Raw genomic sequence first — 72089 nt, 5'->3', positions numbered from 1 at the left:
AACATGGAGTATTCCCTCCCTGACAATTTCTAAAAAACCAATTAGGATTGTTGTTGATATCCACATCACCAGCAATTAATATAACAAGCAGTTATAATGAATTGCCCACACACAAATAGCCACATCCTGATATGATTCATACGGCCAGCAAACTTGCTTTTGACTCCTCTTCTCTTGGGAATGCAGCTCTTTATTTTGCATGTGTGTGAGAGTGTGCCACATTTGTAAATTGCCCTTCGTCAAAGAAATGCAAATCAGAGTGAATGGGAGCATCTTGGCTTGACTAAGAGGTGAATGGGGAACCATTGCCATGTGTGTCTCAATATTTTCCGTCTTCTAGGAATTTGATCCAGGAAGTTATCATCATTTCCCCTGAGGCAACCAGAGAACCCAGACAATGTTTTGAGAAAAAGAAGGAGCCATTAGGCAAAGTCAAGACAAACAGTCTCTTGATTGGACAAGGCTCTTCTCTTTTTGCTTTTCATGAAAGATGGACAATTCCCCGACTGACAATTTCTAAAAGACCAATTGGTTTGGTGTGCAATGTTTGTAAATTGCCATTCCTTGAAGGAAGGCACAGGCCATATACTCCTGAACTGTAACTTCTAGGCCCGCATGTTCACCCTGTGAGTAGGAAAGGGGACCAGTAATTTAGTACTGTTATTATTTTATTTATGGATTGCTTCCTACAAAACAGCTTGAAGCAATTTTACAACATAATAAAAACCAACTGCAAAACAATTGTGTACATAAAGCCACTTCCGACCCTAGGGAGGAGGTGGGGTTGCGGGCTTCCCGCCCAAAACTCCCGCGTGGAGGCTGGCTCACAGCCCCGTGCGCACAGGGGGAATCCTCTGCCGCGTCATCCCCTGGCCAGCCTATCAGCTGGCTCAGGGGGCGTGGCTTGCCACATTTAAGGCAAGCGCGGCAGAGGAGCTTCCTCTTTGCCTCCGATCAGCTGGGGAATCTCCCACCCACCCTCCCTTTAAGGTTTAGCTTTGACCTTGCTATGGACTTTGGTTGGTCGCCGTTAAGGGGCCTGGTAGGAATTTTTCCACTTGGCAAATTGGCACCGGCCATTTGGTTTCTTCGCCTACCTCATAGCAAATCGTCACAGCTTCCACGGTTTGGCGATGAGGCATTGGTCAGGGTATTGTTATGTAGTTGGGGGGGGGAGGCGCGCCATCACCTCCCCCGGATACTGAAGGGTAGTCCGGTAAAGGACTCCAGGGGGTGTGGCCCCGTCCGAAGCCTATGGAGGCCAGGGCCCAAGGCACGCCCCTGAGCGGTGACCCCGGGGGAGTGCCTAGTTGATGTACATCAGCAGTGCTCCCCATGCTAGTGTTAACCCTTCCCGGCCTCTCAGGCAGACAGCCTGACGCCGGATAGTTGATTAGGACCAATGCCTAGGCCAATACTGCTCAGCACCTGTAACCAATAAAGTTGTGGCCACTTTTTCGCCCATTAACCTTAATTATGGTGTCTTGTGTCTTTATTTCTTCCGGTGGGAGGTGGGAACTCGACACGGAAACAATTAAAACAATTGCATATATGAAAAAGAATACTGCTCTTGTGGCACAAAACAGGTTGAATCCATCAGACACGTTTTATTTGATTGTCCATTTTATGCAGAAATATATGAAAAGTATTTTGCCTCCTTATTGAAGGAGGGGATTTATCGCACTGACTCTTCCAGGGTGTCTTATCTGCTGAACAATTATAGGAATGACGTTGTGGAGAATGTGGCAAGATTTTTGAGTGACGCCATGAAATTACATCACCATAGGTCCTAAGAGCCATTTTCGTACCTCACGATGTCTGGACAGTTTTATCCTAAAGTATGTCCTACTATGTTTCATTCTCTGTGTTGTGTTCTGATCCATATATACGATGTACTTTTTCTATGCCAATAAAGGAGATTGATTGATTGACTGAAAAACGATTAAAACAATTACATATATAAGCAATCAAAAAATGACATATAGGAAAACAACTGCCTATATAAAACAATTTTGAATAAATTCAGATTATGATTGGGATAAAAGTCTTCAGCAGTGACTGAAAATACCAGAAAAACAGCATCAGTCTGATTTGTAAAGGGGACCAGTTGCAAAGAATAAAGGTAAAGGACCCCTGACAGTTATGTCCAGTCGCGAACGACTCTGGGGTTGTGGCGCTCATCTCGCTTTACTGGCCGAGGGAGCTGACATTTGTCCGCAGACAGTTTTTCCAGGTCATGTGGCCAGCATGACTAAGCCACATCTGGCAAAATCAGAGCAGTGGACGGAAACACTGTTTACCTTCCTGCCGGAGTGGTGCCTATTTATCTACTTGCACTTTGACGTGGTTTTGAACTGCTAGGTGGGCAGGAGCTGGGACAGAACAATGGGAGCTCACCCCGTCGTGGGGATTTGAACCACCGACCTTCCCATCGGCAAGTCCAAGGCTCAGTGGTTTACACCACAGCGCCACCCGCATGTTGCTTAAAGGCCCTGTTCATGACATGATGGTATCTGCAAGTTGCCCTCTCCTGCAGAGCACAGTGATCAGCTGGATATAGAAGGAATGACACCCACCCACCCACACCCTGCACTTTGGACATTGACCCCATTCCATTCCACTTGCCACAGCATGTCAGGATATTACAGGTGACCAGCTTACCATGCACATGTAATGGTAAGTAACAAGCTCGGCAAATGGTTACTAGGGAACATTCTCTGCCTCTTTCATTTCCGCCTCTATCTCTCCCCACATGAGTTATGCTTATTCTGTTCATAAATTATTAACAAATGATTTTTGTGAACTAATTTTTTTGGGAAAATCACATGCTGAATTAAGCAATTGACAGTATTCACATAGCACTCAGTGCAGTGGAGCAAAACACCTGAGATGAACCTATTAGTGAAATACAAAGCCCCACAGTGAAATACACATAAAATGGAATTTATGTCATCTGGAGCAGAAACATACCTGGACCAAGAAAAGGACCAATTTGGCCAACACTCAAACCATGTTAGCGGACTAAGGACTTAACTGTAATATCCACCTCCACATTTTTATCCCACCCTCTCCAATTTGCATAAGTCTTTAGTACTGTGGTTGGTTGAAAGTTTACTGAAACTAACTCACGGATGTCATGCTAGCCGTGCAACAGCAGGGCTCATTCAGCTTGAAACTTAAGGGTTAATTCTGTTAAGGTTAAAGTCAATGAGCCATTCACCTATCAAAATCTTGTGCCTAGTCTGTGGAAGTCTGGTGGGCTCATAAACAGGATAGTCTCACAATACTTAAGTTTCAATATTCTTTTTTAAAAAAGATAATTTTATTGGGTTTTACATTTTTATCACAATCACATCATAACAAATAATACAAATTTGAATTTCCTGTGTGTGTGTCCCCCATGACTTCCCTCAACTTCCCCTTCTGGATTTTTTTTTTTTACATATAAGCTTGACCTGCTTGCAATATTATACCTGTACTTCAAAATCCTTTCAATCAGATGTTGTTGTATTTTTGTCACTTTAACCTCATCTTTATAGCTTTTATGTTGGTTTTGTTAATTGTAATTATCTTTATAAATATTATTGTTTTTAGTCAGGAGCCAGATTCCTAAATATTTTACTTTTTTATGAATCTCTATTCCTATAGAGGGATGCGGGTGGCGCTGTGGGTAAAACCTCAGCGCCTAGGACTTGCTGATCGCAAGGTCGGCGGTTCAAATCCCCGCGGGGGGGGGGGTGAGCTTCCATCGTTCGGTCCCAGCTCCTGCCCACCTAGCAGTTCGAAAGCACCCCTAAGTGCAAGTAGATAAATAGGTACCGCTTTATAGCGGGAAGGTAAACGGCGTTTCCGTGTGCGGCGCTGGTGCTGGCTCGCCAGATGCCGCTTCGTCACGCTGGCCACGTGACCCGGAAGTGTCTCCGGACAGCGCTGGCTCCCGGCCTCTTGAGCGAGATGAGCGCGCAACCCTAGAGTCGGACATGACTGGCCCGTACGGGCAGGGGTACCCTATTCCTATAGCATGAGATAATTCCTTTTTATCTACTGCTGTAAGGTTTTTGACTAATAATTTTGTATTATTTTTATTTAATTTAAAACCCGCGACTTGCCCAAACTCCAAGTTTCAATATTCTCACTCGCTTAAGTTTCAGCCCCACCAGGAATGAGTGGCAGTAGTCATCTCTTGAGGTTATGAAAGCACAAATGATGATGTCTGGGATCTTATTCTCCAATGTAGGTCAGGTGAAGAGTTATATTTTAGGCTTTGACCATTTGATCAGTGGTAATCCATACCCATGAGCTCCTGGAGCGGAACACTCTTTATCAGCATTTCACAGTGATCAAACATTAATGGTTGTTAGCGAAGCTTCTGTTGCTCCCTTATGTTTGAGAAGAGAGACCGGAGGGCTTTGGCTTCCTCTGACTACAGAAAATAAAGGAAGTGAGCCAATAATGTGTGTTTGATAGCTGTTTTGCAATGCTCACTGTGGCTTAGATCTTGGAGATATCCATGCTTCTCAGGCTCCAAAGAAGACATAAACAATATCACAAGCCGTGTTCCACCTGAAGAAGGTATGCTGAGCTTCATTAGTATTGCAAAGAGAGGCCGGGTTGCTTTCCACTTTCCTCCTGCTTGCATTTGGTGACCCAGTTAAGGGGTGGCATGCATGCTCCTTGCCCAGCAAACACCCAAGTGCTGCCACCACGTGTCTCACTTGATTTTGATCCACAGCTTCATCTCAAAGGTGTGTGGGTTGGGGGGAAAGGAGGCTCGCTCTCAACAGGGTGAGGATGGCACTTCCTGTATCAATATTTATTCTACACCAGCCTTCCTCAACATGGTGCCCTCCAGATGTGCTCAACCACAACTCCCATCAGCTCCACCAGCATGGTCAATGGTCAGGGATGACATGGTAGTTGGAAGCTCAGCAACGTCTGAAAGGAGCCTCATTTGGAAAGGTCCTGGAAACTATCTTCTGAAGTGCCATCCTTCCTTTCAGCCTGAGCTTTGCTGGTGCTATGAGGGGGAAATAGTCCGAACATCACCAGAGAATGAAGGTGGACTTCAGGTGAATGGAATTCTTCCCTACTGACCTAAGGCCAAAATGCTTTTTACTACCTTGGAGTCCTGAAGAAACCTGGCCTACCATTGGGATTGCTAATTATTAAGGGGTGGGAGAAGTGGCCTAGCCAGGAATTCTGTTTGGGGTCACAGTTTTTGTTTGTTTGTTTCTTATAATTTTCTGTATCCTGCCTTGAAGCACCATGGGGAACACAGTAGTGCAGATGAGGCAACAGTGAGCCCTGCAGGCCACTGCACAAGCAGGAGTGTACCCATGTCTCTACTTGTCCCCTATCTGAGATCACATGTGATGTTTGGTGTGAGATAGGCAGCTGTGGTTTGAGGGAAATGGCCTTGTGGGCCAGATTGGGACCTATGTTGGGCCTAATTGCACCCATAGGCTAGAGGTGCCCCCCCTGCTTTAAAGATATGAACACCTCCAAGTAAAATAACATTCATCAGTAAAGCCACAATGAAACCAAACCAACCAATGTAAAACCAGAAAATATAAACTTCTGCCTTCTAATCTATCCTTTCTGTTTTATGTTGGTTTGGCTTTATTGATATATTTTATGTGATATACACTGAGTACAACAAAGCACCTTTTTAATATTCTAGGTCTCATGGCTGTTTATGTATTAAGAACCATCCAGAAGTGGGACATGGGGCAGAATGCTGCACTTTGCTCCTGTAGTGTTCTGTGTTCCAGCCAGCCAACAACCTTTTCAGTTTACTCCATTCCATCCCCACTGGTTTTCAACGCACACACAAAATACTTAGTCAATATTCCATGGCCACTAAGCATTCTCAAACTGGGGTGTTTGGGGGTTTCTGCTGCCTCAACCCTAGAGTCGCCCGCAACTGGACCTAATGGTCAGGGGTACCTTTACCTTACCGCCTCTTAGGTCCCCCCCCACTAAATATTTTGTTCTGAAACTTTGGGATGCCTCCAAGCCTGCTGATACCCCTGTCTCCCCCCCCCCAAGTGCTCCTGTGTGGCTGAGCAAGACTTGTGCCTTTGGTCATAAATGATTCCCTACATGTGTCTTCAAGATGGCTAACCCTTTTCTTTTATCCAAGTCTTCCTTCCTCTCCTTCCTGTGTCTTCGCCGTGTCCACAGAATAGTTGAGGGCAATGTTCTCTTTCTAGTACATTCTGCTCCTGAGAGATTTGCTGCAGGCTCAGCCAAGGCAATTGGCTAGGTCTTTGGAAAATTAATAATGTATATGTGTGTACATTGTGTGCATATCAACATATTCATGACTTCCACTTCCTGCCTAACTGCATCACGCTGCCTAGCTCCTGTTCCAATATCTTTTGTATGACAGCCTTCCCAGTTGTGGGTTTCAGGAACTCAGCCTGAGAACGCCAGTGTTCTTGGAAAGGACAATTTGCATGTCTTGGAACCACACCTGTCACGATAATGTAAACTTGGGGATGTATTTATAATTGATTGCCACAAGTACAACAAGCAAAGTTATTGTCTGTTCCTCATGATTTCCTCCTAAGCAGGCAGAACACTGGCTCTCAGTCTTCTTGTGAGAAACTATTGACATACAGGATCAAAACATAAAGTTCAGCCAGACTGCTAATTATCAGTTCCCAGCAATGCCTGCCTGTTTTTTTTTTTTTTAAAAAAAAACCATGCCAGTTTCAAAATGTAGTTTGCTTTATTAATCAACTTTATTCATAAGGACGCGAAGGAATTAAATACTTTAAATACAGAGCCCCTCACCTGTCAATCAAATGTCAGAATCCCTTGTGCTTTGCAACTCTTCCTGCACTCCCCTTTTACATTCCTGATCTAGGAGGCTGAATGGGGAGTGTGGGGAGCATCACAAAGCCTTTTGCAAGAGGGTTGCAAATGGCTGTACAGCAGCCCCCATGTTTCTGTCTTAAACCCTTTGCAAAAGCACTCTTTGTTGTAGCTCTCGTGTGATCTGTTTCAAAGAACACTTTTGTAGATAATTCCTTCTCACATGATGAGCAGGGATTAAATTATGCTGCTATGACCATGTGATCTTATTGGATCACACAGCCAGTGCAGGATTAAACCTGTGCTATTGCCCATCAGGGACGCGGGTGGCGCTGTGGGTTAAGCCACAGAGCCTAGGACTTGCTGATCAGAAGGTTGGCAGTTTGAATCCCCACGACGGGGTGAGCTCCTGTTGTTCGGTCCCAGCTCCTGCCAACCTAGCAGTTTGAAAGCATGTCAAAGTGCAAGTAGATAAATAGGTACCGCTCCAGAGGGAAGGTAAACGGCGTTTCCATGTGCTGCTCTGGTTCGCCAGAAGTGGCTTAGTCATGCTGGCCACATGACCCGGAAGCTGTCTGCAGACAAACGCTGGCTCCCTCGGCCAATAAAGCGAGATGAGCGCCGCAACCCCAGAGTTGGTCACGACTGGACTTAATGGTCAGGGGTCCCTTTACCTTTACTATTGCCCATCAGCTGACATTACTGGCATGGTTTGGGAAAAATGTCCTTGTGGGCCAAATTGGACCCCCTTCCAGGTGATGACTGACCCATGGGCTGGAGGTTTCTATTACCTGGCCTACAATAACAGCCACTTAGACTGCAGTCCTATGCACACTTACCTGGAGAAAGTCTCATTGAAGTCAGTGGGAATTACTCACATACACATGCATCAAAGGGCACTGTCAATACTACTGATTGAAGAAGGTTTCCTTACATAGCTGTGAAATCCTCCTTCATTTTTTAAAAAAGCTGCCAGCACAATTTCCAGTTTCACACTAGCCAGTCCAGGATGCTGCCCATAATTTGCAGAGAAAGAGGTGCATTAACCTTCCCTCCTCATCCTTTGCTAAGCCTACACAGAAAGTTCACTGGAGAGCTAGGGCCAGATCAAACAACAACAACGTGGCACGAGGTAATAAAGCCCTCCATTGAGTAGCAACACCCTGTTCGTCATGTCAGAAGGGATGTCAAGATGGAATGCATTTCCTTGGCAAAACAAAGGAACCCGGAAGTGGCATAAGTCAATACAACTGCCTCTGCACTGTGGCTAATTACTAACATGGGTTGATCTGCTCAACCTACAGGTGATGAGGGCACAAGATTTTGCACAACTGGCACATGTTCAGCAGTAAGAACATAAGAGCAGTCTGCTGGGTCAGGCCCAAGGCTCATCTAGCTCTGTGTCCTGTTTTCACAGTGGCCAAACAATTGCCTGTGGGAAGTCCACAAGCAGAGGGATGCGGGTGGCGCTGTGGTCTAAACCACTGAGCCTCTTGGGCTTGCCGATCAGAAGGTTGGTGGTTCGAATCCCTGTGATGGGGTGAGCTCCCATTGCTCTGTCCCAGCTTCTGCCAACTTAGCAGTTCAAAAGCACGCCGGTGCGAGTAGATAGATACCGCTGCAGTGGGAAGGTAAACGCCGTTTCCGTGCACTCTGGTTTCCGTCACGGTGTTCCATTGCACCAGAAGCAGTGTAGTCTTGCTGTCCACATGACCTGGAAAGCTGTCTGTGGACAAACGCCGGCTCCCTTGGCCTGAAAGTGAGATGAGCAACCCCATAGTTGCCTTTGACTGGGCTTAACCATCCAGGGGTCCTTTACCTTTACCTTTCACCTTTACCACAAGCAGAACCTGAGGGCTATAGCATTCTCCTCACGCCTGACTCCTGGCAATTGGTATTCAGAGCCATACTGTCTCCAATTGTGGCTCGCAGCCATTGACAGCTTTAGCCTCCATGCGCAAGGCACCACACACAGCTGACATTAGCATGTCAACTCACTCATTAACTTATCATGCAGCAAAAGGTAGGAGCAAATGTTCTCCATGTGTGTCTGTGTCATTTCTGTTTTTGTTCTAGCTGTTTCTTCCCAGGCAGGTGAAGAACAACTGCGTCTGGTACAGCACCTATTTCCCTTTGCATGTTGCCGGGTCATCATCTGAAGAGGTGCAGAGAGGCCGTTGTTGCTACAGGGCACAGATGCAATAAGTCACACCTATCCATCTTCTGCGTGTGACTTCTTCTGTGAACCTTACGGTTGTTATAGGGATTTCTAAAGTTGCAAGGCAGCATGCCTGTTATCTGTCGGATCTGTGTGGGAGGGGAACGAGTTGGCGTGCTCACACTGTTCATCAATCAGAGGCTTTTTCCCCCCTTTCGCTTGTCTGAAAGGTTAAGTGCCCTTGGGGCTGCTTTACAGTGTAAACATAAAGGACCCAGAGGCAAGATAGCATGGAGGGTGTTGAAACTGTCTGTCTACAATTAGCACCAATTTGGGGAAGGGGTGAAGCATTCACTTTTCATGCTGAAATGTCCCAAGAGGTTGTGTCTCAGTGAGCCTCAGACTTGAGCTCCCCACTCTCCTCCTCCATGCGACGGTCATCTCCAGGCTTGACTACTGTAATTCGCTCTACGCGGGGCTGCCCTTGAAGCTGTCCCAGAAACTCCAGCGAGTGCAGAATGCTGCAGCGAGGCTCCTCACGGGGTCTCTGCCATGGGAGCATATTCACCCAGTGCTTTTCAAGCTGCACTGGCTCCCGGTGGAGTACAGGGTCAGATTTAAGGTGCTGCTTTTGACCTTTAAAGCCCTTCACGGCCTAGGACCCTCGTACCTACGGGACCGCCTCTCCCGGTATGCCCCATGGAGAGCCTCAAGGTCCATAAATAGCAACACCCTAGAGGTCCTGGGCCCTAAGGAAGTTAGATTAGCTTCAACCTGAGCCAGGGCCTTTTCAACACTGGCTCCGGCCTGGTGGAACGCTCTGCCTCATGAGACCAGGGCCCTGCAGGATCTGATTTCTTTCCGCAGGGCCTGCAAGACAGAGTTGTTCTGCCTGGCCAATTTGATTCCCTCCCCTCCCCCTCTTTCTTTTTTCTTTTTCCTTTCTCCTCCTGTGATGAGGCTGCATTTTAATATTTTAATGGTTCAATATTTTAATGTTGTATTTAATGGTTCAATATTTTATGTATTTAATGGTTCAATATTTTATGGTTCAATATTTTTATATGTATCTTGTTTTTAAGTTGTATTCATTCAACTTGTTTTTATTATTGCTTGTTAGCCGCCCTGAGCCCGGCCTTGGCTGGGGAGGGCGGGGTATAAATAAAAAGTTGTTGTTGTTGTTGTTGTTGTTGTTGTTGTTGTTGTTGTTGTTGTTATTATTATTATTAAACCATGTTATATTAACCCCAGCATAACTTTATACCAGGGGTCAGCAACTTTTTTCAGCCGTGGGCCAGTCCACTGTCCCTCAGACCATGTGGTGGGCCGGGGGGAAATGAACAAATTCCTTTGCCCCACAAATAACCCAGAGATGCATTTTAAATAAAAGCACATATTCTACTCATGTAAAAACATGCTGATTCCCAGACCATCTGTGGGCCGGATTGAGAAGGCGATTGGGCCGGATCCAGCCCCCGGGCCTTAGGTTCCCTACCCCTGCTTTATACCAAACCCTAAACTGGTTAATATAACAATGGTTTGCTGGAAGCCACCTTCTTTAATTAGATGTTGGCTTGTCTCAGCAAATCATCATTTAAAATACAATGATACCTCAGGTTAAGTACTTAATTCGTTCCGGAGATCCGTACTTAACCTGAAACTGTACTTAACCTGAAGCACCACTTTAGCTAATGGGTTCCCCTTGCTGCTGCCGTGCCGCCGGAGCGCGATTTCTGTTCTCATCCTGAAGCAAAGTTCTTAACCTGAAGCACTATTTCTGGGTTAGCGGAGGCTGTAACCTGAAGCGTATGTAACCTGAAGCGTATGTAACCCAAGGTACCACTGCATAGCAGCTAAACCATGATGTGAACCAGGCAGATTTGGAGAGGTCTGCCTGAAGATGGAGAGTTTCAGAGCCACTTCTCTACACCATTACCATTCTTGGTTGAAAAGTACCAAATTCAGTACCTAAATGAGCAGCGATTTTTACCATTTTGAACAAAGGGTCCTCTGAAGTGATAAAAGCAGAGGTTTTTTCTCTCTCTTTGCTGGCATCTGATGAAAGATGCCCTGTTGGGCAGCCAGAAATAACGAAGCTATAAGATGCCCCTCCCCCAAACTTGACCCAACAACATATGTAAATTGCTGTGCTGTTAGATGTCTGAACCACGGTCAGTTTTAGCTCCGCATTGGAAAAAGTGACGACTTATAAACAGAATGTCAAGTTGCAACCAGGGGCTGTCGACTTTTGAAGAATGAATAGATAGGGAATTCATTCTCAGATGTATGTGGGAGTCTGATATGTTTAACGCCAGTCACGAAACCTATGCTATCTATAGGTTAAACCCATCATTAACATTAGCAGCTTAAATATTAAAAACGAAAAGGAAAAAAAGCCTGCGTTGCATGTCTGATGGGAATCGTGGTCAAATGCAAGCTGAGCGCAGTAATTCAGTAATTCATGCTCATAAAAAATTCTGACTCTGCAGGCAGCGCTCTGGTGAACTATTTCTAAATTCAGAGCAGATATCCAGTTAGATACCTGTTGACCTACTAAGGATGAGGGAGAAATTGGATTATCTTCTCATATGAAGTTGAACCTGCCTTTCCAAAACGATACATGAACTTGCCTTTTAAACGCAGCCATCCCTTGGCAAAACGTCCTCTTGTGCTTAGCTGGTGGTATCAATGGGTGGCCATTTAAATTTCCCACAATGCTACCACCACCACGCTCTCTGCCAAGCCCTTTCTGAGGTGTGTGTGTGTGTGTGTGTGTGTGTGTGTGTGCTTTCATTTGATGGAACAGCAGAGAACCTGCTAACTGGAAAGCGTGAGGGGTTAGAATTCCAATTTTGGGATAACACATTTATTTATTTATTTATTTATTTATTTAGTTAGTTAGTTAGTTAGTTTTCCATTTTTTCAATATTACATCATAACAAATAACATAATTCACAATTCCAAAATTTCCCCATCCCCCCTCAGACTTCCCTCAACCTCTTTCTCTGGTTTATTTCAAGATAATATCATTTCCTGCATGTTTCCCTTTTCTCTCCTTTTTTATATTTTAGCTTATAAATCTTGCTAATTGTAAATGATTATTCAGAACCTACCAATGAGTCCAATTCTTTGCATTGATTCTGTAAATAGGGCGAAAATGGTTCCCAGTCTTTCTTAAAGGATCTTTTGTCCTTATTTCGAAGTCTTTCAAAACAAAATTTTTTTTCCTTCCAGTAGCACCTTAAAGACCAACTAAGTTAGTTCTTGGTATGAGCTTTCGTGTGCATGCACACTTCTTCAGATACACTGAAACAGAAGTTGCCAGATCCTTCTATATAGTGAGAAGGTGGGGAGGGGTATTACTCAGAAGGGTGGTGGGAATGGGTGATTGGCAGATAGCTGTGATGAGCCTGTTGACGACTCTTAACGACTGCAGTAGGTCTTACAGGAAAAAGCAAGGGGTGAGAAGGTGAAAAATGGCTTTGTCATGTATAATGAGATAAGAATCCAATGTCTTTGTTCAGACCAGGTCTCTCCATGGTTTTAAGTTTGGTAATGAGTTGCAATTCAGCAGCTTCTCTTTCCAGTCTATTTCTGAAATTCCTTTGTAGTAAAACAGCTACTTTGAGATCTTGTATAGAATGTCCTGGGAGATTGAAGTGTTCTCCTACTGGTTTCTCTGTCTTGTGATTCTTGATGTCCGATTTATGTCCATTTATTCTTTGGCGTAAGGTTTGTCCTGTTTGTCCAATATAGAGAGCTGAAGGACACTGTTGGCATTTGATGGCATATACAATGTTAGACGATGAGCAATTAAATAGTCCCGAGATGGTATGTGTGATGTTGTTGGGGCCAGTAATGGTGTTGTCCGGGTGTATGTGGCAGCAAAGTTGGCATCTGGGTTTATTGCAGGCTCTGGTGCCAGTGTCCGTGTTACGTCTGGTTGTAGTATTATTGTGGGTTAGGAGTTGTTTAAGATTGGGTGGCTGTCTGTAGGCAATGAAAGGTCTTCCTCCCAGAGCTTGAGAAAGAGAACTATCATTGTCCAGGAGAGGTTGTAGATCTCTGATGATGCGTTGTACTGTTTTAACTTGGGAGCTGTATGTGATGACTAGAGGTGTTCTGTTATTTTCTTTTTTGGGTCTGTCTTGCAGCAAGTTCTCTCTGGGTATCTGTCTGGCTCTGTTGATCTGTTGTCTAACTTCATCTGCTGGGTATTTTAGTTCTAAAAAGGTTTGCTGTAGATCTCTTAGGTGAGAGTCTCTGTCTGTAGAATTGGAACAGATACGGCTGTAACGTAGTGCCTGGCTATATACAATGGACTGTTTGGTATGTTTGGGATGGTAGCTAGAGGCATGTAGATATGTTTGTCGATCAGTTTGTTTACGGTATAAGGTGGTGTCTATGCGCCCATCCTGTATTTTTATAGTAGTGTCCAAAAAATGTATTTCTTGCATAGATTGATTCATTGTTAGGTTGATTGTGGGGTGAAAATCATAGAAATTCAGGCTCATCACAGCTATATGCCAATCACCCATTCCCACCACCCTTCTGAGTAATACCCCTCCCCACCTTCTCACTATATAGAAGGATCTGGCAACTTCTGTTTCAGTGTATCTGAAGAAGTGTGCATGCACACGAAAGCTCATACCAAGAACTAACTTAGTTGGTCTTTAAGGTGCTACTGGAAGGAAAATTTTTTTTTGTTTTGACTACGGCAGACCAACACGGCTACCTATCTGTAACTTGAAGTCTTTCAGTTAGTTTTGCCATTTCGGGATATTCTATAAGTTTCTCTTGCCATTCTTCTTTGGTCGGTATTTTATTGCTTTTCCGTCTTTGTGGCAGTAGCATCCTTGCTGCGGTTGTAGCATACATGAAAAGTTTTTGTTTGCTTTTTGGTAAATCTTGACCTAAAATTCCTAACAGGAAAGCTTCTGGGCTTTTAACAAGGGTTATCTTGAACATTTTTTTCATTTCATTATATATCATTTCCCAACATTTTACAATTCCACCATAAATGATAAAAAGTGCCTTCCTTCTCTTTATACTTCCAACACTTATTGGAGCCTGTTCTATACATTTTAGCCATTTTCATAGGTGTAATATACCAACAGTACATCATTTTCATATAATTTTGACAAAATACAGTCAGTAAATGTCAAATTCACTTTCCATAATTTCTCTCAGTCCTCCATTTGTCCTATATCTTGTGCCTGCTTAATCATTGCGTATTTCACCTCCTCGTCTTTTGGTCTTTGGTCTCCCATTCTAATAAAATATTATACATATTTTTTAATGGTTTGAAATTGTCATCTACAATTTCTTTTTGGAATCTGGATACAGTAAAACTAAAACCTTTCTTATTATCTACTTTAAACACCTCATTTAATTGTTGATATTGCAGCCAGTCTTGAACACATTCTCTAATTTCATCAAAAACCTTAAGTTTCAATTTTCCTTCTTTCTCCTCTAACAGCTCTCTATATGCTGGCCATTCCTTTTCTCTATTTAGGGATAACACATTTATTGAATACTAGCTGTAAAAGAAAATCAAGGCAGCTGTAACAACTAGACAGTTGTTGTAAACCACATTGTTGTTGTTTAGTCGTTTAGTCGTGTCCGACTCTTTGTGACTTCATGGACCAGAGCACTCCAGGCACTTCTGTCTTCCACTGCCTCCCACAGTTTAGTCAAACTCATGCTGGTAGCTTCGAGAACACTGTCCAACCATCTCGTCCTCTGTCGTCCCCTTCCCCTTGTGCCCTCCATCTTTCCCAACATCAGGGTCTTTTCCAGGGAGTCTTCTCTTCTCATGAGGTGGCCAAAGTATTGGAGCCTCAGCTTCACGATCTGTCCTTCCAGTGAGCACTCAGGGCTGATTTCCTTCAGAATGGATAGGTTTGATCTTCATGCAGCCCATGGGACTCTCAAGAGTCTCCTCCAGCACCATAATTCAAAAGCATCAATTCTTTGGCGATCAGCCTTCTTTATGGTCCAGCTCTCACTTCCATACATCACTACTGTAAACCACATTAGGTAAAGGTAAAGGGACCCCTGACCGTTAGGTCCAGTCGTGGATGACTCTGGGGTTGCGGCGCTCATCTCACTTTATTGGCCAAGGGAGCCGGCGTACAGCTTCCGGGTCATGTGGCCAGCATGACTAAGCCAGTTCTGGCGAACCAGAGGAGCACACGGAAACACCGTTTACCTTCCCGCCGGAGCGGTCCCTATTTATCTACTTGCACTTTGACGGGCTTTCGAACTGCTAGGTTGGCAGGAGCAGGGACCGAGCAACGGGAGTTCACCCCGTTGCAGGGATTTGAACTGCCGACCTTCTGATCAGCAAGCCCTAGGCTCTGTGGTTTAGACCACAGTGCCACCTGCGTCCCACATTATCATTATCATTATTACATTTCCATTCCACCTTTCTCCCAAGAGCTAAATGTGATGTACACAGCTCTTTCTGCCTCCTCATTTTATCAGGACGACAACCCTGTGAGTTAGGTTAGGTGGAGAGACAGTGACTGGTCCAAAGTCACTCCAGTGAGCTTCTCAGTAGAGTGGGATCTTTCCACCAGTTTCAATCCCCACCTGAAATATAGAAATCATAATACACGGTAGCCGTTGTAACAGAAACTGGAAAATCATTAAGCCACTAATCGTTAATTGCTTAATTAGTTACTGTTCTGTTAATGGATGGTCAGTACTGCACTTACTTTCCTATTGTTACTTTAAATAGAACTTAACAATGAGAAAGGAAGAACAGTATTGACAAGCCATTAACAGGACGGTAAATAATTATTCAATACGTGAATAGTGGTTTAATGATTCTCTAGCTTCTGTTACAACCACCACTCAGTATTACGATTCGGTATAAAAATAAAATTAAAAGGCTGAAGAATCACGATCAGTGAAGGTCTGACCTGCCCAGGGGGGAAGTGTGCGGCAAGCAGGGATATTGCTACAAAGCAGGGATGAGGAGCTTGTAGTGGACTTCAGGTTGTTCCTTAGCAATTGGGGCTCACTGACAGTGCTGATCAACTGGAAGTCTGGTTAATTTTCATTATATAAAAATTAGATATTCCTGGCTAACATAATCTTTTTTAGCAAAAGTTATACAGTGGTTTGTTGTTGTTGTTGTTTAGTCGTCTCCGACTCTTCGTGACCCCATGGACCAGAGCACGCCAGGCACTCCTGTCTTCCACTGCCTCCCGCAGTTTGGTCAAACTCATGCTGGTACCTTTGAGAACACTGTCCAACCATCTCGTCCTCTGTCGTCCCCTTCTTGTGCCCTCCATCTTTCCCAACATTAGGGTCTTTTCCAGGGAGTCTTCTCTTCTCATGAGGTGCATACAGTGGTACCTCGGGTTAAGAACTTAATTCGTTCTGGAGGTCCGTTCTTAACCTGAAACTTCTTAACCTGAGGTACCACTTTAGCTAATGGGGCCTCCTGCTGCCGCCGCGCCACCAGAGCACGATTTCTGTTCTCATCCTGAAGCAAAGTTCTTAACCTGAGCTACTATTCCTGGGTTAGCGGAGTCTGTAACCTGAAGCGTCTGTAACCTGAAGCGTCTGTAACCCGAGGTACCACTGTATATAGATCTGCTCATGAGCAGGACTTGGGTAACCCATAACCATGTACTAATCACAGCTTATTTCAGTCTGGAGGGCAGGCACACCTTACTGCTGGGGAACGTGATACATGATGGGAGAAGATGATGGGCTAACCAAAGGGCATCTCTCGCTCACGCAGAGTTCTGTAATGCGAATCCACAAGAGGGAAACAGGTAAGAAATTACTCATCTTCCCTCAAAGCAAGCAATTAACCCCAAATGTTGTCACTATCTCCATCCTGATCAATGTCACCTGAGAAATGACAAGGAAAATGATTTTCCTTTTGTGTAAAATGCTCAGTTTCAACATGACCCCAAACAGGGAGGTGTCCGAACCACATCACATATTTTGCTTAAGGGGAAGTTTCCTAAGGCAATTTACCAAATAAAGCTTTTAGTACATAGCCCAAAAGGCTAGCACGGAATGTACAGTACTTTTTTTTTTTTTTGGCTGGGGGAGGCCGAACTGTACAGGCACGTACGCTGTGATGCCAATAAAGTTATTTGATTTGATTTGACACCTACCCAACCTGGTGTTGCTAGACTCTGAGTGCTGTTCAGCTCTCAAGCTGATCTGTGATTAGGGATGCTGGAACCTGGAGTCCAGGAGCATTTGTGGGCACCAGGTTGGGGGGAAAGGCTATTGTAGATTTACAACAGAATCTCCCTCCTGTCAGATATGTTTTAAGAGATGATAAGCCGCCAGCTGCTATATTGCACAGTGCACCTTGTAGCAAAGGCACAGAGAACATAACACCGATGTGGGGAGAAACCAGAATTTCGATAACAACTGAAAGCTGAAAGTTTTATCTTTCTACCTACCAGAACTGCGCTCTTACACACACACACACCCAATAAAGGTAAAGTGACCCCTGACCATTAGGTCCAGTTGTGGCCAACTCTGGGGTTGCGACGCTCATCTCGCTTTACTGGCCGAGGGAGCCGGCGTACAGCTTCTGGGTCATGTTGCCAGCATGACTAAGCCTCTTCTGGCGAACCAGAGCAGCGCACGGAAATGCCGTTTACCTTCCCGCTGGAGCGGTACCTATTTATCTACTTCCACTTTGTCATGCTTTCGAACTGCTAGGTTGGCAGGAGCAGGGACCGAGCAACGGGAGCTCACCCCATCACGGGGATTCGAACTGCTGACCTTCTGATCATCAAGTCCTAGGCTCTGTGGTTTAACCCATAGCGCCACCCGCGTCCCATACCCCCAATACTGACCACAATTATCTGCCTTAAAGCATAGGATTTCAAATGTGGGTGGGTAATCTCAGGTCTGGGGGGCAAATGTGGCCCTCCATGCCGCTCTGGATCTCCCCAAGTCACACTGCTAACTGGTCCTGCTTTTCACCCTGAATGTTTTGGCCTGGCTAGACTGTGTACTTGAACTCTGATCATGCCTTCTGCTGGCTTTCATGGAGGATGGAGGGAGACGGGTATGTGAGTTTGTGTAGAAACTAGCCCACTGTTCTTGGCACCTGTCTGTCTTGAAAGAAAATGGAGTGTGCCTCCAGGGGCAAAGTCAAATTGCTGTGTTAGTGACTTCCCCGAGGCACAAGCCTGGGCAGTGTGTATGGAGGTCATGAACTGCCCTGTATAAAGTAAAAAAAATTATTCGTTGCTCCACCAACTTCAAGCAAGCATGGGGGAACATTTTCCGTCTGATGGCCATGGTCATCAAACTGAAAAAATTTCCCACACTAGATTTAAAGAGAAAGTAAGAAGATTATTCTGTCCCAGACCTATGATTAGCCTCCAGCCAGTGGACAGCAAGGTGCCGTGGAGAACTTCACAAGAACATGGCAGTGAGATTGATCCTCTGTGGCCCTATGAAATAAATAATAATAATAATAATAATAATAATAATAATAACAATAATAATAATAATTTATTTATACCCCGCCCATCTCGCTGCGTTTCCCCAGCTACTCTGGACAGCTCCCAACAGAGTATTTAAAACATGGTAAAACATCAAACATTAAAAACTTCCCTAAACAGGGCTGTCTTCAGATGTCTTCTAAAAGTCAGATAGTTGTTTATTTCCTTGACATCTGATGGGAGGGTGTTCCACAGGGTGGGCACCACTACCAAGACAGCCCTCTGCCTGGTTCCCTGTAATCTCACTTCTCACAGTGAGGGAACTGCCAGAAGGCCCTCGGAGCTGGACCTCAGTGTGCGGGCAGAACGATGAGGGTGGAGACGCTCCTTCAGGTATACTGGGCCGAGGCTGTTTAGGGCTTTAAAGGTCAACACCAACACTTTGAATTGTGCCCGGAAATGTATTGAGAGCCAATGTAGGTATTTCAGGACTGGTGTTATATGGCCTCGGCCACTCCCACTCACCAGTCTAGCTGGCACATTCTGGATTAGTTGTAGTTTCCGGGTCACTGTAAAATTTAATCATTTTGTTTTCCTTAAGTATGGCTAAGTTTTACAGTCTGCAGGGGCAACAAGTGATCATTTCCATGTGAGATTGAAACTCCATTGGTCAAGCTCCACAGACAGAACTGTGCTGTCACCTTACTTCACCCCACAATATGATTCCATGGAGTCATTGAGCTGTGAGTCACCAAGTGTTGGGTAACCAAGGGACAAAAATGCCTGCAAATACCACCTGATCAGGATGTCCGTTTGCGGCACCTACCCTTAGGAATCCCCTCCCCTTGAATATGAGTCAGGCTCTGTCTCTGTTGGCCCTTCAGCACCTACTGAAGACTTTCCTCTTTCAACAAGTCTTCCAAAGTAGAAATCTTTCCCAGTCTGCACCTGTTCTGGGATTGATGTTTTGAGATGCTTTGGTTGTTTTAACGCTTGTAATATTTGCCATCCTGGGCTCCTTTGGGAGGAAGGGATATAATTCAATAAATAAACAAATGAGTGAACCTTCACATTGTGCCTGGATCTTTGCTCCCTTCCTTTCCCATTGTGCTTTGTTTCAATTTGCCCCTCATTGCTCCCGCTCTTCTCTTTCTGTGTTTACAGTGCCAGGGTTTAAACACCACTGGGACAAATAAACCAGGACTGGCAGAAGTACAGTGAGAAACGCAGGACAGGCTTGAATGCTGCTTAGCTAGGAGACCCACAGCTGGAATAAGACTCCTAAATCACTGTCCTGGCACTCTTTTTGAGGCAGGTCCACTCATGGACAGTGATGGGGGGGAATCCCAAAGAGTGGACTTACCGTAAGTGTACAACCCCTGTCAGTTCAAAAAGCACCACTCCTTTTCAAGATGGACTTATTCTCCTTTCAATTCAAGCCTGACTAAGAATGGGATTCACCCTTCTCATCTTTCCTCCTAGGGTCCTAAGCATAAAACATTTGAGAAGCTCTGGAGTAATATGTTTGCAGTGCCCAGCTCCAGATAGCAACCTAGACTAGTGACCATGCAAACAAAAGCCAGCAATCCTAGCGCTGCTCTTTAACAAGAGGGGGAAGTGGGAGTAAACAATCCAAATCTATTGTCTCAAAAACACCTCTGAACTCTTCATGGGGCCATGGGCAAAAACCTCTGGCTCCCACGGTAAAGGCATTAAAACACATGCTTATCCTATGAAGCGGCCTTGTCATTGTAAAAAATAATAATAACAGAGACGGCTTAGCTTCAGTTTTGCCTTTCTGACTGCTGTCTCCTTAAAGCCTCCGGTCAGCTCTTGGTTGAAATAGCAAGAATAAAGCATAATCTGCTCAGATCTCCTTATGCAAGAGGGAGTGTCTCATAGCATGGGAATATCACCTTCCTTTGAAATGCATCTTGACTCTGTTGAGCTCTCCACCACCACCTCCCCCCCTCCAGCCCCCTCTAGCTTCAATGGCACACCTTTGCATACCTGTGCACCAGCCTTTCACTAAATGCACCTAAATCCGTGCCATAATGGCAGGAACATGTTCTTCAAGGGGTGGTGACCCAATCATTCTCCTAGATGGCAGAATAATTTAATCCCAGGGAGTGGTTCAGTTTTTGCAATGAGCTGATACGCTCTGATCCTCCTACCCCATTCATCGCCACACCACAGAGTTTGGGTGTTGTTGTTTTTTACCCGCTGGAGCAAATAATAGCTTTGTGTTTAGCTCCAGGTCTGCTGGGACCGTTGATTTGGAATTAATATTACAGGTGCACTTTAAACCTGCAGTAGATTTGACACTGAATTGCACCTGTAAAGTGAAATTTCAGGGCATAGCAAGCTGCTCCTGCTGGGGGAAAAGAGATGTGGAATGTTGGTGGAAGAAGAGATTAGATAAAGGACAGTAAAATTTAGGGAATGGAGAAGTTCTGCCTGTCTGAGACATGTTGAAAATGCTAGGGCCTATTTAGACCTTGTCTTAATGTAGATTGTGAATTTTTTGTGCCTACTTTAATTCCTTCTCATCTATGCAGCCTTCTCCTCCGCAGGAGATTCCCTATGGTTTGAAAATCCGAACAGCAAATCTACATCAATTGCACAGGGAACCTCTGGATTTAGGGGGCAGAAAATGTGGGGCAGCAGCAGTTTGGAGGAGAACTCCACATGAATGAAGGGGAATCAAAACAGGAACAAGGGGTTCCCAATCCACATTAAGCCGAAGTATGGATGGGCCTTTAGTTTAGCTGTGATGTTTGTAGCAGCTGCTTTTCCATTTACTGGGCAAAGCTGAGGTTACAAATGGCACTAAATTTTACCTGAAGCAAATGTTCAAGACTTCTGCACGAGAGGCACACCCAAAGATTCTGGAACCTAACTCCCAACCCTGTGATTTTAAAATGAGGAAAGTAATCATCTTTAAATATCTGTAAAGATATAGCAAAGTTGTCACCCCCCCAATCCTGTCAATTTTTTGACAGGAAGAAATTTAGCAGATGCAGGGTTTTCCAACCTGGAGATATAGCCATATACTGTTATACAGTGGTACCTTGGGTTAAGTACTTAATTTGTTCCGGAGGTCTGTACTTAACCTGAAACTGTTCTTAACCTGAAGCACCACTTTAGCTAATGGGGCCTCCCGCTGCCGCCACGCCGCCGGAGCATGATTTCTGTTCTCATCCTGAAGCAAAGTTCTTAACCTGAAGCACTATTTCTGGGTTAGCGGAGTCTGTAACCTGAAGCGCATGTAACCCGAGGTACCACTGTATTTCTTTCCATGATCTTAACAACTCACCCACCTGGAAATGTACTTTGCCCCTTCAGTGTTCAGTTTATTCCATGCCACAACTGCTCCTCCAAGATCCCACAGATCATTTTGCAGCTGTGACAAAAGCAACATTTTTAAAAAAGTAGAGTCCAGCATCAGTGGCGGAGCTTCATGCTCTGGCACCAGGAGGCAGAGAGCAGGTGGGGGCAGGGCTGGCACGCATCCTGGGGCCGAGACGTGGTGCCCAGCGCGGGTGGGGGGCAGCCGCGATGGCACCCCACCGGGATTGCGCTGTCGGGGGCAGTGAGCTCCCCCTGCACTCCTCTTTCTCCGCCAGTGCCCAGCATTCTGATGGGGGTGCAAGTTTCCTTCTCCTTGGACATCAGACGGACGAATCATCAACAGAGGGGGCTGCCTGCTTCCCTGTGTCCCCCGTATCTGTGCATGTGACAGTGTGAGGTGGCCATGCCCATTGCTGTCATGGATGAATGTGGCCATCAAGCCAAAGCAAGGCTGGCCACACCTGGCACAGAGCCATAACAGGAAAAGCTGCCAACTCTACAGTTAGGCTTCATTTAATTCTTGATTAACCTTTGATGTTTGCTTTCATAGACTGGTTTCTCTCATAAAGCCTAGCTCCTCCCTCAGCTTAATATTGTTGTGAGTTGCTCACAGGTGTGTGTGGGTAGGGGAGTTGGCTACATGCCTAATCCTGGATCCAACAAGCGTCAAAATCAAATGGATGATTCAATTACTTGAATAGCCAGACAATCTCCTTGGTAAGGACCCCCTAAGTGTGGGTTGTTAAGGTAACAAAGGAAGTGGCTCTGGGCCAGAGAGCAAATGTGTGGACCCCCCCTCCCTCAACTGTCTAGAAGTTAGAAGAGCAAAAGTCAAACGCTGAGTTGAGGTGTGTGAGCTGGAAGCCAGAAGCAGGTAGAAGCCAGAGAGTCAGAGCCGTGCTTAATTTCTACTTGATTCCAAAGCTATGGCTATGGGAGAAGTAAGACCTTCCTGGTGGCACTGTGGGTTAAACCACAGAGCCTAGGACTTGCCGATCAGAAGGTTGGTGGTTCAAATCCCCTTGACGGGGTGAGCTCCCGTTGCTGGGTCCCTGCTCCTGCCAACCTAGCAGTTCGAAAGCACGTCAAAGTGCAAGTAGATAAATAGGTACCGCTCCGGCGGGAAGGTAAACGGCGTTTCCGTGTGCTGCTCTGGTTCGCCAGAAGCGGCTTAGTCATGCTGGCCACATGACCCGGAAGCTGTATGCTGGCTCCCTCGGCAAATAAAGCGAGATGAGCGCCGAAACCCCAGAGTCGGTCACGACTGGACCAAATGGTCAGGGGTCCCTTTACCTTTACCTATGCACATATAAATGTATATATTAATGAAAATAACATGCAAATGGTCCCTTTACCTTTACCTAAGACCTTCCTGGGGTGTTAATGCTATGAACCCGTACATCATAGTCTCAGGTTGTGTATGTATGCAAATAAACTATATATTACAATTAGACCACAGTCTTTGCTGTCCCTCATTCCAAGGAAACTGAACCCTGGGCAAATGCCTGGAACCCCTGGAATCTCACACCGCTCAGAGATTGGGGTGGTGTGCAACACTGGTGTTAGAAGTGGGATACATGTTTCCTCTAGGAGGACCTGTTAGCAAGATATGCCCGAGCGAAAATGGAAAGAGGAACAGCAACACGCGTAGAGCAGTGCAAGTTAATGCTTTAGCAGCAAAGCAAGCAAGAGATGGAGCAACTGCAAGCAGAGAGGGTGAAAACCTTCTTGGTGAGGAACGTGTGGCTCCATGCAAGGTGAGAGCCCTGCCTGATGAGATACTGCAGGGGGCCATTGGCAAGAACTGCTGGCTCCCACTGTAAAACCATTAAAACATGTGTTTATGCGGCATTTCTATTAAGTATTTTAGATAAAGAGATCCCAAAAAATCTAAGAGAGGTATTCTTGTATGCAACCACAGCGGCTCATATACTTGTGGCCAAGGGATGGAAAGATCACGAGGCTCCAAAAATAACAGATTGGCAAATCAAATTACAAGAATTGGTGGAGACGGCTCAACTGACTAGTAAACTCAGAGGAAACTCAAAGCAAAAATTTGCGGGAAAATGGGATGGTTATAGAAGATATGTTCAAAAATACAATAATAGTTTTGACTCCATGCTAGTATTCGAGTGATAAAGGAACTAAAAGGAGGTGGACAACAATCAAGGATTTTTTATTATGTTTTCAGAATATATTAGAAAAATTATATAGAAATGTTTATTGTTTTGTGTACATTCAAATGTAAGATAAAATATATGCAAAGGGACTTGACAGGAAGTCAAAGTTGAAGAAAAGATTTTGGAAAATAAAAGGGGAAAATATTTACTTTCATTATTATCATTTTGTGTGCGGGTGTGGGTGTGTGGGTGTCTGCACATATGTGTGTTGTTGTATGCAATGTCTGGGAGGAAATAAGATGGTAAATAACACATAACAAACTAAATATCGATGTATGTAATTTTTATTTCTTAATTATATTTAGTGGTAGTATGGCTGTATTGTTTTTTGTAACATAAAATCATTCAATAAAAATTATTTTTTTAAAAACAAAACGTGTGTTTATGCAGTAAAACAGCACTGTCATTGTAATAAAAATAATAACGACAACACAAGTGACTTAGCTTCATTTTGCCTTTCTGATTGCTGTCTCTTTAAAGCCTCTGGTCATCTCTTGGTTGAAACAGCAAGAATAAATCATACTCTGCTCAGATCTCCTTATATAAGAGGGAGTTCCCCATATCATGGGAATATCACCATCCTCTGAAATACATCTTCACTCTGTTGAGCTCTCCAACACTGTCTTCCCCTGCTAGGCCCCTCTAGCCTCAGTGGCACCGCTCCACATACCTGGCACACACCTAAATCCATGCCATAATGGCAGGAACATGTACTTCAAGGGGTGGTGACCCAATCATTCTCCTAGATGGCAGAATAATTTAATCCCAGGGAGTGGCTCAGTTTTTGCTTTCATTGCCACACCCCAGAGTTTTGGTGTTTGTGTTTCACCTGCTGGAAGAAAGAATGGTTTCATGTTTAGCTCCATATCTTCTGGGACCGTTGTTTTTAAATTAATATTACAGGTGCGATTTTAACCCACAGTAGATTTGACACTGAAACGCACCTGTCAAGTGAAATTTCAAGGCAGAGCAAACGTCTCCTGCTTGGGGAAAAGAGCTGAGGAATGTTGGTCAAAAAAGAGATTGGATAAGACCAGTAAAATTTCAGCTGGTTCTGCTTATCCAAGATTTGCAGAAAATGTTAATATAGGTTGTTAGGGCCCATTCATAACACAGCTTAATTTAAGTGGTGATATAATTCCTTTTGGGAATTATAGGGACAGAACTACCCAAACTGAATAGAAATTTATTTGTGTATGCGACGACAGCAGCAAGAATGTTACTTGCCCCAAAATGGGAAGAAGTCGAAGTCCCAGCAAAAGAAGAATGGATACAAAAACTTATGGAATTTGCAGAAATGGCGAAACTTACCAGAAAAAGGGACCTGGGTGGCACTGTGAGTTAAACCACAGAGCCTAGGACTTGCAGATCAGAAGGTCGGCAGTTCGAATCCCCGCGACGGGGTGAGCTCCCGTTGCTCGGTCCCTGCTCCTGCCAACCTAGCAGTTCGAAAGCACGTCAAAGTGCAAGTAGATAAATATGTACCGCTCCGGCGGGAAGGTAAACGGCATTTCCGTGCGCTGCCCTGGTTCGCCATAAGCGCCTTAGTCACGCTGGCCACATGACCCGGAAGCTGTATGCTGGCTCCCTCAGCCAATAAAGCGAGATGAGTGCCGCAACCCCAGAGTCAGTCACGACTGGACCCAATGGTCAGGGGTCCCTTTACCTTTTACCTTTACTTACCAGAAAAATAAGAAATCAAGATAACAAACTTTTTATAAAAGAATGGAAGTGGTTTATCGAATAATAAACTTGTAAACAGATAAGAACACTGGCAGGATTATTGTAATTAAGCTGCAGTTTTATAAAAGTGTATATTTAAAGTAGATGAATAAATGAGCAAATTAAGTTAATTTGGATATGCAGAAAATATTAAAAACAAATTTAAGGAACCGCAGAAAGAAGGGGAAGAAAGTCAAGTTTTGAAATGTTAAAATGAGTATAAAATTATTGAAATGCATAAAATTGAAATAATATAGATGATGATGATGATAATAATAATAATTATAATAAAATTTCGGTCACAAATATCTTGTGCCTCCTTTAATTCCCCCTCACCTGTGCAGCCGTCTCCTCCAACTGCAGTTGTCCCACACTTTCTCCCATGTAAAGCAAAAGATTGCCTATGGTTTGAAAATCTGAACAGCAAGGCTACATCGATTGCATAGGGAACCTCTGGATTTAGCGGGCGGAAAATGTGGGGCAGCAGCAGTTTGGAGGAGAACACCATATGAATGAGGGGGAATCAGAAGAGGAACAAGGGGTTCCCAATCCACATTAAGCCGAGGTGTGGATGGGCCCTTAGTTTAGCTGGGCTGTTTGTAGCAGCTGCTTTCTCAGGTACTATTAAAATAATAGAGCAGGGACATCCTAAAGAGCAGGCTTGAACCTCTAGAATCTTCTGCCGCTCAGATATTGGGTTGGTGTGCAATAATATTTTGTTAGAGACTCTAAGACATGTGACTCTAAGACACGTGACTCTCAATGCCGTAAAGAAGGAGATTGACATGGTATGAATCAATTCCTGGGATAAAGCTAATACTAATAACTGAAATAATCCAGTTACAGGTAGCTAGCTGTGTTGGTCTGCCATAGTAAAATAATAATAATAATAATAATAATAATAATAATAATAATAATAATAATATTCCTTCCAGTGGTCTCTAAGGTGCTACTGGAAGGATTTTTTTTTAAATGTTGCAATAATCCAAACACTTTTAAAGACACAAAGCTGGGGGACAGGCAGAGAAACTCTGTTCAGTTCACATTTTCATTTGAAACCAATTCACACTTAAAAAATAATAACACACAAACCAAAAGACAGCTAACCTTCAAAATTTTCAAAAACCTTCAAAAATTCAGAAAGTTTTCTGAATTTTCTGAAGCAGATCTCGAAAAAAAATAATCCTATATTAGGGGAAAGGGTGACTATAAAGGTGCATACACCCTCCTCCTCCTCTAGTTTTTGAAACTGTGAATTATTCTAAGTCCTCTGAGAAAAGCAGATACTTTACCATCAGTAACAGACAGTGGGGTGGAGGGTTACCTGACCTCCCAATTGGTGAGTCTCTGCTGCTTACCATAAACCATAAGCATAAAAAGGAACTATCCAGAATTCTGCTTGGCTTGAGCAAATCCAAAGAGTTCTTTGCCTAACAATCTTCAAACACGGTCTACAATTTAGCCTTAATGTGCTCTTCAAGAAAGCGAGTTTGCAGCCCAGGCTTGGCTGCTCTGGGTTTCCCGAACCCAAGTTAAGTTTTCTCTCCTTTTATTGCTAGGTCCTCACAACGGTAGATATCTTTTTTACCTTTCGTGTTTATAGAATGGCATTTGTCTGTTTTGCTTTGTTTGCATACATCCATAATTTGATTGACAATCATGATTCTAGACAAATAAAAACCTTTTTGCAAGGCATTAGTTATATATGTAAACAGAGTAATGCTGATCTTCCTACAGAACATACCGCGTTGGTTACATAATTAAATAAATTGTCTTTCCAGCTGCTGATTACTGTAAGTGATTATAGATGTTGTCTTGTAAGTGAAGTATGTATCTTGGGTTTTGCGGTTAATTAACTGCTGGCTTTCTTCCCCTTACATAGTGCTTTGTAATTTAGCGTTAGATTACTGTGGCTTGTGGTTTTTACCTAGAGGCATCTCCACATGGCAAACTTCCTTGAAGAAATTAGTTGTGCTGACTGCGGCCTGCGGGAAGGAGGGACCAAACCACTGCTACCTAACCATAAAATAGTTCTTAGGAATGGTATTTGCAAAAAGCATGGAGCAGAGATGGGGAACTTGTGGCAGCTGCCAACTCAGGCCACAGAATTGCTGAATCATGGCCTTATTACCTTGTTAACCATCTTTAAAAATGTGGGTGTGGGCGTCTTAGAACATAGGGTGGGAGTTTTCTTGCCATTGACTGAGAACATGGGAGTGTGAAGACTTCAAGCAGATTGGAACAGTGGCGGAGCTTCATGCTCCTGCACTGGGGGCGGAGAGCAGGCGTAGCGTGGCTGGTGCGCGTTCTGGGGGCATGGTGTGGCGCCTGCAGGGGCATGGCGCCCAGCACGGGAGGGGGCATCTGTGATGGCACCCCACTGGGATCATGGTGCTGGGGGCGGTGTGCTCCCCCTGCCCCCTCTTCCTCCGCCAGTGGACTGGAAGAATTTATGAAGACAGGCAGGCTATGGACTAATGATTTATGCATTACTACGAAAGGTTACAGACCCTCCAAGTGTCCCTATTTTCCAGGGATGTCCCGGATTTAGAGAAGCCACCCCAGTTTCTGATTTGATCCCAGAATGTCCCACTTTTCCTGAAGATGTCCCTATTTTCTTTAGAGAAATCTTGGAGGGTATGGAGTTATTCGATCCCTGATTGGTCTGAAGGCATCCTGTACAGTGGTACCTCGGGTTAAGAACTTAATTTGTTCTGGAAGTCCGTTCTTAACCTGAAACTGTTCTTAACCTGAGGTACCACTTTCGCTAATGGGGCCTCCCACTGCCGCTGCACGATTTCTGTTCTCATCCTGAAGCAAAGTTCTTAACACAAGGTACTATTTCTGGGTTAGCAGAGTCTGTAACCTGAAGCGTCTGTAACCTGAAGCATCTATAACCCGAGGTACCACTGTATAGGGAGGGTTTTTTATTTTTAAAAAAGGAATGTTTAATGTTTTCTTATGTTTTTATATATGTTGGAAGCTGCCCAGAGTGGCTGGAGCAATCCAGTAAGATGGGTGGGGTATAAATAGTAAAATTATCAGTATGGAATGGGATGTCCCTATTTTCATCTGAGAAATGTTGGAGAGGATGAGAGTGCGCTTCTGGAGCAAGAAGACCAAACCCCGTCTTGGGCTCAAGGGGGAGAAACAAACTGTATTGAACTGAACGTATAAATAATAGAACTTGTTAAACCATTGCCATCCTGACAGGTAAATATTCATCTTGTATAAGGAGTTTACTTTATCGCTAAAGTCTGAGGGTGAAACTGCTGCATCACTCTGAATGACTCAGAAATAGACAACAATTTACAGGGATGAAATAGAATGCAATAGTAGTATCTTTTTCGACACAACAGTAGCTAAGTTATAATGCACTGTGCCTATAGCTTTAATAAAACAAACTCCTAAATTTCCAACTTTGTTCTGGCAGCATTCAAGAGCAAAATGTTTTCTGGACTGTATAACTAATTAGCAGGTTAAAACTATAAACTGCAGGTTAATTGTTGAAATAAGTAAGTAAATAAGTAAAGCAAATCTTGTCGCAACATCAGTAGTACTTTTTACAGTATCCTAACAAATGGCCAGGACCAGCCCTAAAGGTAAAGGTAAAGGGACCCCTGACCATTAGGTCTAGTCGTGGCCGACTCTGGGGTTGCGGTGCTCATCTCGCTTTATTGGCCGAGGGAGCCGGCGTACAGCTTCCGGGTCATGTGGCCGGCATGACTAAGCCGCTTCTGGCGAACCAGAGCAGCGCACGGAAACGCCGTTTACCTTCCCGCTAGAGCGGTACCTATTTATCTACTTGCACTTTGACGTGCTTTCGAACTGCTAGGTTGGCAGGAGCTGGGACTGAGCAATGGGAGCTCACCCCGTGGCGGGGATTCGAACCGCAGACCTTCTGATTGGCAAATCCTAGGCTCTGTGGTTTAACCCACAGCGCCACCCGTGTCCCTATAGGACCGGCCCTACTGTTAGGCAAATACTGTGGCAACTGCCTCAGGCAGAAGATGTTAGGGGGAAATGGTGGCCATCTGTCCCGACTATTCCCCTCTGTTGGAGGACAGAGCTGTGTGGCTCGAAGGTTGTTCTTGTCTCTTCTAAGCTAGTCTGCTGCCCTCAGATGCAAGGGAGAAATGGGCTATGCTATCACCAGTGTCAAAGTAAGATTACACTGCCAATGGAACAACCCCCAGATTCCCAGCTTTCATTCCCAGAATCTCCCCCAGCATTTGTAGAACCTGGGATATGAGGCAAAATGTACAGGAGCTATTCATCTTTTCTCTTTCTCTCTGTCTCTTATCTTTCATCTGCTCCATCCTTTCAGTACTTAGGTCCTCTCTGCAACCTGGAAAAATTCTGCAGGCTGGCCCTGCAAGTGGGCACCATAGCCACAATGCTTCAATTTAATTTTATGTTGTTATTATATTATATTATGTTATAATTATATTTATTACATTTTTATCCCATGTTTTAGGTGAAAATGGACTCCCAGTAATTAAAATTCAGTATGCAATGCCACATAGGGATGTGGGTGTCGTTGTGGTCTAAACCACAGAGCCTAGGGCTTGCTGATCAGAAGGTCGGCAGTTCAAATCCCCGCGATGGGGTGAGCTCCCATTGCTTTGTCCCAGCTCTCGCTGTTCAAAAGCAGTTCGAAAGCACGCCAGTGCAAGTAGATAAATAGGTACCTCTCTGGCGGGAAGGTAAATGGTGTTTCCGTGCACTGCTCTGGTTCGCCAGAAGTGGCTTAGTCATGCTGGCCACATGACCCGGAAGCTGTACGCCGGCTCCCTCGGCCTATAGAGCGAGATGAGCGCCGCAACCCCAGAGTCATCCACGACTGGACCTAACGGTCAGGGGTACCATTACCTCTGCAATGCCACTGTCAAGCACCATCTAGGAATGCCAGTGGGGCACACTCAGGGCTCTGGTTTGCATGCAGAATATAAGGCACGCCAAGGGGAAGGCCAAGAGTGCGAGTCTTGCAGCACTTTGAAGGCCAACTTATCATGGGCACAAGTTTTGTAGACTACATCACATGAATTCTACCACAATGAAAATTTGTGGGTGTTCCACAAAAGCTTGTGCTCTTACAAATTTGCTAATATTTAAGGTGTTGCTACAGGAACGCGGGTGGCGCTGTGGGTAAAACCTCAGTGCCTAGGACTTGCTGATCACATGGTCGGCGGTTCGAATCCCCGCAGCGGGGTGAGCTCCCGTCGTTCGGTCCCAGCTCCTGCCCACCTAGCAGTTCGAAAGCACCCCTAAGTGCAAGTAGATAAATAGGTACCGCTTTATAGCAGGAAGTTAAACGGCGTTTCCGTGTGCTGCGCTGGTGCAGGCTCGCCAGAGCAGCTTCGTCACACTGGCCACGTGACCCGGAAGTGTCTTCGGACAGCGCTGGCCCCCGGCCTCTTAAGCGAGATGGGCGCGCAACCCCAGAGTCGGTCACGACTGGCCCGTACGGGCAGGGGTACCTTTACCTTTACTTTAAGGTGCTGCAAGACTTGTTGTTGCTACATAAAAGTGACATGCGGCTTCCCTGTGGGGGAGGAACAGAGGAGAAAGATCTGTCATGGATGCTTTAGTTGAGAGTTCTACATGGCAGGGGGTTGGACTAGATGATCCTTGGGATACCTTCCAACTGTACAATTATGTGAATCTTTGACAATACCCCAAACCTAAGAGTTAAGTTGTTAAACCTTGCACCTCGATGAAACTGGGTAGATCTCCTGCTAGTGTTCTTGCTGATGTGCATGTGGCTTGTGATTGTTTTTTTAAGAGCACGACAATGAAACAGTACTGTCTTCAGGGCTCAGTAATTAAGGCAAATAAAATGCATGACCCATTAAAGTTTTAAGAGGGATGAAAATAGTCCTGCAAGGCATCTAGGCCATAATGCACACAACATATAAATGTGTGCGTATTTTAAAGGAGAATCTGACAAGAAAGTGCAAAGAATAATGAAGGTTCTGCGTGAAACCTACATTTAAAGCACACACCCCAAATCCTGGGAAGTCTAGTTTTCCCCAGGAGAGCTACATTTCCCAGCAGCTTCACCAAACTACAGTTCTCAGGATTCTTTGGAGGGGAATTGATTTAAATATGTGGTGTGTCCACAGCCAGCTGTTCAGAGAGGATTAAATATGCGCAAAGGCACTGTGTTGTTTTAAATGATTTTCATCAGACGAGCACTTTTAGTGTTTTGAATTGTCCTATCGATTTATTTTTAAAAGGTATTCTGCATTTTATCATTGCAAATCTCTTTGGGATGTCTTTGGATGCATGGAGTGATATATGCATACCTGATAAACTATCTAGCTGACTATGTGAAAGTCAGAGTGGAAGCAAGGGCGTCTTTCCCTTCTGATGTGCAACACTGTGGTTCCCCAAGCTGCTCTGCTGCTAATCGCTCCCTGGGCTGCTGTTACTAACGCAGCAAAGTGGTGCATTTAAGTCTTAGAAGAGCATCCTTCCCAGGTCTCCTCTGCATCACTTTTCTCTTTCACCTTCCCTTTTGTTTGTACACTCTGCGATTCTGGTCCTCCGCCGTTAAGCTGCATTCTGGCGTTTGCTGGGTTTCTCCTTCTGCATGTGACACTGCATCACACTCTGAAAGAGGCTACGTCAAAAGCTTGCACAGTCCTTCCTCAGCACCCCCACCTTTCTTTCGTGCATCTGCTTTTCTCAGCATCCCCCCCTGTTCAGCAGCTCGGGAATGGTAGATTCCCACCTCCACCACCAGAAGGGAGATGAGATCTAGATGTTGCTGGAATGTAAGAGCATCACCAGACCAGGCTGCAGAGGTTGAAGCGACACACCGGGGAAAGAGCCAGCAAATAATACGTAGCCAGTCAGCTGCTGAACAGAGGGGAGAAAAATAGCTTTCCTCGCTCTCGCTTCCTGCGAAGTGCCATTCTCTCAAGCAGAGGAGCATCAGTCCATAGGAAAACATGACGCAGGGAAAGGTAGGTGGGGATCAGGACCAAATAAACCTTGCTTAATTCTAATAATCAAGCTGGCTTGTAGATGCTTGGCATAATTAAGGACAAATGCAATTGTGGTGCTGAATTAATGCAACCTCACCATCTTTGTGTGTTTGTGTATGAGAGCAAATCATCCATCTGCTTGTTCTTTGCACCAAATCCCTGTTGCGAAAGAGAAAAAAGGGGGGGATGTGGGAAGAGGTTTATTGCATGTCACCGCAGGGCTAGTGACAGGATTACTGTCAATCACCTCCACTTATCCCCTATCATCTCCCCTGGGATTTGTGTTCCTGCCAGCCCTTAAAAAGTGCTCTTGAACCCTTGCAAGAATAAGAAATCCTGTTCTTACTCATTGCAGGAGGTTGAGCTGAAGGAGATTAAATTTCATCCATCACACCCCCCTGACCCTGGCCTCTCCAACCCCCCTGTAAGAAATCAGTTGCCATGTAAAAGCAGCATCAGAGGGGCATTAAATGCATGTTTTAGTTTTTAGCCTCCTGTAAGTGTTAGAACCCTGGACTGCTGGCTATGATGTAAGCAACAAATCTATGGCGGTTCAATTTTGGATGCTGCTGCAATCGCTTATGTCGTGTGTTCCATAATTATGGGTATCACCTGTGCGCAAAGGAAGTTATGTAATAGGGATGAGTTATTCCAAATGCTCCCTTGCTTGTGGAACTGGAATGTGGCCAGCAGGGTGTTGATGTCATGCAATGAGAGTCTACTCCCATGCCTATACTAGAGGATACGTATGAAATGCTAAATTTCTTGCATGAAGCTGGACCTAAGAAATCTCCTTTGCAAAGGTCCCCCCTTCTCTTCTGCCCCCCCTCACCTTCTAGGCACTTGCTCCCTTTGAATTAGGTCACCTCAATCCAGATGGCACCACACTGACGCAACTCCTGGATAACTCCACACACCTCTGATTCATTTTGGCACTGCTGCTGATTGGCTCAGATTGTTCAGCTGCCATGTGTTGAGTTGTTATAATTATAGAAAGCTTTTGTGAGGTGGCTGCACTGCAAGACAGCTCTTGCTGCTGTGAAACAGCCGGGGGGTTTCATTAGCATTGTTTTTATGGAGCTGTGCTGTTGATTGTACAGGGTTGGAGTTGGGGACGCCAAATTGACTGTCAGGCTGCACTAGGACCTAAATCCTTCTGAGGTCAATAGGGCTTATTTTGAATCTGTTATTCAAGATAGTGGTGTCAAGTGATGCTGGATCACAGAGTGTGTTGCTTCTGTTGTTTTAAGTATTTTTAACTGCTGTGAGACATTAGGGAGGACATGTGTTTTTTGTTCAAGCCACAGAAGCAGAGGCATAATTTGAAATGCTATGGGAGCAGCAGGCTGGATTATCCTGCAGTCTACAGGAGGGGTGGGGAAGCTTAGGCCTACCAGATGCTGCTGAACTACAACTCCATCAGACCCAGCCAACGTGGCCAATGGAAAGGGATGATGGGAGCTGCAGTTTGGCAACATCTGGAGGGCCATAGGTTCCCCACCTCTGGTCTACAGATTGAACCTCCTAGATGGCAACGCTGAGCTTACAGTCTCACAAAAAGCCAGTGGATCAGTCTAGGGGCAAGGGTAGGCAAACTAAGGCCCGGGGGCTGGATCCAGCCCAATAGTCTCTAAATCCGGCCCGTGCACCATCTGGGAATCAGCATGAGTAGAATGTGTCCTTTTATTTAAAATGCACCTCTGGGTTATTTGTGGGGCATGTTGTTGTTGTTGTTTAGTCGTTTAGTCGTGTCCGACTCTTCGTGACCCCCATGGACCAGAGCACGCCAGGCACTCCTGTCTTCCACTGCCTCCCACAGTTTGGTCAAACTCATGCTGGTAGCTTCGAGATCACTATCCAACCATCTCGTCCTCTGTCGTCCCCGTCTCCTTGTGCCCTCCATCTTCCCCAACATCAGGGTCTTTTCCAGGGAGTCTTCTCTTCTCATGAGGTGGCCAAAGTATTGGAGCCTCAGCTTCAGGATCTGTCCTTCCAGTGAGCACTCAGGGCTGATTTCTTTAAGAATGGATAGGTTTGATCTTCTTGCAGTCCATGGGACTCTCAAGAGTCTCCTCCAGCACCATAATTCAAAAGCATCAATTCTTCCGCGATCAGCCTTCTTTATGGTCCAGCTCTCACTTCCATACATCACTACTGGGAAAACCATAGCTTTAACTATATGGCCCTTTGTTGGCAAGGTGATGTCTCTGCTTTTTAAGATGCTGTCTAGGTTTGTCATCGCTTTTCTCCCAAGAGGCAGGCGTCTTTTAATTTTGTGGCTGCTGTCACCATCTGCAGTGATCATGGAGCCCAAGAAAGTAAAATTTGTGGGGCATAGGAATTCATTAACCCCCCCCCCAAATATAGTCTGGCCCCCCACAGGGTCTGAGGGACAGGGGACCGGCCCCCTGCTGACCCCTGGTCTAGGGAAATGGACACATCTACAAAACAAAATGGAATACAACAACTGTGGGGAACCCACTGAGGCCTTCGAGATGTCATTGGACTACAACTTCCATCAGCCACAGCCAGGGATGGTGGGAGTTGTTGTCCACCAACATCTGGAGGATGTTGATATACTCACTTGATATACATGAGGAAACAATGGCTTTCATGGAAAACGTAATGAGGAGCCTCTTGCTATAAGAAGAAGAAGAAGAAGAGTTTGGATTTGATATCCCGCCTTTCACTCCCTTTAAGGAGTCTCAAAGCGGCTAACATTCTCCTTTCCCTTCCTCCCCCACAACAAACACTCTGTGAGGTGAGTGGGGCTGAGAGACTTCAAAGAAGTGTGACTGGCCCAAGGTCACCCAGCAGCTGCATGTGGAGGAGCGGAGACGCGAACCCGGTTCCCCAGATTACGAGACTACCGCTCTTAACCACTACACCACACTGGCTCTCTAACCCTACTAGTTCCTCTCTTGCTTCTTTAAAAGCACCACAAATTTGAACTTCTGGGTCAGGGACTGGCTGGATGAAGAAGAGTGGTGGGAGGCTCTGGAAGAACCCCCACGGGAAACCTCAGAGGAGGAAGGCTGTGAACCAGGGAACTTGTGGTGGGACATGAAGCAGAGGAGGAAGGGGACAGGAGCTATGGCAGCTTCACGGGAACTGACAGGTCCCACTGTATTAATCTCCCCTCCCACCCTTGTCTCCAAGGACACACAGAGCTTTGCATGTAGCCAAACAAAGAGCACACAGAGAACAAGAGGTTAAGGTTGTTTGGAAGACATACAGCTAATGAAGAGATTTGGGTTTGCCAATCAGAAGGTTGGCGGTTCGAATCCCCGCGATGGAGTGAGCTTCCATTGCTTGGTCCCTGCTCCTGCCAACCTAGCAGTTCGTAAGCACAAAGTGCAAGTAGATAAATAGGTATCACTCCGACGGGAAGGTAAATGGCATTTCCGTGTGCTGCTCTGGTTCGCCCGAAGCGGCTTAGTCATGCTGGCCACATGACCCGGAAGCTGTCTGCGGACAAACGTCGGCTCCCTCAGCCTATAGAGCGAGATGAGCGCACAACCCCAGAGCCGGTCACGACTGGACCTAATGGTCAGGGGTCCCTTTACCTTAGGAGGTTCAGACAGGCAGTCTTGGCCACTGTGCTCCTGGAGGCAAGCCGTGTCCTGTGGTGCTCTCTGGTTGTACTGTATGCTGTTTATCCTAGTAAAAAGCTAACTTTACTTCAGGTCTGTGAATCTCCGTGCTGACCTGCATATGAACCACCTCTGGCATTAAGGTTCCCTCTTACGACTGTTGGCTAACATGTCATCATTGACAAGAGGTCTTAGGAAAAAATCAGTTTCCAAGACCTTACTTGGTGTATATGAGAAATGAGCATGTCCTAAATCTGGGCGGTAGTCAATTTAGTTTACTCAGGGTGGAAAGACTCAGCATTTAGTTCAACCAAGGTTCACCGCAGATCCATTGGTTAAACAGTATTGCCATTCTTATTGGGCATGGGAAAGCTGAGAAGGTCAGACCATTCTCTGTATATATGCCCCACCTCTTCTAGGCTTAGAGGACTGGCCATGTGTCCCCTTAAAAAGATACTGGAACTGGAACTTGTTTTGGTTGCCTCCTCTTTGTCCCATATAAAACACATGAGGGTTATTTATTTATTTTTTAAAAAATAAAAACAAAAAATTAATGTTCCATTTCCTATTTTGCTCTGCAGCTCTCCGTGAATAACAAGCCTGCAAACTCTGAAGGGCAGCAGGCAGATGCAGATAAAAAGGACAACACAAACGTCCCGTCAGCTCCTCCAACGTATGAAGAGGCGACCTCAGCAGAAGGACTGAAATCAGGGGCATTCCCTCCGCCTCTGAACGTTCCTCTCCATCCAGCTTGGGCGTATGTGGATCCCAGTGAGTTTGTGTGCTCTCATTCTCTCTCATATACCGTATTTTTCGCTCTATAAGGCGCACCAGACCATAAGACGCACCTAGTTTTTGGAGAAGGAAAACAAGAGAAAAAAAATTCTGAATCCCAGAAGCCAGAACAGCAAGAGGGATTGCTGTGCAGCAAAAGCAGCGATCCCTCTTGCTGTTCTGGCTTCTGGGATAGTTACGCAGCCTGTATTCGCTCCATAAGACGCACACACATTTCCCCTTACTTTTTAGGAGGGAAAAAGTGAGTCTTATAGAGCAAAAAATACGGTACATACATTAGAATACAATCCTATGAACTTAATCAAACTTACTTTTGAGTAGATACATACAGTCTTGCACTGCTATTGACTTCTTACCCTGCATGAGTATTTGAGCATTTGTGGTGTCATTATGCAGTTATATACAATTATTTATTTTAAAAAATATCCATATCTATTTATATTTAATTAAAATGTCTGCATTAATTCATAGCTTTGTGGATAAGTTGGGAGCTCCTCCACTGCTACCTTTATGGAAACTCTATAAATTATATACTAGTTGTTAAGAGAACTGGGAGATTTGATTTCTCACAGCTCCATATAAACTTGCCATTCTCTCTTGTTTCCCTGACTGAGGAGTCAAGAAGGGACAGTTTAATATCTTCTTGATATTTTGCTCTTTGTTAGCTGGATTTTCTAAATTCTACAGACACTCTTCTTTGCTCAGTTAACATATATGTTCTTTTTATTGCATCATTTATTTCATAAATGCGTATTTATATGGAAAATGGTTGTGGTATGTGCTTGCTGAAACATTACACTCAAACCAATTTAGGTTTTAAATGTTTTAAATGTTTACAGTGAACATGGCTTTGTGTTTGAAAGCTTGAAATCCTCATTGTGTGAATGTATTCCTGCAATGAAAATAAAAATAATGTCCAGTTTTAAAATTCCCTGCACAGTACAAAGGGAATTGAGTAGTATCTAGGAAAGTACAACAAGCTATAAATCAACAAAACTTGGTGGTGGTAGTGGGGGAGAAAAGTACATTTAAATTAAATTTTGGTTTGAAAATAAAGATTTAGGGGATAGATTATAAGTAAAAATGAGCAGTCAAATCCATATGGTTTCCCCCAGTTTGACAAAGGGACACTGACTAACTGTAGAGCACAGATAAAATCCACAGGTAACAAGAGATCATTTCTTTCCATGTAAAAAAGCAAGAATGAGTGATTCATTCCACTGGTTTTTGAAATTCACAATAGGAAACAGATTAAGGTTGAAATCCTAACCCCCACTTACCTGGGAGTATGCCTCATTGAAGTGTTGGGATTTACTTCTGAGTAGAACATGGTTAGGATTGCAATCAATGCATATAGGCTCCGTCTAGCAACAAACACTTCAGAAATTTAAAAAGCAGAGAGGCATCTATTGGGACACTGGCAATTCTACATCAGTGATATGTAAATAATGTATATTGCAAAACAATTTATGCATCTATATATGTATCATGTGAGCATGTTTAAAAAATATTTTCAGTTTCATGAGCTAAGATGAAAAGTATTTATAGCAGGTTTCCTCAACCTCGGCCCTCCAGATGTTTTCCCTACAACTCCCATGATCCCTAGCTAGCAGGACCAGTGGTCAGGGATGATGGGAATTGTAGTCTCAAAACATTTGGAGGGCCGAGGTTGAGGAAGCCTGATTAATAGCAAGAGTCCGTGCCGCAATAGGGCTTGAATGGGTGGACAGAAGAAAATCTGTTTGATAGTCCATTTTCAATGGATTCCTTGGACATCCCTAACCATGCCCCAGGAAATCCTCAGTGAGGAACCAAAGGCCCCAGAGGGATGGGTGAGTTCATCTGCCACCTGAAGGTTCCAGTCCTGTGCCATCACAATGATGTCACCAAGGAGGGGCATGCAGCCTTTCAGAATGGTTACTCTCTCATTGATCTTCACATCTGCTTCTGGGTGCTGGAGCCTTCAGAGGACAATGGACATGTTTTTGCTACGTAAAAGCAGCAATAAGAAGAATACGCTAGAGAAATACAGTAAATGCGAATTTTCAGCTACTTAATTTATAGCTTAGATCTTAATGTTCCAATGGGTTTTGGGAGTTTAATACAAGGTCCAACTGAGTGACTATGAAAAGGTCTCAGTGAACGTTGGCTTTGGTTCAGGCGCTTATTCATTCATTGATTCATTCCCCTCCCATCACCCTAAGGTCCCAGGCTGGGTTACGTAACACAACAGTAAAGCACAATAGTAAAATCAGTTTTAAACAATTTACAGTCACATAAATAAGGTGGGTCCTAAAAATATACACCTTAAGTGTCCCCCGGGGCGGCAGTGTCATTTGATTGTTCTTAATATGAATGCCCTGATTCCACAGGAGTTTGCTGCATAAAGCTTGCAACACAGTGGTGGAATCTAGTTACCAGCAAACCTGGGTTTAGGGTTGAATAGCGGGTGATAATTCAGAAAAGCAAAGGTATATTATTCACCTTTATCACATGTCTCACAATCCGGGCTCCCCCTCTCAAAGCACTCATTCTGGGTGACCAGCATTAAACCACTCCAACGATTCCAATATACACAGAGCTGGAACAAGGCATTTGGGTACTGGGGGCAAGCGACCAAATAGCAATCCCAATGGCTGTAAAATGATGTAGAACAATCATAATGTTAATAATCCGAATAATCCAAATGTTGCTGCTATTTTTGGTATCCCCAAATCAGGTGACTGAGATGGGCTGCCTTACTCTGCCTAATGCTAGGGGTGGCTTTGAGTAGCATTGTGATTAATGAATATTTTGTTTTGCTGCGGTGGGTTAGAAATCTAATGGACATAATTCTTTTTTATTTGACATGTTCTAATCTTCTTCCTGAACTATTGCAAGAGGCCAAGAGGCCTAGTTTCAATATTCCCCCAAATTGATTCTGACCGAAATGAACCCTATTTTGTGGCTTGATTAACCGTAACCAAAGTATCCTATCGTTTTTTTGAAGTCCCTTAGAATTAGGAATGTACGGCAACTCTAGGAAGGGGGTATTAATGGGAGGGAATTCTGTATAATACTTCCTCAAAAACTGCATCTCTTGAACCTCTGTGACGTTGGTGAAACATCCTTAGAGAGAGACTGCCCACAAGCTTGAAAGGGTGGTTTAGAATTAATAAGTCCCTAAGCTCCTTATCTGCAGCTCCCTTAAGACACTTAAACCTTGTTCATCTTTGCTTTCAGCCTGCTGCTTCACAACAGTTAAGTGCATCTGGAAATGAAGTTGGGCTTAGTAACAAAGAGCAGCAAGTTGCAATAGCCTATATAAATTCACAGAGGGATTGCATCATGGGTTGTTGACCACTGAAAGCCTGTGCAATTAAATTTTTACAATTTTACATGCTTGACAATCCAGGCTCCCTCTCTCAGAAATCTAGCATCTTTTATGGAAGAGAAGGGACCAAATGTCCAGTTACCTCCCTGCCAAAAGTAGGAGGCCCAGCCACACCCTCCCCTACCTACTTTTGCAAGTCAACTTATGCTGTGCAGAGCAGATCATAATGTACTACAAGCATAAAGGCAACCTACACATGAAATAAAACCATATGGCCAATAGTTTCTAGGTCACTACCACTTTAGACTGTAGGTGGTTGAGGACTGCATGTTTGAAGGTTCCTCGCAATTTAAGATTCCTGATAGAAATTCTGGACCAAATGATTCATATGGAAAGCTTGGTCCAGACAGCAAGTGAACCACAGAAAGATGTAGCCGCAGGTAACAGCATCATGCCGGCAAAACTACAAGGTAGCGTAGAGCAGGGCTGAGCAAAAAGTAGATTGCAAACTACTGGCATGGCTTATAGTATACAAGATGTATGGTATAATACTACTGCTGGTATTATTTCTGGATGGCTTGCAGTAGATGAGCAAGGGTTTCCTAGTCCCTTAGGGGGCTCAGAGGAAATGGTGTGGCGGTGGGGAACTACAGGGGCCTCACTCTGCCTAATATCATTTGCATTGTCTGCTGATCCATTTCCAAGTCCAGTTCAAAGTCCTGTTGGTGATGGTGAATGCCTTAAGGGGGCTGGATATCGTAAGGGCTGCTGCTTCTGTTATGACTCCACCTGACTCCTAAGCTGTCCAGCACTTTATCTTGCACCTCTGGCTGTGAGGTGTTACCTTTGGATAATACCAACTTGTGGAAATCCATGGCTTAGGACTATCCATTTACCTTCCTCTCTATCTGCCGGTTACTATTACAGTACTTTATAAAAACCAGAGTCAAAACTAATTATTGATTTGGTTTTGCTGTTACTCTTGCTGACAAATATACCCACAACGTAACTGGCTGTGTTTAACTATATAAATTCTTTATACATCATATAAACGTAACTCTTTTCACATTATCTAATTGTTGTTTTTTTTTATAATTAATTTTTATTCAAATTTCCAATAACCATTCCAATTACAATTTAACATCCAATTTAACTTATACATCTTGTAGACTTTCATCAGCCTCTCTGACAATTTCCATATTTATCACAACTTTTCACATTCCTTAAATTTATCTTGCACTTTAACAATCCTTATTTTATCTTTTCTTTTAAGCGACATTCCTATCTATTCTTTTTACAGAGCTTCCTGAAATCCAACAAGCGTTATTTCCTGATCACACACAGTTTTGATATACTCTGTAAATTTGTTCCAGTCCTCGGTGAATCTCTGATCGCGTTGGTTTCGAATTTTACACGTTAATTTGTCCATTTCTGCATATTCCATCAATTTCATTCTCCATTCTTCCCTCGTTGGCATTTCTTCCTGTTTCCATTTTTGGGCCATCAAGATTCTGGCTGCTGTAACTGCATATCTAAATAACTTCACATCTTTCTTTTCAACATCATTACCTAATATGCCTAGTAACAATGCTTCTGGTTTCTTAACAAAAGTATATCTCAGCATTTTTTTCATCTCGTTATAAATCATTTCCCAAAAGCTTTTCACTTTCTTACATTCCCACCACATGTGATAAAATGTTCCTTCTTTCTCTTGACATTTCCAACATTTATTACTAACTTTAAACATCTTTCCAAGTTTCACTGGAGTTATATACCATCTATATAGCATTTTCATCACATTTTCTTTTATCGTAATACATGCGGTGAATTTCATTCCCTCTACATTATCTAATTGAGTAGAAGCAATTAAGGACCGACATTTAGAACAGGAAATACAAATAGATCAGTTTTTATATAAGTAACATCCAAATAGAAGCTTTTGTGTACCACGTACAGTGGTACCTCGGGTTACAGACGCTTCAGGTTACAGACGCTTCAGGTTACAGACTCCGCTAACCCAGAAATAGTACCTCGGGGTAAGAACTTTGCTTCAGGATGAGAACAGAAATTGTGCTTCGGCGGCGCGGCGGCAGCAGGAGGCCCCATTAGCTAAAGTGGTGCTTCAGGTTAAGAACAGTTTCAGCTTAAGAATGGACCTCCAGAACGAATTAAGTTCTTAACCCAAGGTACCACTGTATTTCTATGTAAAGCAAGACTCTATGCTTCAAAGAGAAGCTTGGGCGATGACTGGGAGATCTCATATGTTTGGGACAGGGAGTTCTTCCTCACCCCATCCCACTTCCTTTCCAGCAGGATAATAAATTACACAAATGGTGTAGTTTTAGAGTGACCTCAGTGTGGAATGCTAGCTTGCAGGAGTGCTCCTGTGAGCCATACCCAGAACAATCATGTGGGAAAGAACTTGAACCGCCCCTAGACACAATCTGCGATCTACCAAGATGAATGCAGTCAACCAATATGGAGGTGCACCAGAGCCTCAATAAATCTCCTGTTTTTGCTCCTTGATTTGGGTTGCCCAAGAACAGAGAGAATGAGCCTCCGGAACAAATTAAGTTCTTAACCCGAGGTACCACTGTATGCACAAATACAGTTTTTTTAAAATGTAATGTCCAAAGAAAAGCTTTTTGTGTTCCACATATGTTTTAGCGAATACAAGTGTCAAATGTAACAACTTTAAGGAGCAGTACTTGCAAAAGATGAACTTTTCTTTGTAATGTTCCACACCTGCCTTTGCAAAGTAAGGTTCTTGTATGCACGTTGTGGGTATATTTGTTAGTTGAATTTATGTAACTATCATGATAATGTTGTGTTACTCTTGCTGAATCACATTGGAGTTTGCCGGGGGCTGTTTTATTTGTAGTGCTTGAATCTGAATTCTTGTTGTTTTCAAATGATGGATTGTTAGCTGTCTTGGAGTCCTGTATGGATGAAAACATGGGGTAAAATAATTTGGCTAAGTTGCAGAGCAGGGAGGGCTAGTGTGGTGCCCTCCAAGTGTTTGAGGCCAGCATAGCCAATGGTCAGGAATGATGAGAGCAATAACTGGAGACCATCATACTGACTGCTTCGGCTATAGTGTAGCTACCTGGTTCTTCTATATACTTCTATATACTCAGAGTCGAGAGCGGATTTCATGTTCTTTATTCAGCTCATAGTGGTGAAGAGGAATGAAAGTCCCCTCAAAGTATCTGCTTTATATACATTATTTACACAAAGGGCTGCACGTGATTGGCTAATTCCGGAATTCTCCTGTAGGCCAATCAGGTTGTGGATTCACTTCCATCTGGAGCCGGATTGGGTGGCTCCTGCAGGCCAATCATACTGCTGCATTGTTCTAGGACCAATCAGACTGCTGCATTTTGGGTCCTATTGTTCTAGGACCAATCAAACTGCTGCATTTTGGATCCTATTCAACTCAGAACATAACAACAGCAATAGAAAACAGAGTGAGCCTTGCACCAAACAAGCAAATCTTTCACCATGTTAAACCGAGTAACATTTGAAGTTAGGCAATGCAGCATCTTGAATTCAATGTTTTCATTGTGTAGTGGTGCCTTGGGTAAAGTACGAACTCTGTAAATGAAGCAGGCTGTTGTATCTTGGCCAAAGTTGTCCCTGGCGTGGATAGAGTTGTCATAATAGGTGATGTCAAGACTGTATAGTCTGAGACAATTAAACCAAGCGGAGGGATTTCTTCTGCATTAGGCGTAAAGGAGAAATATTCCCTGGGAGACCCACCTCATATGCTCACAAGAAGACTTAATGCTCGGTAATAGGAAAAGCCTCGGCCCCACAGCTGAAAGATAAAGGGCTAACCTGAGCCCTAATTGCAATATCTATATAGCCTATGAAATGTATAGACACATATCATTTTGTAGCAAAATGTCTGCCATGATTGGCTATGGTGGAGAAGAGGCAACTGTACTGCAGTATTTCCTGGAGGCAGTAAAATGTATCTCTGCATTTTCTGCACACATATATGTATTATTACCCGCTATCACTCAGTGATAGGAGAAGGGATTTCAAAGGTACAATCACTGGAATGCCTTTAATTTTATGAACCCGCCCATGTATTAAGATCTTTAAAGCAGGTTCTTCTCCAGTTATAGGCGGAATACAATATGTATACAGTGGTACCTCGGGTTAAGTACTTAATTCATTCTGGAGGTCCGTTCTTAACCTGAAACTGTTCTTAACCTGAAGCACCACTTTAGCTAATGGAGCCTTCCGCTGCGCCGCTGCTGCACAATTTCTGTTCTCATCCTGTAGCAAAGTTCTTAACCCAAGGTACTATTTCTGGGTTAGTAGAGTCTGTAACCTGAAGCGTATATAACCCAAGGTAAGTAAAGGTAAAGGTACGTACGGGCCAGTCGTGTCCGACTCTAGGGTTGCGCGCTCATCTCGCTTAAGAGGCCGGGAGCCGGCGCCATCCGAAGACACTTCCGGGTCATGTGGCCAGCGTGACGAAGCTGCAGCTGGCGAGCCAGCACCAGCACTGCACACGGAAACGCCGTTTACCTTCCCGCTAGAAAGCGGTACCTATTTATCTACTTGCACTTAGGGGTGCTTTCGAACTGCTAGGTGGGCAGGAGCTGGGACCCAACGACGGGAGCTCACCCCGCCGCGGGGATTCGAACCGCCGACCTTACAATCAGCAAGTCCTAGGCACTGAGGTTTAACCCACAGCGCCACCCGCGTCCCATGGTACCACTGTATTAAAAGATAGGCCCTTTGCTGTGCTGGCACTTCAGCTATGGAATGCTCTCCTGTGGGAGGTGTGCCTAGCATCAGTTCTATATTCTGTATGGCACCTTAAAAAAAACCCCTTAAATAAATAAATATCAAAGACATTTTTAAATATTGTTGAGTTTTTGGTCCTCTCAATTTTATTATAATTTTGTTGAATTTCTTTTGAGTTCATTTACACTATTTTAATACTGCACTGCATATTTCAAGTGTTTATCTATACTGCTCTGTAATCTACTTTTGGATGAAGGCATGGTTTATACATTCTTAAAATTAATAAGTATGTATTTTAATTTTTTTCTAATCTCCACCATTATTTTCAAAAGAGATATTGGGGTCATGGTGAATGACAATGCTCAGTGAATCTATCAGCTCAGCTCAATATATGATGGCAATAAAAAAAGGCAACTTCCATGCTGGATGTTAGTAGGAAAGGGTTTGAAAATAAAACGAACCACTATCATAATGGCATCATATAAATCTTTGGTGCAGTCACTTTTGGAATACAGTGTACTGTGCTGGTCATTCCCTCTCAGAAAGGATTATTGTAAAGTTGGAAAGGGGCAAAGGACCTTCCTTATGAAAAAAAGACTAAAGTGTGTATTGTTTTCAGTTTAGAGGGGGAAAAATCACAAGGGGTATGTGGTAGAGGTTTTTCACAGTGTAACAACACTGAATAGGTGTTGGTATCTTGTAGTTACCAACTACCAACTCTTTAAATGTGGGTTTCATTAACAATTATCCAGGGATAACAGCAAATCAGAATGTTTATTCAAGGAACAATGGAAAATTCACATTAAATCAAAGTCTGCGACAAATGAGATTTGAGCTAATGATCTCCTGAGACCATTCCCACAAAGGATAGGGGGGAAATCTAATCCAGTTCACATTAAAAAGCACACTTAGCTAATTCACACTTTCTGAAAACAACACACAAACTAAAGCAGAGCCTGCCTTCAAAATTCACACTTCTCTGAATTTTGCAGTGCAGTTGTCCAGCTAAGTAATGTGTACAAAAAGGCATACACTAGTGTAAAGTTTACACACACACACACCAAGCACATTTTGTTCAGAACTGGAAAGTCCTGTGAAATGTCCTCTTTCTTGAGACATTCACATGATCCTGAGAGTACAAAGTCTACCTGGGCTCCCCAGGCCCTGTGGCCTTTTGATCCTATTTTTTGTTTCTTTGGTAAGAACTGGAACATGCAATTTTCATTGTTTTGCTGGGTTTGCTACTCTCCCCCCCCCTTATATCTTTGATCTATGATACTGTCACCTGTGACATCTTTTAAACTGTTCATCTTGAAGATGGTAACTTTCCATTCACTTCACCCTCAAAAGGGAATTAAATGTTGGCCTTTTCCCCCAGCCTGCAAAGAATTTGTTTTGTTCCCCATTAACCAAAGCCACAATCTAACCAAATACTCCAGCTTAATACACTGGCGCAGTTCACACATCACACATGTTTTCTATTAACATGCTCATCTAGGCCACTCTTATCCCTGCTAGCACATGGGAGAGACAAACCATGATCTCTAGCTTAGCATCACATCTAAAGCTAGAGATTTGACTTGTTTTGCTCAATGAAGAACAAAGTATTGTCTTCTCAGAGACAAATTTGGCAAAACGCGGGTGGATCTTTATCTGATCTACTGATACAGAATCAATGAAATATACAAGTCTCATTCAATGTTGCTGGCTAAATCCAGGGAACATAAAAGTTAACCATTTTATAATGGTTAATATTAACTATTTTATAATGTCTTAAGAAAGCTTATGTATCAACAAGATGTAAGTAAGTTTGGGGGTTTTGTCTATTTTTGTTTTGTTTTGCAAAGGCCTTTGGTTTTATGCCATAAAGTTCATTCATACCTGATCCTTTTTGTGTGGTAGAACATTAAAAAAAGGTAAAGGACCCCTGACAGTTAAGTCCAGTCGTGAACGACTCTGGGGTTGTGGCGCTCATCTCGCTTTACTGGCCGAGGGAGCCGATGTTTGTCCGCATACAGTTTTTCCGGGTCATGTGGCCAGCATGACTAAGCCGCTTCTGGCGAAACCAGAGCAGCGCATGGAAACACTGTTTACCTTCCCGCCAGAGTGGTACCTATTTATCTACTTGCACTTTGACGGCAGGAGCTGGCATTGTGTTTTTGTTAATGGCAGTTGAATATGCAGATACTGACATAGAAAACATCATCTGACATGCTGCAAACTTTAGGGAAACCAGTGACAGAGTGTCGTAGTGGTGTTAAAATGCCTGGAAGAATTTGTGCTGGTTTGAAGAGTCATGGGCCCTACTTGCCCCCAGGAGAGCAGTAGGTCAAAACTTGACTTTTCTTACTTTCCATCCTTTTCAGGCTCCAGTCCCAACTATGGCAGTGGATTTTCGGGGGACACTGAGACACTCACAACTTTCAGCTGGGATGACCGCAGTGTACGCAGGGTGTTCATTAGGAAGGTAATGTCTGAAACAGTCAACCTTCCTCCATACTGTACGGAACAAGGGTGTCCAACATGCTTTTTGCTCTAGGCTCACTTATAAGAAGAAGAGGAGTTTGGACTTGATATCCCGCCTTTCACTCCCCTTAAGGAGTCTCAAAGCGGCTAACAATCTCCTTTCCCTTCCTCCCCCACAACAAACACTCTATGAGGTGAGGCTGAGAGACTTCAGAGAAGTATGACTAGCCCAAGGTCACCCAGCAGCTGCATGTGGAGGAGTGGGGAAGCGAACCCGGTTCACCAGATTACGAATCCACCGCTCTTAACCACTACACCATGCTGGCTCTTATCCAGTGTGGGTATGATCCCATATAGGCCACAGGTGTGTGGTTTATGCCACTGGTGTGTGTATGTGTGTCATGTGAACCCCCTTCAAGAAACATAGCTGATGGACAGGGCTATGCAGATTGCTTTGATTCTCAATGGCTCACATCCCACAAGGAAGGACTGTGTCAAACTATGGGCTGAATTCAACTAAGTTGTTGCACTATTGGAAACCAGCACAATTAGGCCCACTGCTGCATCAGGATTTGCCCCCTCCCTGTGCAGTTGCTCAGGAGGTTCGGGAGAACCTCCACAATGGGCGGGAGGAGGAAGAGGGAGAATAATTTTTGCACTGATGGAACGATTACCTTAGCACAGTGTTGAATTCTACCTTCTGTTTCTAAGCATCAACCATGCTGATTTGATCCTTTCCCCCCAATTTTAGGTTTACAGCATCCTTTTGATTCAGCTTCTTGTTACAGTTGCCATTGTGGCCCTCTTCACCTTCTGGTAAGTCTCTGGCCCACCAAGAAACCTTTTGCTTTAGGTGCCTTTTCTGCTTTGGCTAATGTTTCCTAATGGTAGTACTGCTCCCGTATTATTTCTTCCTGTGCATGGGGAATAAAAGGAGCAAACTATGCACGACTTTCTGACTTGTGGACTATCCTGCAAACGTCTAAGTCCGTGGACTTGCATTCAAGCTGACACACTTGATTGATGATATATTATTTGTTTGTTTGTTTTACTTTGTGTCTGGAGCCTTAAAATTAATTATTAGCTGACCTCAACTAGAGCCAGGGCTTTTTCGGCTGTGGCCCTCATCTGGTGGAACGCTCTGTCACAAGTGACTAGGGCCCTGCGGGATTTGACATCTTTCCTCAGGGCCTGCAAGACAGAGCTGTTCCACCAGGCCTTTGGCCAGGGCACAGCCTGACTCCCTCCTTTGGCAATCTTCACAGAACTCTAGGCCAATGGTTGCCATTAATTTGATTTGAATTAATTTTATAATGAAATGATTTTAGAATGTTGTATTATTTTATTGTTGTTAGCTGCCCTGAGCCCGGCTTTGACTGGGGAGGGCGGGATATAAATAAATTATTATTGTTATTATTATTATTATTATTATTATTATTATTATTATTATTAAACAGAATGATAGCAGACTACAGGAAGATATTAATAGCTTCCCTCAAAATTTCTGGGATAATTTAACCAAAGAGGAGCATCCACAATGGCCTTGAACATTGCTTTCAGGAGCAGCTAGTGTGGTACCCACCAGATGCTGTCAGACTCCAACTCCCATTGGCCCCATACAGCATGACTAATTGCAAAGGATGATGGGAGTTGCAGTTCACATTTGGAGGGTACCATCTTGGCTACCCCTGCTCTAGGTGAGAATTGGTAGCACCTAGGGATGGATGAATCTGTCAGTTTCTGGTTCTCTCAGTTTCTCATTTCTCCAATCATAAATTCACATTATTCCTAACAAATATATTTTTGTATGCAGTTTTGACTAAGGTACATATTTTCTGCAGGCAATTTCTCCTAATATAATGCATTTTTGTATGTTACTTTTACGAACATATTCATTTTTTATGTACATTTCCCCATAATATATGCCTTCTTTTGTAAACATTGGGTGCTTGGAGACCTGCACTGCAAATTTTGCCTAAGTGCAAATGTCAAAGGGCGACTTGTGTTTCGCTTCTCGTATTGTTTCAGAAAGTGTGGATTTGATCAATTCAGCTTTATATGCAAACTGAATTGAATTTCTCCTCCATCCTTAGTGGCAGCTCTGTTCAACAGCTATATGTTCCACCAATATGTATCAAGAATGACGGGAATCTCATACATTAGAGTCTGTGGAATCAGTGAAATTTGTTGAAAACATTCATAGCCTGTCTTTCTGCATGCTCAAGCTGGCTCACAAAACTAAGATAAAATCAAAAAAGAAAGATGGGTGGATGTCCTTTGTGCTTTTGTGAAGGGAGCACCCCTGGCCTTCATACCACACTGTTCAGGGCCCATGAGGTGGGTTGAAGCAACTGCCTCGGGTGGCCAAAACCCAAGAGGTGGTGCCTCCATGAGTGCTTCCTTGCCTCTGCCACTGCCACTGGCTTCCGGTGAGACCTTGCTGAAATCTCACGAGATCTCGTTGAGTGCATGAGATCCCCCTGGAAACTGCTGCCACTGCTTCACAGGCACTGCTGTACCACCCTGGTAAGGGAGGCTTCAGTGGTGGGGCGGAGTGACAGCACAGTGGCACATTCCCGTTTTGTCTCAGGCAGCAAAACCCCCTCCCTGGGTGAGATATCGTATTTTTCGCCCCATAGGACGCACTTTTCCCCCTCCAAAAATGAAGGGGAAATGTGTGTGCGTCCTATGGGGCGAATGCAGGCTTTCGCTGAAGCCTGGAGAGTGAGAGGCATCGGTGCGCACCGACCCCTCTCGCTCTCCAGGCTTCAGGAAGCTATCCGCAAGCCTTGCAAGCCCGACGGTAGTTCCCCCGGGCTCACAAGGCTTGCGGGCAGCAGCCTGCAGCCCCTGCGAGTGTCCGCAAGCCTTGCGCACCCGGCGGGAGGTCCCGCGGAGCGCGTGAGGCTTGGGGCGGCAGCCTGTCGCCCGAAGCACGGGGAGCTCCGTGCTTTTATTCATTTCCCCCCCAAAAAACGAGGTGCGTCCTATGGGCCGGTGCGCCCTATAGGACGAAAAATACGGTACATTGGAGATCACCCTCTCTTTGTCCCTAGCAGCTGTATCTTGAAGAAGAAAGCATTAGGACTCTGCAACACCGTTTGGTGCACTTTTATTCCTAGCCTCGGTTTTCAGCGGCCACCTGTCTGATGCTCAAATAGCAGAGGTGGTGAATGCAAAGGCTTACCTGCATCAAATTTCATGTCACATGAATAATACATTGGTATCGCTTGAGACTTTTCAAGCCATTTAATCACCTGGCTACAAAGCCAGCAGCCATTTCCCTGGAGTAGAATAAAGCAAATAAATTGATGGCATTATGCTGATTGTGATGCCCTCTTCAATTATTTTTGAGGCTGTGTGGAAACTGAGAGCATTGACACCACCCCACCCCTTTCCTAAAACACTGGGTGGTTTCAGCGGTGCTTGCTGTTTGCAGGGTCTTGCTCAGTAAGTACATGAAGCATTTATTTCCCACAAATTGGTGTATAGCTGCACAGAAAAAATGCCTCAGAATAAGCCCCTCCTAGCACTGTCGATAGACCATTCCTTTGCACTGATGCTGGGGTGAGTGACCCGGTTCTCCAGTGCTAACACAGCAGCAGCCTGTTACACAAGATACTAAGAACATTCTGACTAGACCCAGATCTGATACGGCCCTGTAACTAGCCTCAACAACAGAGTGGCTTGCTTTTTTTGTTGTTTTGTTGGCCAACCTTCCTGAGGTCACATGGCAGCAGTGGGTGTGGCTAATCATATTCTCATGCAAACTGCTTAGATGCATGTACACACAGTCAGATGCACACCCAGGACCCCTTTTCGGGTAAACCATGCAGATCACCTGATACTGCAACCTCTCTGCTCATCAGATGATCGATCTGATGACTGGAAAGGGGATACTTTTCGTTCCCATCAGGGTGCTGGGCTCCACCCAGCCCAGCATTGTGTCTACTTTTCTTTTTGTTTCGTTTTAACTTTCTAATACTGAATTCTAAATTTTTGTAACCTGCCCTGAGATCTCCTGGTGAAGGATGGATAATACATCTAACAACAGCAACTTTTAAAATCTGATACTAAAATTGGTGGGGCCTTGGGAGAGCCAAAAAAATTGCTGGGAAGAGGGTGTGGATCAGGCTCCCTCTAGTTGTCCGTATTATACACCAGTGTCAAGATTTAGCAGCAGAGGACACAATGTTACAGCCACAGTGTGGATGGGGAGGAGAGGGAGGCAAGAGGCAATGGTTGGGTGGAGGGTGTTTGGCTTGGTGTGCCTCCTACAGGCCATCGACAAGCAGTTGAGATGCCAGGATCACAGATGCTCTGCTCTCTTTGAATTGCTTTCATGTGCCTTGACTTTCTCTTTCTTTACTGCAGTGAACCAGTCCAAACATATATCCAAGCAAATCCAGCCTGGTACTGGGCTTCCTAGTAAGTACTGGCTTTATCTCAGAAATAAGCTTCATCTCTGTTTACATTCTTATTTAATACATAAGGCAAGTTTAGTTATTTTGTAGGCCCAGTACAAGAGTTATTGATGGACAGGCTAACATAGGAAAACAAAAGCTAAAGGGTAGAACAAGCTAAAGGGTAGAGTCTGAGCTCCAACCCATAATAATCCTGCTCAAAATGACCCTATCATAGCTGTCAACCATCCCTTATTTGGTGGGAAAGTCCCTTATCCCAGCGCTGTGTCCCGTTGCTGTCCCTTATTGATGATGTCCCTTAAATTTCCCGGGTTTCAAAGGAAGCAGCTCCTCTCCCTCCCTCCCTGCCGGCCAGGGAGGAGGGAGGCTCCAACTGTGTTGCTTGGCTGCGTTGCTCACCCAATATGGAGTCTAAGAACGACTGGGGGGTGGAGCTTGCATGCCTTGTGCTGATCAAATTGGCCGTGTTGCCTGGGGACTCGCCTTTGCTCAGCGCTTCCCGGCGGAGAGGTGACAGTGGTTTTCCTTGCTGCATCCCCTTTGCCGGGTTGCTGCGCTGTGGGAACCACCACTTGAGGCTTCGTTTGGCTGCTGGCTGGGCTTTCTGCCTTTGGCTCGGATGGGCTCAGAAGTCGAACATACCTGTGCTCTGAAAATCCCATATTTTGGCTGCTGATCCCTTATTTTCGATGCTGCTGGTCCCTTATTTTCAAATCTGTAAGTTGACAGCTATGGACCCTATGGCTTCAGTGGGACTGGGCTCACCCAGCGAATGTAATGCTAGGCAGGAGAAAATGGAGGTTCATTTCATTTACAAATTCTCTAGAAAACCAAAGACCCGTTCCAAAGGTTTATACCAACTTGTGGATCATTTAATTGGGAGCATATGTTACAGATTTATACTGTTATTAGTTGTGGTGTATGTATGGGACTGTTTTAGGAGGTCTTTGGGGAAATAAAATAAAGAGGAAAAAGAAACAGGCAAACACTTTCAGCCCTTTTTGGCCAAAAGTGGGCAGAGTCAGGGGTGGAGCTTTCATTAAGCCCCATCCTATTTTAGCTGAGCACTGGAGATGAGGAGGAAGGAACCACCTTAGTGTGCAGTGGGAAAGAGTACAGGGAGAGGAGGAGCCTAGACATCTTTCCCTCTATGACTGAGTCCCTGGGGAGAAAGAGTTGGGAGACAGCGGACCTTGAAGCAGACCCCTGACCTGCTGGTTTGGACCTACAATAAACAATGGTTTATTGAAACCTCAGAAGGCAGAGGGGTTCATCATTCCCTTTCCCCATTTCCATGATCAGCAAACAATGCAAAATAGCAGCGAAATGCAGGATCAGTGAGACAAAGTAAGGGAGATGGTGCAGGTGCATTGGCGGACGAAGGTGGGGGCAGGGTGGTGGTCTGCCCCAGGGGCCTTCCGGGGGTGTGTGACATCACGGCCATGGCCGCCCCCGCCCCTGGGACGCTCAGTGCTTGCCAAGCACCCTGGGATGCTTGGTGCTTGCCGCGCACACCCCCAACACGTGCCATGCCCCCTGGGATGCACGCCACGCCCTCTGGGATGCGCACCAGCCATGCCCCCAGATGTATGCCCCTCCCAGTGCCGAAGCAGGTAGCTTCGCCACTATGCCGGTGTGTGCAGTTAATGCCAGCCTGGCTTTTCTTGGCACAGCACTAGAGAAGCAACAGGCAAGGTGTAACCAAGGATGGGTAGTTGGAAAGCACTGAAGAAAAAATCTGGGGGGAGGGCCATGTAGCTCAGAGGTAAAGTTTAGGGTTAACCACCTTAGAACATGAGCATCATACAGGAAAGAGGAGTACCCCGCTTCTATGCAACATGGTTTGGTTTTATTCAATACGCACAATCCATTGAACATGGCTTTCGCCCACCAAGAACACACGGAACACTGGGGAGCGACACTTTCAATCCATTACTTTATTGATGCTTGTGAAAATCTAGAGCTGGACCGAAGCCATATCTTACCTAGGTGCAAATCTGCCCTCTGGGAGTGGAGGGTTGGAGGGAGTCTTATTTGTTGTTGTTGTTGCTATGCAAATCTGCTTAGGTTTGCAAAATAAATAAAATACACTTTCATTTAAAAAGAACCAGTTTTAAGGGGTGGGGCATGGCAACTCAAGTACTTCCACCCCCTCCCCATGGCTGTTTTTATTTCCCAGCCTGACCACATGCCTCAGCCTCACTGTTGCAAATGTAAGTGGAACCTGTCTTCTCAGTCACAAGCCTTCTCCCCACCAGGGAGAAGGTGACAATACGGCAAACAGTTTAGGGTTACACTCTACAGCCCTTCACATAGTGGAAAAATACCTGGAGAAGTTTTCCTCTCGCACAGACTCTCTGAAGGTTGACGTCCTGTTCCCTATTCAATCAGTCACTAATAATTCTCCACCAGGTTGAACTGGTTGATTGTGTGGACCATTACCCCCCCCAGCCCATTAAGAAGGGTGTTTTCTGTTTCTGTTGTAGCCTTTAGCCCTCTGGGATGTAGGCTGGGGTTCAAGGTGGAACTTGAGAGGCTTGAGCTAAAGTGCCAAGTAAGTCATAGATCCTCTTCTTTCTCCCTATTAGACCACAGATGGGGAGCCTGTGGTTCTCCAGATGTTGTTGGACTGCAACTCCCATCAACCCCAGGCAGCATGGCCCAATGGTCGGGGGTGGGAGGCAGTTGTAGTCCAACATCTACAAGAGTTTCCCATCCCTGCATTGACCAAACATCAAGAAGGGCTATAGCTCAGTGGTAGAACAAATGGTCCCAAGTTCAATACCCTGGTATCTCCAGGTAAGACCAGGAAAGCTAACATAAGAAGAGCCTGCTGGATCAGGCCAGTGGCCCATCTTGTCCAGCATCCTGTTCTCACAGTGGCCAACCAGATGCCCTGAATGGGGAATCTGCAATCCCACCCCACTTGGTTCACCTCTCTCTCTCTCTCTCCCCCTCCCCACCCCTCTCATTGCAGTGCCGTCTTCTTTATTACCTACTTGATCCTGGCTTGCTGCTCTGGACCCAGGTAAAACCCTACTTTTAGTGCATTTGATAGAGAAAGGGGATTTGGGTTCTCTGTGCCTCTCCTTTTCTGTCTTGTTTGTGGCAGAGATCTGTGTCACCTTGGACATTTGGATATTCTCATATCAGTACAAACTTTTAGAAGACATCTGAAGGCAGCCCTGTTTAGGGAAGCTTTTAATGTTTGACGGACTACTGTATTTTAATACTTCATTGGAAGCCGCCCAGAGTGGCTGGGGAAACCCAGACAGATGGGTGGGGTATAAATAAATAAATAAATAAATAAATAAATAAATAATAATTATTGTTATTGTTATTGTTATTGTTATTGTTATTGTTATTATTAGCTGGTCTTCTAGCTGTCACTTTGATGTAGATCTTCACTCACCCCTTCTTCCCTGGCAGGGGTGGTTGGTGCTGATGCAAGTCGGAGATAATGGCTCATCAGTTTGGCTTGTGGTGCATGTAGTGAACTAGGCATCACTGGCCTGGATTCTGGTTTTGCATTGCACAGGGAGAATAGACCTTCTTTTCTGAATGATGCCACAGTGAGGAAAATGCTCTGCTATAGTTATGAATTGGAAAGAAGAGGAAGGGAGGAAGATCTCATTTTCCCCACTGAACATGCCAATGCTTTTCAGTATATTGATGTCCTTGGGTATTATGCCCTCCAAATCCCTCTTTCCATCCAGATCCTAGCTGCTTTGCCCTTTTAGCAGATACTATACTCACAAGGGACACGGGTGGCGCTGTGGTCTAAACCACAGAGCCTAGGGCTTGCCAATCAGAAGGTCGGCGGTTCAAATCCCCACGATGGGGTGAGCCTCCGTTGTTCGGTCCCTGCTTCTGCCTACCTAGCAGTTCGAAAGCACATCAAAGTGCAAGTAGATAAATAGGTACCGCTCCAGTGGGAAGGGAAACGGCATTTCCATGCACTGCTCTGGTTCGCCAGAAGCGGCTTAGTCATGCTGTCCACATGATCAGGAAGCTATACGCCAGCTCCCTCAGCCAGTAAAGCAAGATGAGTGCCACAACCCCAGAGTCATCTGCGACTGGACTTAACTGTCAGGGGTCCTTTACCTTTTTATACTCGCAGCAGCAAAGGAGTGACATTGTTCATTTCCATGCCAAGAAATGCTTGCTTGATATAAACCACACCTCGCAAGCCACTGTTGAAAAGGCACATCTGAATAGGTGGCATAACCCTTAGTTAAGTTGAATCAGCAAGAGAAGCATTTGCGCTCCAGAACATCTCTTGAGTGATAGTTACCCAGTAGAATTGTATGCATGTTATTGCCCTGCTACTCTATCCGCCCTGCTTTAATTATCTGATTATGCAAGATGCAGTTGTGCAATTTTCCTTCTAATGGTTATGCTCTTTGAGTAACGACAGTGTTTTCTTGGCTCCCTTTCACTTAACTCATAGGAGGTACTTCCCATGGAACCTGATCCTCCTGAGCATCTTTGTAAGTAGTCTACCTGGTGCTGTGATTTGTGCTAAGCTAAGGGGGAATTTTAGGGATGCGGGTGGCGCTGTGGGTTAAATAATCACAGAGCCTAGAACTTGCCAATCAGAAGGTCAGTGATTCGAATCCCCATGATGGGGTGAGCTCCCGTTGCTCGGTCCCTGCTCCTGCCAACCTAGCAGTTCGAAAGCATGTCAAAGTGCAAGTAGATAAATAGGTACCACTCCGGCGGGAAGGTAAACGGCATTTCTGTGTGCTGCTCTGGTTTGCCAGAAGCGGCTTAGTCATGCTGGCCACATGACCCAGAAGCTGTACGCTGGCTCCCTCGGCCACAACCCCAGAGTCGTCCACGACTGGACCTAATGGTCAGGGGTCCCTTTACCTTTACCTTTAAGGGGGATTTTACAGGAGCATCGGACCGCATGTTCAACAGGAAGCCAAAGGAAGAATAAGGGCAGAAAAGGAAAGTGTTTATTGATGCAGCACATGGTTAAACTATGGAACACAATCCCACAGGAGGCAGTGATAGACACCAACACAAATGGCTTTAAAAGAGGATTGGACAAATTCATGGAGCTATTAGCCATGATGGCTGTGATCTGTCTCCGTATTATGCCTCTGATTGCCAGTTGCTGGAAACCCAATGGAGGGGAAATGTTCTTGTGCTTGATTCCTGCTTGAAGGTTTTCCACAGGCATCTGGCTGGCCACTGTGAGAACACGATGATGATACACCATTGGCCTGATCCTGCAAGACTCTTCCTATGTTCTCACGTCATGTTCTTAAAGTTGTCTGTCCATTTCCAGTGGCTGAAAGCCAAAGTCTGAAACCATTGACTCTGTGAAGCAGCCTTGGCCAACCTGGAACCCTCCAAATGTTTTGGACTCCCAACTCCCATCGGCCCCCACCAATGGTCGGGAATGATGGGAGCTGTAGTCCAGCAATATCTTTGGTTGATTAAGCACAAATCCCATCATCCCTGACCATTGACCGTGCTTTCTGGGCTGCTGGGAGTTGGAGTCCAAGAACACCAGGAAGCCCCCAAATCAGAAAGGTGTAGACCAGGGGTAGTCAACCTTTTTATACCTACCACCCACTAATTCATCTTTCTTGATGGTGAAATTTCCTTACTGCCCCCCAGTGCTCGATGGAAGGAGGATTCAGCTTGTGCCGTAGAACCCCCCACCGCCCACCTAGAATCCTGAAACACCCACTAGTGGGCAGTAGGGACCAGGATGACAACCCCTGGTGTAGACAAAGGGTACTGTAATTTTTTTGGGTAAAACAGTGCCTTAGTTAGAGTGCCCAGCAGCAAAGAAGGCTGGGGGTTATGCACCTTCAAGAGTTGAATAGATTGAAGGATTTTGGCAGCACAGATTGCCATGCAGGGGTGAGGAAAAAATTGCACCATCTGAAATTCCCCCTGCAATGCAACTATTAAATGAATAGTTCTCTTTGGCTTTTGGCCTGTTTATGACACCACAGAGGAAGAAACTACCCAGTGTAAATCTATCCTTTATGTACTATTATTGCTTGGTGGGTCACAGGTTCTTTGAGTTTGTCCTCAGAAAGGACAAAGAGCATGCGCTTCTGGTGACATCTGGCTGCGCCTCTTTCCCTAACACTCAGCTCCAGCTTCTGAAGTTAACTAAGTGTCTTTCCTTCCACAGACTCTTTCCATGGCCTATCTGACTGGGATGATCTCCAGGTAGGTTGGTCACAAGAAGAGACTGCATACTTGCCATATTTCTTCTATGTGGGAGATTTCATTCTTTGGCCTTACCCTCTGATGTTTCATTAGAAAGTCAGAGCATGCTTATTTACACACACCACTCTCTATCCCAAAGTTGGCATGTTCCATTTTGCTGCTTGAGGTTCTCATATTGTTTTGGATAGTGCAGATTTGATAGATTCAGCTTCAAGCATGAACTGAATCATTTCTCCCCTCCATTCCTACTTGTGGCCCAAGTCATGTACATTTGTCATTCTCTGCCACCATGCTGTAACAATCTCATGCAGAGGTGCATCATGAATTTTCATTGTTTTATTTTTGTCTGATGGCCTGTCAGTGGTACTGGAAGGACAAAACAAAGGCATTAGCTGGTCACAGTATCTAGTAGAGCAATCAACACATTGCAGCAAGATATTCTGCTGTTGTGAATACAAAAGAAAAGCATAGTATGCCAATTTGGGCTGTTCTTGATTAAGGCTGCAGTCCTAACCCCAACTACCTGGGAGTAAGCACTGAATTAAATAGGGCTTTCTTCTTCTGAGTAGTCATGTTTAGGATTAGATTTCAATGGGTGCATTCTTCTATTCTTCTTAGTTTTTATCACCACACTTGAAGATGGGGAAATACTTTTGCTTTGCTGGGTGCAGGCTAAAGATTCACTTAGCTCAGCTCCATTTGTCCAGCCATGACCAACTTTATTATCATTAGTTATATCTGTGTCTTTGGAAAGTTCACAAGGCAGGTGGGAAGGTGATGTTGGGCATCCCTGTTATGTTATTTCCAGCATGTGGTTCTCAGAGTCCCTGTCCAATGAGATTCCTCTGAGGTCAGCAACTGTGGCTCAGTGACATAGCACCTGCCTTTGCATGCAGAGGGATGCTAGGATCCCTTCTTGACCTCTCCAGTTAGAAAAGCTTGGGTGCCAGATCTGGGGAAGACCCAAGTCCTTGAATAAGCACCACTGGCTGCCATGTACAAGGCAGGTTTAGATGGACCAATTGTCTGACTTGGTATAAGGTAGCCTCATAATTGCATATGTAGAGGTTGTCAGGAGCTCATCCTACACTCGAGTAGGACCCTGGTAGCAACACATGCCTGACTGGCATGTTTTCTCTCTCCTGGTCGATCGTTCGGGAGCTTCAAAAGCTTTCTTCAGCCCGAACATCACAGCGACCGATGCCAACAGACATCGGCACACTTAGGGATCCGCAGAGTCTTTGCAGTTCGCATAACAGACCTCAGCAACTCAGCATTTTGGCTAATCTACTTTATTTACATGTAAACACACACGGAGCACTGCAACATGGCTCCCTCTCTCTCTAGCATCAGGCAGCAAAGAGAAATAAACAAAGGACAATAGTCCCACTTCACAGAACACAGTAACACAAACATATTGTCTCCATCACTTTCTACTCTGTGGAGTCAAAACACACACCATCATGTGATAGACAAAAACCCCATGACTGCAATCATGGATCAGGAATTCTAACATCATTATGAGGTATCATTATGAGGCCCTATTCCTCAGAATGCGGAGAATTCAGATATTTTGACAACATCTGTTCCTTGTGCTCCTGAGCAACATATACAAGTTGGATTCCCTCTTCCTACTTAATGACTTTATCAGAATCCAAAGTTTCGAGTTAGTTTCTAAACCAAATGTGTCTCAGGCTTCTGAGAACTATAGCACATGTCCTTTCCGAAGGCGGATGTCTTAGTTTGGATCTCTAAAACCATTCCATTCCATTTTTCATTTTGCAGCTACTACAACACCAAGTCAGTCCTTCTGTGCCTGGGGATAACAGCTCTGGTATGCCTCTCTGTCACCTTATTCAGCTTCCAAACCAAGGTGAGTGAATGTGTCTTAGTAGGGTTGGGCATCCTAAATTTTGTCACTCCGTTTACAGGTGAAGGAGAAGTTGGGAGGGTCATTCTGGCAATTTTCAGGTGGGTGGGGGCAAAACACGGCAAGAATAAGCTACAGTTACAATTAGTAAGTCCAGAGCCAGGAGCAGGTAGCTTTCATTCCCCACCTCAGATGTATTCCTAGAATAACACCACATGTTAACATAGTATTGTTCAAGGAGACATCTGGATATAAAAAATGGCAGCCACCTGTCACTGGAAGAAGCACCATTGCCATTTCTACTGAGGAGAGAGCCACCACCAGCAAGATGCAGCAAAATGAAATGTTTAAAAAGGGAGCTGAGATGGTATGGGGGCACCTTCAGCCTCCGGGTTTGCTTATTTGTTCCTTCCTTTCAATCCATTTTGCTATTGCATTAAGCCTTTTTAGACATTACTGAGGACTGCCTTTTTTCATTCGTAATCTGCAAGTCACTCTGGGAATCTTAATGGTTGAAGAACAGAATTTTATGCTGTGAACCGCCCTGAGATCTATGAGTATAGGGCAGTATGCAACTTAAATCAGTCAATCAATCAATCAATCTCCATAAAACACGAACAGCCCATTGAAACTCTGAATTCTCTATAAACTGAAGTGACCGGGGCAAACACCAATATGAGATACATTATGTTCTAATTTGGAAGGGTCTGAGTTTGGATTGTATTGGGACAAGGCTTCCTGAAATCTCTTGAAATCTCCCCAACACATGCCAAGGTGGATATTGTGGCTCATATAGTCAAAAAGCTAGATGTGATGGAGAGCTTGTCTGAGTCTAAGTGAAGGGATCTCAAGGCATGAGATATAACTTGAGAAGGATGAGCGTCCATCTGCATACAAGATTCAGTAGCGATTGCCTGGCAAAGGCTGTATGTGTTTGGTTATGTGAGTACCTCGTGCCATTGGTTGGGTGCCATTGAATATACTCATTTGGGGTACACAGATATAGTGATGACCTTTTTCTTTCCTCCCACAGTATGATTTCACCTCCTGCCAGGGCGTGCTGTTCGTGATGCTGATGGTGCTGTTTTTTAGCGGGATCATCCTGGCCATTCTGCTTCCTTTCAAATATGTAAGTCTCATCTTGTTTCTACTAGCAAAAATATACGCACATGGGAATGTGTCATTTCACTGGGACAGTGAGGTTCAGGGCCAGAGCACTCAAAATTGCTGAAAACAGAAGTAGTCAACATGTTACCCAACCAGATGATGCTGTACTAGAACTCCCATCATCCCTGACCACTGGCCATGCTAGCTGGGGCTGATTGAAATTATAGCCCAACATTACTGTATTTTTCGCCCTATAGGATGCACTTTTCCCCCTCCAAAAATGAAGGGGAAATGTGTGTGCATCCTATGGGGCCAATGCAGGCTTCAGGAAGCTATCCGCAAGCCTTGCGAGCAGCAGCCTGCAGCCCGAAGCACGGGGCACGCTCTGGAGCGCACCCCGGGCTTCGGGCAACTATCCGCAAGCCTTCTGAGCGCGGCGGGAGTTCCTGCCGGGCTCCAAAGGCTTGCGGATAGCAGCCTGTTCTGGGGGCTGGGGTCGGGGGAAGCTCGGGCTTCCTCCGCACCAGCCCCATGGCTGGGGGATGGAAATAATTTTTTTATTATTTATTTCCCCCCCAAAAAACTAGGTGCGCCCTATGGGCCAGTGCACCCTATAGGGCGAAAAATACGGTATCTGGTGAACACCATGTTGGTTACCTGGTTTAAATCTTAATCTACATGGAATCACAGCATTGGAACAGGAGTGAAATGGGCTTTTAAGTCAACCCTCTGCTTGCTACCAGTTCTCTGCTGCCCAACCTTCAGAACCTAAACTACAAAGCAAAAACAGGAGAAAGTTGCTTGGGCCTGTTTCAAGAAAGTGAAAAGGGATAGGTGAATCTGTCCATTTTGGTTTCTCTCTGCTTCTCATTTTTCCAATGTTAAGTTCACTTCTCCACATTTCTGCATCAGTGTGCAATGAAAAAGAAGAAGAAATCGTGGAAATTCATTGGCATTCTAGCCTAAACGTTTCCTAGCATGCATATTTTTGTATGCAATTTTGCCTAATTCGCATGTTTTCCCTAGCTATTGTCTCTACTTTAGTGCATTTTTAACATGTTTTCAGTACTTAGTGTGTTTTATGCACACTAATGCACCCATTTTGGTGGGTTCCAGATTCAAAGAGGTGTCAGTTTTGAATCTGGGGAAGTGCAAATTAGGTAGGTTTGCTTTAAAATGCAAACCAAAAAGAATTTCTCCTCCATCTGCACATGGGATGGAAAAACCAAATGGTATTCACCGCCTCCCCAAGATAACATGTGCCGTATGAGAAAATGCTGCACCAAGGTGCATTATATCAGGCAAAATTGTGAATGAGAATGCATATGAATTTACATGCAGACAATTTTTAAAAACACACACCTCAGAAACTGATGCAGACATTGAAAAGCTGAACGTAAGACTGGGAAAATGAGAAACTAAGAGAAACAAAAATTGACAGATTTATCCATCTCTATTCTTAGGCAAGGGACGCGGGTGGCACTGTGGGTAAAACCTCAGTGCCTAGGACTTGCCGATCGTATGGTCGGCGGTTCGAATCCCCGCGGCGGGGTGAGCTCCCGTCTTTCGGTCCCAGCTCCTGCCCACCTAGCAGTTCGAAAGCACCCCTAAGTGCAAGTAGATAAATAGGTACCGCTTTATAGCGGGAAGGTAACGGCGTTTCCGTGTGCTGCGCTGGTGCTGGCTCGCCAGAGCAGCTTCGTCACGCTGGCCACGTGACCCGGAAGTGTCTTTGGACAGTGCTGGCTCCCAGCCTCTTAAGTGAGATGAGCACGCAACCCTAGAGTCGGACACGACTGGCCCGTACGGGCAGGGGTGCCTTTACCTTTACCTTTATTCTTAGGCAAAATTGTGTCTGAGGTGGCTCTGGCCATTCCCCTTTCCTTTTGCAGCCTATGGAATCCTACCTGCAAGACCACTAAGCTAGACTGGCTCAAAAGTCTTCATTTTTGCCCTCACTATTCTATTCCAAACAAACACGTTTCCTCCTGCTAATTTCCTAACCCTTATCTCCATTTCTATTGTGGCGCTGTGGTCTCCACTTCCATTCCCAACCCCCCCGACACACACACACAACTGCAAGGTTTGGCACCGCCTTGTGTTTACTGTTCCTGACCAGCAGTTGCTCATGAAGCAAAGACTGATTATGACAGGGAGGAGGAGAAATGGGAAAGAGGGCAAAGATGCCAGAATCTTTCAATCATTCTCCATCAGGGAGTTTTCGTTCTGCAGTTATCATGAGAGCCTGCTAGATATTGACAAAAGAAGGAGTGTTAGCCTGGGTTTTGAAGCCCCCATTAATCACTGCGGACTTGGCTTGTTTGCTTGATTTCCAGGGTGGGCTGGGCTTTCCATGACCTTAAGTGGCTGGAACCATACTGAGTACCTGATTATCTTGCCTTAAAAGAACAATCTGTCCTTTGATTCACACCCATGATTCAGGCCTGAATAAGCTGAACGTCAACGCGTGTGAGAATGTTGTGCTTTGCAATAGAGATTTCTCATCCCTGAAGCAGGTTCTATGTGACACTATGTACTTCTCGATGGCAAACACCAAACAGGTCCGTCGTGGCCTTGCTTTGCTATTTTAATTTGGCATAGTGCTGGATGGTTATCTAAAACCTGACCCAGGTGAATACATGCTTCCATCATCTTCACCAGGTGATATTCAGCGTGTGGCGCTGTGGTGTAAACCACTGAGCCTCTTGGGCTTGCAAATTGAAAGTTCAGAGGTTTGAATCCCCCTGATGGGGTGCACACCAGTGCAAGTAGATAAATAGGTACCGCTGCGGCAGGAAGGTAAACGGTGTTTCCATGCGCTCTGGTTTCCGTCATGGTGTTCCATTGCACCAGAAGCGGTTAGTCATGCTGGCCACATGACCCAGAAAGCTGTTTGTGGACAAACGCGGGCTCCCTTGGCCTGAAAGCGAGATGAGCACCACAACCCCATAGTCGCCTTTGACTGGACTTAACCATCCAGGTGTCCTTTACCTTTATTCAACTAAATAGCTGTGCTTGTACAAGGATTGACATTAGTACAATGGAATTTTTCCACTTCTTTTTCCCCTGCATGTACCCCACACCATCCCCAAATCTATGGTTGCTATATTTCAAAAAGTAGAAATCTTTTTTGGGGGTGGGGGCGGGGCAGTCGTTGTTACTACTCAAACACACACTTCCTGGTTCTGTTGGCAAAAACCTGGATATCTTGCTGATTTTTTTTGAAATTTTCCCTGGACACTGATTTTGCTGTTGGAACCCCGGGGAAATCCAGACGTATGGCAACCCTACCCAAATCTGCTCCAGATGATTAGGGAAAACCCCAGAACAGGTTTTTTTTGTTTTTTGTTTTTTTTGAGGTGGGGTGGAATGGAGGGAATGTTCTGTTTTGTGCAAGGAGAAATCCTTATATTGACAGAACATTCTCCTTAGCGCTACATTGAATACAACCCAAGATATTATCAAGCTGGGTAGGAAATGTATAACACATTCCTGTCATACATTTATCTTAAATATTAACAGGGAGTAGAGAATAATGCTTCTATGTAGTTCAAGTTAACTGTTTCTGTCTGTCCCCCGCCCAACAGACTGCAGTCCTAACCCTCATTTCTTGGGTCTAAGTCCCATTGAATTCAGTAGGACTTACTTCAGAGTAGACATGGTTACGATTCTGCTGCTGACACACTACAGGAGTCTCTGCCAAAAAAGAGAGCTTTATTCAGCTTCCAGTTATCATCCAACACCCTTCAAACCATTATCAAGTGATGTTTGGTCCTCAGCCTGTGCTTGGGAGCCCATTTAATGAAATGAGAACAATGCAAAAGTAATTTCTCTTCCTTACACCTTGTTGGTTCCTTTTCCATCTTCTTTCTGGAGGTGTCTATTATTATTGTTATTATTATTTTACTTTGAGCTAACCTGTACCTTGAGCCTCTACTAAGAGAAGGACCATAGCTCAGTGGTTAGAACATCTGATGCCCATATAGAAGATCTCTGGTTCAAGACCTGGTGTCTCTAGGGAAGGCTGGAAATGGAACCCAGTAGAGCTGCTGCCAGCCAGTGGAATCAAAACTGATGGTTTCAGTCAGTACAAGGCAGGAGCTTGTCCTACACTCGAGTAGGACCCTGGCAGAGACACATGCCTGACTGGCATGTTCTCTCCCTCCTGGTCGATCGTTTGGGAGCTTCAAAAGCTTTCTTCAGCCCGAACATCACAGCGACCGATGCCAACAGACATTGGCACACTTAGAGATCCTCAGAGTCTTTGCAGTTCGCATAACAGACCTCAGCAACTCAGCATTTTGGCTAATCTACTTTATTTACATATAAACACACACGGAGCACTGCAACATGACTCCCTCCCTCTCTAGCATCAGACAGCAAAGGGAAAGTCCCACTTCACGGAACACAGTAACACAAACATCCAGTCTCCGTCACTTCCCACTCTGTGGAGTCAAAACATACACCGTCATGTGAAAGACAACAATCCCATGACTGCAATCACGGAGCAGGAATTCTAACAGTTCTCAGGTTTCAATACCTGGCATCTCCAGGAAAGGCTGGAAATGGAACCCAGTAGAGCATCTTACTATGCACAAACATCCAGCCATTCATCCTCCCACATGGATTGCAATGTTTACATCCTTCTGTCCTATGAGGCTGACCAATCTCTCTTGCCTCTTTCCATGTAGGTGCCGTGGCTCCAGGCCATTTATGCTGTGCTGGGTGCAATTGTATTTACTATGGTAAGTAAGCTGAGCTCAAGACAATTCTTTCCTCGACTCACTGCAACCAGAAGTGAGAATTCACAGAGGTTAAAATATCAGCTGTGCTTTTCACTTGTAGCCATGCAGAGGATGCAAAAGATGTGGAGGAATGGTACTGGGGAGAAAGTGCATCTTTCAAAGCCGCCACCACCAATTGAGTCCATATAAAACAATTAAGGGGGACGTGGGTGGCGCTGTGGGTAAAACCTCAGTGCCTAGGACTTGCTGATCGCAAGGTCAGCGGTTCGAATCCCTGCGGCGGGGTGAGCTCCCGTCATTCGGTCCCAGCTCCTGCCCACCTAGCAGTTCGAAAGCACCCTTAAGTGCAAGTAGATAAATAGGTACCGCTTTATAGCAGGAAGGTAAACGGCGTTTCCGTGTGCAGCGCTGGTGCTGGCTCGCCAGATGCCGCTTAGTCACGCTGGCCACGTGACCTGGAAGTGTCTCCAGACAGCACCGGCTCCCGGCCTCTTGAGCAAGATGAGCGTGCAACCCTAGAGTCGGACACGGCTGGCCCGTACGGGCAGGGGTACCTTTACCTTTACCTAAAACAATTAAAGGTCCAATGTGTTCAGTTTCTCTTGCTGCGCCCTAGAAGAAGGATGTCATCAACCAAAAGGCATTGGGTCATTTATTTATTTTTTGGTCTCCTAAAGATTCTTATTGTTTTATACAGAACCACCACCACCCCAGGCCAATTTTAATCCTTTGCTTCCTTTGATTTTGTGGGAGAAGAAGCCTTCTCTAACCCCACTCCTTCAAATAGGCAAGCTGAGCCTCTCTTTGTATTTCACGAATCTGTGCTTTATACAATCCAATCTGCAATCCATGTGTTCAAGTCTTCACTGTTCAGGATTCGGTCTCAGCCATGATGGGCAACACACCCACTTGTCTCAGTTCAGAATGGGAAAACCAAGCTATCCCCTTAGAGACCTTGGCTGTGGACAGAGCATAGATTTAATGCAGATGATTTCCCCCCAAAGAATCATGGGAACTGAAATTTACTCCTAAAGAGCTGCAATCTCTAACTCCCTTAACAAACTACAGTTCCCGAGAGGGGTGCTAGGTGCTGTATATGTGCTTTAAACTTAATTGTGTTTATGCAGCCCTTGCTATTGCTGCCTCACCATCAGAGTGTGGGAGTGGAAAGATAGGGACAGATAAATCTGTCAATTTTGCTTTTACTGAGGTCCTCATGTTTCCAGTCTTCGGTTTGTATGTTACTTTCATTATTAGACACATTTTTTGCACCGTTTCCCTGAATATACTTTTTTTTAAAAAAAGGATTGCATCAGCTGAGCGTGTTGTTTATCTGTCTCTTGCTATCTTTGCTCTCTCCCTTTTCACAGCTAATTGTCCTCAGGGCTTGAGGGGAGCAATTGGCCACTATATAAGTTAAGAAGCAGAGATAAGCAATGGGCTCGGCCTACATTCCCTTGGGCTTGCATAGCATTCCCTGCAGCCTTTTCCGCCAGTCTCCCAGGAAGCTGCAGGAGTCTCAGAGTCTGACGCCTGTTCTATATATATATATATATATATATATATATATGCACGCACATGAGAATGTCTTCATTTTATACAACATCTGTGAATGTCGCCAGGCTCTAACTATATGGTGGAAGCTGGTAAGAGGCGACAGCCATCCATCAGTGAGGGGAAACTCAAAGAGATACTAGCAAGTAGGGACATTTGTCCTGGTGCACAAGGGCACCAGCACCTGCACCTGAAGTTGGCAAGGCTGGGCATCTATTGAGGGCACAGGGGCTTGGAAAGGCTCATCACTGATCCTGCCAAACCCACCACCATTTGGACCCTCCCCACTACCAGAGCTGCAACACAACATGGCTGCTTACCTCTGCCACCGTCACCAGCAACTCATCATCTTGCCTCCCCTCTTTCCCGCAGACATATGTATCTCACAGCAAGGCAATAATAATAATAATAATAATAATAATAATAATAATAATAATAATAATAATAATAATTTATTATTTCTACTCAGCCACTCTGGGCAGCTTCCAACAAAAGATTAAAAATACATTAAAACATCAGTCATTAAAAACTTCCCTAAACAGGGCTGCCTTCAGATGTCTTCTAAATGTCATATAGTTGTTTATCTCTTTGACATCTGATGGGAGGGCGTTCCACAGGGCGGGTACCACTACCAAGAAGGCCCTCTGCCTGGTTCCCTGTAATTTCGCTTCTCGCAGTGAGGGAACCGCCAGAAGGTCCTCGGCACTGGACCTCAGTGTCCGGGCAGAACAATGGGGGTGGAGACCCTCCTTCAGGTATACTGGGTTGAGGCTGTTTAGGGCCTTAAAGGTCAGCACCTTTAAACTTTGGTAGACTGAATGGTGCAACTGCATGTACCTGTGTGTTAAAACTAATCATGTGGTTCTTCTTGCTTGAGCTGCAGCATGAAGTCTTAGCATATATCCTCAGAACATTGCTACATGTGTTTTCCCATGTTATAAATGTGTCCCATCAATGAAACTGTGTGCCACCTTCTCAAACTGCAGGCAGAGTTCAGCCGGTGCTTAGCTCAGTGCATACAACAATTCAGCATACAGGAAGAATGTCCCCGTGCACTGTAGTATTTCCCTTAAACCTCCCTATCATTGACATGTCAGAAAGGCTTATTCCCTGAACATGGAAAAGTCGGTTTTGGATGTCACTCTGTGTGGCTGAACCTGCAGGCCAGGTCAGGCCTTCCCCCAAACCATTTTTATTCAGCCACCATGTTACCTTTCCAACATCAGAGAGCATCGCCCCAAATATGCCTATTTCTAATGCAGTGCTGAATGTTCTCCCATCCTGCTTTTAACCCAAAAGGTGTGCTTTCAGGGATGCCAACATGTTCCTTCAAACACCAACCTCTGAAGAAGTTTGCCATTTACACTGTCTAACTTTGGGATATTTGAAGCCTGTACTTAGGTACCGTATTTTTTGCTCTATAAGACGCACCAGACCACAAGACGCACCTAGTTTTTGGAGGAGGAAAACAAGGAAAAAAATATTCTGAATCTCAGAGGGATCGCTACGCAGTGAAAGCAGCAATCCCTCTTGCTGTTCTGGCTTCTGGGATAGGTGTGCAGCTTGCATTTGCTCCATAAGACGCACACACATTTCCCCTTACTTTTTAGGAGGGAAAAAGTGAGTCTTATAGAGCAAAAAATACAGTATTTGCCCACTGGTAGGGAATATAGGTTAAGATATGGGCCAGTCTAAGGGAATGGCCCAGTGCCCTTGGTTAACCAGGTGATCCTGCTAGTGTTTCTGTAACCATGTTAACCTTAGTGGAACAAACCTGCCTGGAGGTTCCGGTTCCCAACAAAAGAGGGTTGTTCTCCTGGAGCTTTCTAACAACTGCCCTTTGGACCTTGGATAACCCACAACTTATCATGAAACTAAACCACAAATCTGAACTGCAGTCCTCAGCAAGCATTTTAACCGGGCTCTGTGACGCAAGAACAAGTGGGACGCAGAGCACTGTTTACATTAGAGTAGACAATTTTGGGCTGAAGGTCACATTCCTTTCTGAGCACCCTTTTCCAGGGGCCACAGGTGGGAAAAGCCAGAAGCAAAAGCGGGAGGGGGAACAAATGCAAAATTTGCCCCCACCCTTGAATTAAAAACCAAACATGTAGCATAGAGGAAGGTTGTGTGATGTTCCTTGTGTTCCTCCTTTGGGATGAATGCAGTAGGCCATGTTGGTACATAGCTGTCAACTTACAGATTTGAAAATCAGGGACCAGCAGCCTCGAAAATAAGGGATCAGCAGCCAAAATAAGGGATTTTCAGAACACAGGTATGTTCAACTTCTGAGCCCCTCCGAGCCAAAGGCAGAAAGCTCAGCCAGCAGCCAAACGAAGCCTCAAGCGGTGGTTCCCATAGCGCAGAAACCCAGCAAAGGGGATGCAGCAAGGAAAACCACCGTCACCTCTCCACTGGGAAGCGCTGAGCAAAGGCGAGTCCCCAGGCAAAGCAGTCGATTTGATTGGCACAAGGCATGCAAGCTCCACCCCCCAGTCGTTCTTAGACCCCTTATTGGGTGAGCAACACAGCCAAGCAACATAGTTGGAGCCTCCCTCCTCCCTGGCCAGCAGGGAGGGAGGGAGGGAGAGGAGCTGCTTCCTTTGATACCCGGGAAATTTAAGGGACATCATCAATAAGGGGCAGCAGTGGGACACAGCGCTGGGATAAGGGACTTTCCCACCAAATAGGGGACGATTGACAGCTATGCGTTGGTAGGTCGTGGTGGTGGTTGTTTAAACAGATAGTCAGATGCAGGGAAAATCTACTGGATTCTGTAGCCCATTGTGAGCCTTTTAATTCTTTTCTCCTGTTTCCATTTGCTCAGAGAGCCATAGGGACATGGGTATACTGGAAATGCATTGAAGCATGCACATTTCCAGTTCTGTTTATGGATCTCTTTTCCCCTTTGTACAAGGCAGGAGAGTGAGGTGTTGCATCTGGGCAGCAAGATCTTGATTACACTGGCTCAGGCTGGCAAGTCAGGCTGGCACCCACCCAGCGAGGATCCTCCCTCTTAATCCAAGCCATGGGAGCTGCCTGAGCTTTCCGGGTGAGGAGCAGAGCGAAGGAGGTCGAGGCTGGGTATGGGTGTGGACTTGACCTACCAACAGCAAGGGAGGTGGCTGAAGTATCATGCCAATACTGTTATCACCATAAGCTCTGGAGGTCAGGAAGGATGGGATGAAACTCAGTTCAGTCCCCATCTTCATCTGGCCCTACCTCATTCGCCCTTTCCGAATCAATATACAAACCAAAACACCACCAGCCTTCAGATATTGCCATTCTCCAACCTAGAATTGTGTACAAAATGCATACATCAGGAGAATATGCGCATAAAAGTGTGTGTATTAGTAGGAGGAGTAGTCGTTATATTTTTAGCCCTCCATTCCTCCCAAATGCTTTATCTTATATGTTTAATGGGCAAAAGTTACATACAAAAATAATAAATAAATGTGTATTAAGGGGAAAATGTGGGCACACAAAAACGCCCAGGACTTTTTTCATTTAAATGTAAACAGACGTGGAAATGTGGCAAATTGGAATTGTAACAGAGAAAACAAGCGAAACTGATTTGACAGATTTCTCCAGAGAGGTTACCGGCACACTTAGCAATCCTATACTGCAATCCTATACTCGCTTCCCCTGGAGCAAGTCTCACTGAACTTAGGGGGACTCAGCGCTGAGCAGACATGTATAAAATGGCAGCACTGACCTTGGCCTCTGTTTGGTTTTCTCTCCTCAGTTCCTGGCCTTTGACACACAGCTCCTGATGGGAAACCGACGCTACGCTATGAGCCCAGAGGAATACATCTTTGGGGCTCTCAACATCTACCTAGACATCATCTACATATTCTCCTTTTTCCTGCAGATCTTTGGGTCTAGCCGAGAGTGAGCTTGGCAAAGCTGCTAGGGCTTGTGTCTGGTTTATTATTATTATTATTAAAAAAAAAAAGGAATATACATCGGATGACACAACAAGAAAGAAAGGAGACAGGAAAAAGTTATCCAACCTCTCTAGCCCTTTAGCAAGCTCCATTCCATCAGATGGGCCCCTGTCCACCCACCGGCCTCGTTGAGCTCCTGCAGGCTGTACATATATACATATAGATGCTGTTAAAACTTTTGTGACTCAAAAAGCAAACTGGGGTGTAAATGTACTTGCTCTGGCAACTGCCTTCAAGCTGTAAATTGAACCTGGAGTTGCAGGACCAGAATGGGCACTAGAGTGAAGGGGAGGGGGACCATTTTTTAATGTGTGTGGTTTCAATTGCTGAAGCAAAGCAATTGGGAATTCAGAAACGATCTTAATCAAGGTGGTCACAAATGTTTGTGCAAATCTTCAGAATGGCTGATTTATTTATTTATTTATTGGTGTTCTTCATGACAATTGTTGTGCAAGCCTCAAATTCCAAGTCCTGGCACACATTTAGGGCCAATCTGTTCATTTGCTTTCTAGCCACTAGACGCTTTTCCTCCGAAGAGCTCAGAGCAGCTTACAAGGTCCATCTCTCTTAGCTTCATTGGTAGAACTTCTTCACACTAGGATGTTTTGGGGGGTGGGGCTGGTTCCAGACTCTGAGCCTCTTCTGCTTGGCTTTGAC

General features: G+C 44.9%; 1 protein-coding gene across 2 annotated transcripts; it reads left to right on the top strand.

Annotated features, from left to right (window-relative positions):
- Positions 1-32231: 32231 nt before the first annotated feature.
- FAIM2 (Fas apoptotic inhibitory molecule 2) lies at positions 32232-71427 on the top strand. Of its 2 annotated transcripts, XM_053372345.1 has the most exons (12): positions 32232-32638; positions 36834-37023; positions 47488-47588; positions 48339-48403; positions 51962-52015; positions 54989-55039; positions 56462-56501; positions 58172-58209; positions 59995-60082; positions 61113-61208; positions 65878-65931; positions 71231-71427. In XM_053372345.1, the coding sequence occupies exons 1-12, from the start codon at positions 32624-32626 to the stop codon at positions 71378-71380; spliced, it is 942 nt and encodes a 313-aa protein (XP_053228320.1). In that variant the 5' UTR covers positions 32232-32623; the 3' UTR covers positions 71381-71427. The 2 variants fall into 2 exon arrangements, with proteins under 2 accessions (XP_053228320.1, XP_053228329.1); XM_053372354.1 differs by lacking the exons at positions 32232-32638; positions 36834-37023 and adding an exon at positions 38975-39078.
- Positions 71428-72089: the final 662 nt, after the last annotated feature.

The sequence above is a fragment of the Podarcis raffonei genome, chromosome 2, assembly GCF_027172205.1.
Source record: "Podarcis raffonei isolate rPodRaf1 chromosome 2, rPodRaf1.pri, whole genome shotgun sequence".
Taxonomy (NCBI): Eukaryota; Metazoa; Chordata; class Lepidosauria; order Squamata; family Lacertidae; genus Podarcis; species Podarcis raffonei.
This window is presented reverse-complemented; position numbering and strand designations above follow the sequence as displayed.

Bases quoted from the DNA above. Each gene is read 5' to 3' on its own strand.
- FAIM2 (XM_053372345.1), top strand. The intron at 47,589-48,338 runs GTAATGTCTGAA...CCCCAATTTTAG, and splicing joins GCAGGGTGTTCATTAGGAAG to GTTTACAGCATCCTTTTGAT. The intron at 65,932-71,230 runs GTAAGTAAGCTG...TTCTCTCCTCAG, and splicing joins GTGCAATTGTATTTACTATG to TTCCTGGCCTTTGACACACA.